Below are 70,305 nucleotides of genomic sequence, written 5' to 3'. Positions count from 1 at the left end.
TCGTTTTCCTTTCACAGATTGCCTTCCATGAATATTTTTATAATGAAAAGTCAGGGTTTTGCTATCGAGTGCCTCATGTTGTGCTTTGACTCATATTTCTTCGGAGCTAATCACAGGTTGTGAGCACACCCACCAGGGCACTGCACGAAATATAGAGCAGTTCACGAAGTTGCGTGTCATCCTTGCACAGGGGCCATGCCAATCTCTGTACTGTTCCAATGTTTAGTGTATGTGCTGCGAAGCGAGCACACACATACATCCTTAATGCACAGCAACTAGCGGACATCCTCCCCCTGCTTCGAAATATACTCTATCCAGAAGGCAGCTGCCTCCCTGAACTCACTCTCTTTTAGTCTCTTTCTCAAATCCCAACCCCATCCCACCTCCCCCCAGCTTGGTCTGTAGGGCTTCCCTCGTTCATCCTGTCTTTCTGTACAAACCTCCCTGGTCTTCTCTGGTGTTCTCTCTGCTTAGCCCATGACCAAGGTTTGTTATTGCAGAGAAGAGCCCAGCCCGAGCCAGCAGGCACACATCCTTCACCTCAGTGTCTGGTGGCAGAGGCATGAGGTGCCAGTAGCACAGGGACAATCCTTGTTCCTGTTTCTCGGAGGAGGATATGGGGCATCGTTATCTATTTGGATGTCTGCCTTCTTCAAGAGGCAGCCAGTGCCTGTGGTTGAGATAATGTCTTAGTTCATTGTTGCATCCTCAGGGTCTAGTACAGTGCCTGTCGCTTGAAGGCATCAAGGATTCCTTGTCATGGGCACAGGCTGTGGGCCTTCGTTGTTGTCGTTGGGAGGGTGGCCTGTGCCCAGGGAGCCATGATGAACAAGCCCTATGTCAATTTGCGGCAGAGCATGCAGTTATATTCCTTCTACTCCTGGAAGATTGTGTTAAGTTCCGGCTGAAGCAAATGCCCTGCGTGACATCGGTGTTGAGTCACTCTCGGGGCTCCCACACGCACGACATTCTCGTTTTCACTCTGAGAACTCCCTCTCGTGCTGTGCCCGTCACAGTCACAGTTGTCTCTCTGTGGGCCTTTCCCTCTGAATCATCGGGCAATGGTTACTGTAATCTGAGCTCTCTCTTCCCTCCTCCTGTCTGAAAGCTTTCTTTGCGTCACCTCTAAACAGGTGGGGTTTGCCCTCACTGCTGGGGCTGGTACACATCTCAGTTCTTAAACTCAGGTGTGATGGGGCCATGGCTTCTTCATTTTCTCCAGGGCTTAATTTCTGTTTTGAGGACCTTTAGTCTTGCCCTCTTTCCCCAGGATCCCACAAGTGCGGCAGGTGGGGCTGTGAAGGGAGTAGGGCGGGATCAAACCCGGCTTCAGGGGTTGCTTTGATCCACTCTGAGTGACATCCATGGGAAGCCCTGGCCTGACAGGCTCGGTGGTCCTCCCATGGCCCCCGAGCACCCAGGCTGCCTGGATATGGTCCCTCATGGTTCCCCACCACGCTCAGGTGTGCAGCTACATCACTGGGATCTCTGGGTGGGGCGGGGGCGGGGGGAGCAGCACGGTCCCCTCCTTGCTTTCTGATCCCGCATCCTGTCTGGGGCTTTGTCATATGCTCCCGGTGGTTCCCTCCCTGCGGGGATGTGAAAGGGAGGCACAGGGTCCCTTCCGAATGACTCACCAGTATCTTGGGGTGTCTGCAAAAGAGCCGCTGTAATGAGAGCCAGCGAGGAGGGGAGAGGAGGGGGACAGTGAAGAGCTGGTAGAATAATGCCTGTGGCCTGGGGCGCTGAGAGGCCCTGGACTGGAGCACTAGGCAAACGGAGGACGTGGTACTCCCTGAGACGAAACAGAGATGGGGAGCGGGTGTGACAGGAGAGGAGCCGTTGGTGGTTTGTGGGGTTCAGGCTTTCTGGACATTTGCCTGGGGACATGCAGCATCTAGAGGAGGAGACATGAGGGTCGCTGGATTTGCGAGGTGAGTCCACTAAGACTCCAGAACCCCAGGTTCCTTAGCCCTGGTTGTCAAGCTCGTGGAAGTTCTAGAAAAAATTATTCAGTCACATGTGAGAGGGGTGTGGATCTGTCCTTTCCTGTCAGGTGTCCTGAGTCTGGTGCCCAGTGTTAGGCCCTTTCCATCTCTAGAAAGGACGTCCCCTCAAGGTCCTTCCTGAGACGGGAGAGCAGGGGTGTGACTGCATGAGTGACAGTGGGTGCACAGCGGGCTCTCCGCCCTGACTGCCAGCACTGCCCTGCTCTGGGGCCAGGGGGCACCCAGCCCTAGGAGGACTCAGCTCTCCAGGCTCTTGCTTCTTGACCAACACTCTCATTGCTGCCTCTGTTTCCCAGAACCCCGAGGCCAGGGATGCCCAAGACAAACATGGCTACCCCTGCTCATTCTAGGAAATTCCTGAGCTCAGACATCTCCAGGCACCCAAGCTCAGGGACTGGCTGAGCCCCTTCACCCTCCTGGGCGGGGCTACTGGGAGACTGGGCGTGTGGCCAGGAAAAAGGGCCACTTCAGAGCACCGGCCACCAGGCTCTCAGGCAGTCTCTGGGGCCGGGAGCCAGCCAGGATCTGTCCCATGGCCCAGGTGCCAGCCGACTGACTCAGGTTATCGAGGGCGCCTTGCCTGGCTCTGCCCTAAGCGCTGCCTTGGACAGTCTCCATGAAGACCTGTTTGCTTATGTCTATAAGGCACCCAGGCCTCGCTCTAGAATTCTCTGCTTCTGAGGTCACAAGGACAAATCCTAAGGCAACAGATTCCAGAACCCCACGGCTGGATCTGCTCTCACTTTGTGCATTGCCAGCGATGAAGAGAAAGCAAACCTTCTATTTTCCTACTGCCCCTAGCCCACCCTCTCCCCCTCCTCCTGCTGCCCCTTCCCCTTCCCCCTCACCTGGTTTCCCCCGCTGCCTTCTGCCGGATCCCACTCTGGGCCCTTGGCCTGGCTCTCCTCCGGCTCACGCATCTCGCCCAGGCAGGCTCCCATCTCTCACCAGAGGGGCCCCTCTTCACTTGGGGACCCGCAAGACCTGCTGCCTCTATAGGCCCCCTCGGGTCCCCTGCTCCCCCTGCTCTGCCAGTCCCCCTACCCCTCCTGTCCGCCATGTCCGCCTGTCCTCCCTCTCTACTCTTCACTCTTCCTTTGCCCCGCACCCCTCTTCTGGCCCTTCTCTGACCTCCAGCCACTTGGGCAGACGGCTCACCCGCCCTTACTCCCCTCCTGCCCAGTCACCACCTCCCCCCATCTCTCCTCTGTTGGGCCAGCCTGTAAACTGTCCCTGGGGCTTGGAGTCCCTGCCAGTGACCACCCGGACCTCTCAAAGCTTTGGGAGTCGGGCACCTGCTGAGCCCAGGGAGCAGAACATGGGGGGCAGCAGCTGCAGGGAACTCTGGGGGGCCCTCCGGCGCTCCAGGAAGCCCCCGTCTCCCCAGTGAGTTCTCAGCCCTCTGGCCCCCTGGCCCGTGCCACCGGGTGGATGCCCCTCCTGGAGCTTGGCCCACAGGCCAAAGGCAATGTAACAAGCTCCTCTGTGTCTCCAAGCTGCCATTGGAAGGGGGTGGATGGGCTTGGCGGACTCTGGGCATGTTCCCCTCCCCGTGGCCAAGCACAGTCCCCTCACTAAGGAGCAGCGACTGTGTCCTGTGCCTGGCACATACCTTGCTCCCCAAACCAGCCTTCCCAGGAGACAAGGACTAGGGAATCCCTCTGTCAAAGCAAAGACTGCTGGGTGGGGGGAGTGTGGCAGCGGGAGGAGGGGTGAATCCCTGCTGTGAGGTATTGGGGTCTGGAGGCTGAGGGAGGAGGCCTGGGACCCTCTGGGGCAAACAAAGCCCCCTGTTCACTGTCGTCCTGGGCACTCGGAGAGCAGTTGCTGAGCTCTGCAGTGGCCATCAGTGCCGCTGGGTCAGGACCTGTGCCTGCAGCCTCCTTGGGAGGGGGGAGAAAGCTGCAGCTGCAGGTGAAGGCTGTCTGGAGGGGCCTCCACACCCTCCTTACTGACCTTCCCCGCAGGCCCCAGGGCAGCCAGGGCTACTCCCGCTTCCCACCGGTGGCAGAAGCAAGGAAAGGCCCTGCTGGGCCAGATAGCCCGAGACTGGACCACCAGAAATCAGCACCTCACCCTAAGAAGGTGAGTCTGGGCATGCTGACAGAGGATGTGAAGGAGGCCCCTGAACACTCACCCACCACACAGCTGCCTGCCCCTCCATGGGCCACACTGTGGTCTGACCACAGCCTGGGGTGCCCAGGGTCAGAATTAAACTTTCTTTTGGCCCCTGTAGGCATCTCAGTCTTGAGAACTGCCTTCTTGCGGGAGAAGCCATGCTCTGAAGACACACCCTGAGGCCAGCGCCCCTTCTCCAGGATGCACAGCGTTCGCAGGCCAGGGAGCGCCATCCCTCATGCCCACGGCCTCAAGTTTGCAAATGATTATAAGTGAATGCAGCCTGCCAAGAAACCCCGACCTTGAGCTCTGAGTTCTATGCCAAGAGCAGGTGGGGAAATGGGCAGGGCTGTAGGACCTCGTCCACAAGACCTTTCCTCTCTCTGTCCATCTGATTTAGGGGTAGGTTCTACCCCGATTGGAACCTCTGCTGGGCCCTGGTCCAGGCACCCGCTAAAAGCCAAGTAATAAACTGCTCCCAGAGGCTCCAGTGTCCCCAGGCTCAGCATGGCAGGACTCCAGGTGTGCCCCCAGATGGAGGTGGGAGGACTGGCTTTTCCGGGCCTGTGTGCTATCGGGTCAGGGGAAGAATCTACTTTCAGAACAATGGTCTGCCCTGCCCACCATGCCCAGCTCTCCCACTCACTCCTTCACCTGACTCATGACCCCCCAATTCCTCTTGTCCATCCTCTCTCTCTCTCTCTCTCTCTCTCTCTCTCTCTCTCCCCCTCTCTCTACACACACACACACACACACACACACACACACACACACACACAGCAGTTCTCCAAATACATTTGGGTGGCCTTTGCCCACTTCAGACCACACACTGCTCTGCAGTCCTGGCCCCTCCCTCTTCCTGGTGGGTAACTTGACACATTAGGCCTGTGTTACTGCCAGAGACCCACAAACACTTGTATGTTGGGGTCAAAAAGCCCTTCAGTCTCCTGCTCAGGGGCCCAGAAGATACTGCTATGAATGACTGTGGAGCCCGTGGTACGAGGCCCAGACTTCTGCAGCCGGGGAGCTGGGCAGCCTGGAGGGTACGTACAACAGGAGTGGACCGCTCTCATGAGCACCATGGTGGACCGCACTCACCCTATTCGATTCAGAAACTTCTTTGGGAAACAACTAGGGCTCCAGAGAGCCCCTCTCCCGAGGCCCCTCCCTTCCATGACCTGTGCCCCCAGGCACCCGCATCTCAGACAGGACTGACCAAGGACACAGCCATGCAATGTCCACAAAAGTAGGGAAACCAAAGACCCAGCTCCCTGGGGCTCTGGGACAGGAGCCCTGTCTCCTAGAGCTCCCCAGCACCCCGGCCGGGACAAAGGTGAGACTGGGTTCTCGGAGGGTCAGCCCAGGCCCCAGGGCTGCAGGGCAATGGAGAGACCTGGGGAAGAAGCCTGTGGGAGGGTTCATTGTTGGTTAGTCCCTTCGCTCTCCATCTTGACAACTTGCCCTATTGAGAGACGCATCTGACCCCCAGGTGGGGAGGTGGGAGCCATGCGTAGCCAGTTTTCCTTCCCAGGTGCTCTTTGGGGGACAGTGTTCTGCAGAAAGGCCGGGCCCTTCTACTAGCCCTGGAAGTTGTTTCCTGAGACCCGGAGGAGAAGCAGTTCGAGTCTGTTCCCATAAACATGACGGGACTAGGAGGCTTTATGTCTTCCCACCCAGAATGACGTCTTTCAATGTCAGAGGCAAGGTCATGGGACTCCTGGAGATCTGGTGCCCAGCACCACGGAGGGAGGGCGGCTGGTGCCAGGGCCCAGGGCCGCCTCTGAGCTCTGCCCTTGGCCTGCTGCGTGGGGTCCTGGAGAGTTTCTTATTTTCCAAAGGTGGTGGAATTAAGCCAAAGAGTACCAGCAATCTTCCCTGTGTCCCAGCATCGGTCAACCTCCTGGTCTTTCCTTCAAGTGAGACACCATCAGGAAGCAGCAAATATTTCTTACGAGGATAGAAAATATTTGTTCAAACCATTTTACAGAAACACAGGGCAAAAGACCAGGCTGCACAGGGCGGGCTCAACTATTTTTTGGTCATCTGGCTGCAGAAAGAAAGCTGCACAAGACTAGGCCTGTGTTACTGCCAGATACCCACATACACAGATCACTGTGTATTGTTTCAGTTCATGAATAAAAAACATTTACTGAGCCCAACCGGTTTGGCTCAGTGGGTAGAGCGTCGGCCTGCGGACTAAAGGGTCCTGGGTTCGATTCCGGTCAAGGGCATGTACCTTGGTTGCAGGATCAATCCCAGTAGGGAGTGTGCAGTAGGCAGCTGATCGGTGTTTCTCTCTCATTTGTTTCTTATAAATGTTATAATAAATAAATGGCATTAAATGGCCTTTTGTAAAGAAAACTGATCCCACATGGAGCCCATCCTGACAGCTTCGCCTCCTCAAATGGCCATTCTGAGGCCCTTGCCTGAGGTTTCACATGACGCTCCCGACTTGCAGTGTGAAAATAACTAATTTGTAAAGGATTCAAAAATCTTGCTGTCCTTGGTACATTTTCTCTATTCCATTTGTGATTCCACAGCACCTGTACTGTATAATTTACAGGTTTTGAGAAATTAGCATTAATCTTCAGCTGGATGAGGCCTTTGCCATGTGATTTTTTCTGAATGAGCCAAGGCAAGACTTTTTCAATGGCTGTATAATTTACAGCCACTTTAAGAAAATTAATTTGGATGGAATTTTTTACTATGATTGCAACTGTGCTGATAACTGGGCCTCTAGTATGCATATAAGATCTTTGGTTAATCTCTTCCCACCCTCCCCCCTCCCCCTGCCCTCTGAGATTCATAAGTCTGTTCCATACCTGTGTGTTGAGCATCTGCCCTCTGGTGGTCAGTGTGCATCTTGGCTACCGGTTGAATGGTTGAACAGTTGCTTAGGCTTTTATATATGTAGATAGGATTTATTTTGTAGGTTTAGGACTTTATGGAAAACTTTTACTTTTATTTTTTAAAAATATATTTTATTGATTTCTTAAAGAGAGGAAGGGAGAGGGATAGAGAGTTAGAAACATCGATCAGCTGCCTCCTGCACGCCCCCTACTGGGGATGTGCCCGCAACCAAGGTACATGCCCTTGACCGGAATCGAACCTGGGACCTTTCAGTCCGCAGGCTGATGCTCTATCCACCGAGCCAAACTGGTCAGGGCTGGAAAACTTTTAGGTTAATGACTTTCCAAATACAGGCTGCAGTAATATTTTCATATTCTTCAGTTGAGCCCCCAAGTGGTAGGGGGGTCTGGAGGCTCCACCCTGGCTGGTGGGCTGCGCTGAGTCTGAGGATTGTGCCATATGGAAGGAAGGTGACTCCAAGTTTGCTAGCACCCTGGCTCCATCCCGCTGAGTGTCTCTCTCAAACAACCTGCCACCACCTTTCCTGCTAAGGGCTCTTGGAGTGCTTGGAGACCAGGCAGGGGCCATGGGGACGGCCAGGAGGTCACGAACCAGATCTCAGGTACTGGAGCGGCATAGGGTCTGTGGGTGGTTCAGGGGGTGGGTGTCAGAGGTTTAGCTGTGTGTCTTTGGGCGAGTGTATGTTTTTCTGCCCGTAGGGTACACATTTGTGTGATTTGTCTATATTGTAATTACCCACGGTGTTTGGGGACGAGTGTGTATCTGTGGGAGCATAAGCATGTGTGGGTGTCCTTGGAGGGGGTGTGGGGACATATGTGCGTGTGTGACTCTGAAGGTGTTTCTGGGTTAGGGTGTGCCCTTTGGTGTGTTTGTGTGTGTATATATCTGTGTGTGTGCGTGCACCTCAGGGTGGGTGTGCACAGTTCTGGCTGTGAGCCCGTGAAGGTCTGAGGAAAGACTACAACACACAATTATTTTGGGCCCTGGGACTGGACTAATTGGGCAAAACCCACTTTGTGGCAAGGTGGTCTGTTATCCATTTGAGGCCCCCTACGAGCCAGTTGAGGAGGAGAGACTTCTTGATGGAGAAAACAGTGAACAGACCTGTGGGGTCCCCTCATCTTGCGCTGCCTGGGCCCCTCACCTGGACAGGAGGCTGAGCGGGGGCTGGGGTGGCACTGGGCCCCGGACCACACACTCTAGTTTCCTGAAACAGGCCATTTTGTGTAACCTGAAGCCCCTTCTCTGACATGTTCCAGACGTCCCCACACCCTGGCAGCCCTCGCAGCCCGGGGTAGCACACAGCCCCTTTGTCTGGCCATGGCCTTTCCTTGAACGTGTGGTTACTACGGTGTTGAAACTGCGGTGCCTGCCAGCCCCCTCTGTGAGAGAGGAAAAGTACCAGCCCCTCCCCCAGGTGTTTGGTCTGAGGCCCAGGCGCCTCTGCAATGAAGGGGCCTCTGTAAGGAAGGGGCCCAAGGGTGCGTCGGGGCACAGTCAGCGGGAAGCAGGGGCCTGGGCCCAAAACCCGACAGGACCCTGTCCTTCCCTGGGGTGGAGTCGGGGGGAGAAGCCCTCAGACTGAAGCCAGGGGCCAGTCCCCGGAGTTCCGAACTGACCTGCGGGGGCCAGCTCATCCACATTTGTCTGGGGACTGTGCTGATTTAACACGGAAACCCAGGGTCCCAGGAATCCCCACAGCCCTGGGCACCCGGGATAGTCGGCCCCCTAACCCCACCCAGGTAGCAAACTGGGGCCTGCTGAGGGGCAGCTGCCTCTTGCCCAAGTGACCTCAGGCCCCTGGGTGCATTGTGTGGGGGCTGGAGATCAGGGTTGTGGAGCCTGAGGACTTGGCTCGCCACCCTCAGACTGGCCAAGGCTGCGTTTTCCTGCTGTTTTGGCCCGTGCCCACCTTCCCTGGCACCAAGAGCTCAGGAGGAGGCTTTCAGAGGAGGTTCACACCCTTAACACCTATTGGTCACCTCACATTTGGTCTCCAGACCGACCTCCTCGAGGTCCTGGAGCAAGCTGACGGAGCCAGGGCTGAGAGCGTGGCTGGGGACCATGAAGAATGCATTTGAGCTTATGTGAGCAGAGAGGAAGGTGGGGCTCCATGTCAGGGCAGGGGGCTCTGGGGACAAAGGGTTTCTGAGAACAGGAGTGGTGGCCTCACCATAGAGAGGAGTGGGGAGGGGTGGGCCTGGGACCTCCCTAACTCTGACCTGCCAGGCCCTTGGTATCGGAAAAGCTCTTATTATTCTCCAACTCAAGATGGATATAAATGTATATATAAATCAAAATGAATTCAAAATTAATTCCAGGAAGGAAGTGAACCCCATTGCAGGGGCAGCGAGCTTGGAAAAATGACCACCCCCAGATGTCTGAGTGTCCAGAACTTCCTGCCTTAACCTCACTATTGCATTTCTAGCCAGGACCTGAGGGGCCGTGTGGGAGGGGAAGGGTGGATTCTAAAGGGTTGTGACCCCTTGAGTGTTTCACTGCATCCTGCCTGATGTTAAGCTTTGCCAACTTGATCCTGTTGGCTACCCACGTGCCCACTCTCAAGGAGGCTGGGCATTTCCATCTCTGCCAGAGGCTCTGAGGGGTCAACTTTGTGGGCAATGAAATGTGTAGGTGAAGCCTGGGGACAGAACTGTGGCAGAGCTTGGAGATTGGGAGCAGAGGTGGGAAGGGCTGGAACCATCTCCCTCTCCTTGCCTTTCTGTCCTCAGTTTCTCTATTGGGACCTCCTTTTATTTCTGGGGCCCCGCCCCCATCAGTGGTGGCTGGGGGTCTTTGCATCACCCATACCCCATCCTTGCTGGGTACTCTAAGCCCTGTTGTCACGCAGTGTCCTGAAAACAGTGTTTTTGAGAAGGGACTACTGTCTGTCTGGACCATCACTGCCTGGGACAAAGGAGATGGTCAACAGATGTATGTGGATTGAATGAATGTGTGACTCCAATTACAGAAGTTAGGCAGTTAGTCAAGTTTACAGTGTGTCTACATGGGGAACTGACCACTGAACCCCAGTCTGCCTGAGGCTCTAACTGGAATCAGGCTGCCCCAGATGACACTGCCCTCCCCTCAGATAGCCCGACACCCTTCCATGTCCTGATTCCTTCATGGTACTGCTGCTGTTGCCCTCACTCCACCCTGACCCTGCCTCCAAGTGAGTCTGTCCTGTATCCAGTCCCTGAATGGCCTCATCCCATTGAGCTGATCCTGATTTGGGTGGAGGTTAGAAGAAAGGCACTGCATTGTCAGAGGTTTCTCTTATGGGTTAGCTTCCTGTGCGGTGGTCCTGTCCAGGGCATAGGTTCCCTGGGACCCTGAGCACCCCTGCCCCTCCTCCTGTCTGACCACCAGCCCTCCAGCCTCACCTCTTGCCATTCCCCCTGTGCCCCAGCCTTCAGCTGCACAGAGAAACCCCAGGACCCCTCAAAACACCAAGCTCCTCTCTCCTCGGGTCTGCACTTAGGCTGCTTCCTTCTCCTCTAGTCTTTTTCTCTCACCTGTCACTGACCCTGTTCCCTGAGCAGCTCCCCGGGTCAGTTGGGGGGCATCCCACACAGCTCTGGCCCAGCACGTGTCACCCTGCAAAGCCCGGGGGGTGGGGGGTCACCACCCTTTGAGTCTCTCTGACCACACGTTACTCCCTTGATGAGGGTCACGAGCAAAGCTTGTCAAGAGAGGGAGGTGGGAGAACAGCCCACACAGGACTCAAACTTTTGGTGTTAAAAGAGGGAGAAAATAACACATATTCATGTGGGTACAGAAACTCTTGAAGAAGCTGTGCTGAGGGTACCCTGAGGGGCAGGTGGGGAAATACTCATTTCTATAAAAGGACAGCTGGAGGGGCGGTGGATGAGGCTCCCTTTGAAGAGGAACTGAGTGGTGAATGGCTCTGCAGGCCCTTGATTTTTATTTATTTTTAAACTAGAGGCCGGATGCATGAAATCCGTGCAAGATTAGGCCTTCCTTCCCCCGCTGCCGGCTCCAGCTTCTCTCTGGCACCCAGGACCCAGGCTCCCCTCCGGCCGCTGTCAGGCACCAGGGACCCTGGCTTCCCTCGCAGCCCCGGCTTTGTCCGGAAGGACATCTGGTCTAATTAGCATATTACATGCTTTTATTATTATAGATATCTATTTTTATTGATTTCAGAGAGGAAGGGAGAGGGAGAGAGAGATAGAAATATCAATGATGAGAGAGTATCATTGATGGGGATCGAGCCCGCAACCCAGGCATGTGCCCTTAGCTAGGATCGAACTGGGGACCCTTCAGTTCACAGGCCGATGCTCTATCCACTGAGCCAAACCAGCTAGGGCTCTGCAGGCCCTTTCGTTCCAACCCCTTTCTGAGCCTCCCAGGCCACAGGGCCCACCCGAAACCTGCGGGTCTTCTCCCTGCTGCTTTTGGGCAGGTTACTGGCCGCCTGCGGCTGCACCCAGGATGCCCTGACCTGGCCACCTCCCCTCTGCTTAGATTGCCCTAAGGGCCTGGGGGGCGGGGAGGGGGGTTCTCTTGGGGAAGGATTGCCCAAAGCCCTGTTTTGAGCCCAGGCCAGCTCAGGGCTCTGTGGCCCAGGGCAGGGATTGAACTTAGTTCTCCCCTTCGCATAACATGGGTGTGATCAGAGTTGGAGACGGTGGGCGAATACTTGGAAGACTGTCATGGTCCTGTCAACCTCTTTCCTGAGGGGTGGGGACCCCAGCTGACTTCCCCGAAGTCACCCACAAGCTGTTATTGACACAGAGACGACCATCACAGGATGAGGCACCCAGCCCCATCTTGGGGAGCTTCTGTGCCTGTAGACACCTGAAAGCCCCACATGCCAGCCTGTGAAAACAGCCCGAGCCTCGGGTATCTCACGGGATCTCCTAGTCACTTGGCGCACAGGGCTGACTCCGCCAGGCGCGTTTCAGCCAGACTTCCCTGAATGTCTGGACTCTGCGAGATTCCCTGCTGGGAGACACCAGGGTGGGCCCGTGGGTGGGTCGCAGGTCCCAGCCCTGAAGATGGGAGGCCATCTCTGCTCGCAGGGCCCTGGGGAGCTCTGCAGCCCAAGGCTGGCCCCACTGCTGTGGAGACCTGGCAGAGAAGCCAGGGCCAGGGAGCTGACCGTCCTTGAAGACACTCAGGCAGGGGTTGGGCATCCCTGCCCCCCAAGTCCTAAATATGAAGGTGCCCAGCACCACCCTCTTTTCTGTGGGCGGCAGATCTTGATACTAAAGCCCAGAAGCAATGGAAGCCACGAGGGCATTTTTAAGACGCTGGCTGTCCCTGCGTTACACCCGGCTTAGACCGCCTGGTGTGTGAGATGACTCCACAGACACCTTCAGACCTGAGAGAAGGAGCCCCCAGCCAGAGCCACTTGAAAAGCATCTGGTTCCACCCCCTCGTTTCAATGATGAGGAAGCCGAGCCCCAGAGGGGAAGTGACTCTCCCCAGAGCAGGCTGGCGACCAGGCTGCAGGAGAAATGACATCTCACAGCTTGTTCAACTACACGGGACCACCAACAGGTAACAGCCCCTGGGCCATGTAGAAAGACGGAGGCACAGAGCCACGGACTGACCTTGCTTTCGTGGACTGCAGGTGACCTTCCTGCTGTCAGCCGGGCCTCCCTGGTCTGGCCTCTGTCCACACCTGCCCTGGCTCAGCGGGAAGTACCAAGCGGCAGGGGCAGGGGCGGCCCGGCAGCTCAGTGACAGCAGCAGCTGCAGGCGAAGGGCTGGTTTGCCCCTGATTAGCAGTGACATTTTTTACGAACCCTCAACTTCCTCCTGGTTTGGCTCAGGATTGCAGGACCAGGCTGGGGGAGGGGAGCCTCAGGGTTGGCAGCCCAGGAGCCCTCCCCAGGGGAGCTCGGCTTATGTGCCACACCCTCGGCCCACCTGCCTGCTCCCCGGAATCTGGCTGGGGAAGCACCAAAGCCCCAGAGTACGCAGTCAGGACTCTCCCTGCAGCCCCTGAGCACGGAGCTGCGCAGGCCAGGGAGCCTAGGCCGGCCACTTGCCACCGGTGTCACGTCCTTGGCCTCAGTGTACCTCCCTGGGGAATGGGAGCAATAGAGGTTTCTTCCTCAGGGGGCTCTTGAGAGCGGTAAGTGATGGAAGTGCTTGCCCCCCAGGAAGTTTTGCTTTATATATTATAACTGCATTATCCTTGAACCCTAGCTAAGTGTCTCTTGGAGAGACTGGGGCTGGGGGGAGGGGAGATACAGTAACATGGGGAATCCTGTGGGTTCTAGATTCTTTCTTGAGAGTGGAAGTGGAGAATGGGAGTCAGGAAATGTCTGCTGGACTGGCCTGGGCCGGCTTTGTGCTGCCTGAGGCCATGAGCTGGGGACGGGGTGCAGAGAGCTCCCCGGAGCTCCACGGAAGGCTCAGTGCTCCTCTGGTTCTGTCCAGTCGTCCCAGCTCCAAAGGGAACACCTGTCACTCGGAGCCCACAGACCTGGCCATTCACTTGTTCCCCCCTCATTTAGCTAGAACTTCCCGGGGGGCTGTTTTTGGGAGGCAGGGTGATACAGGACGAAGGAGGCATGGCCCTGTCCTGGGGTTGCTAGGACTCTCTGTGGTACACAGGTGGCTTTAATGTCCCCTACTCAGCCTCCGCAAGGAAATCACGTCAGATGGACCACAGGTGGACCATGGAGTTGGACATTTGGAGGGAGGGATGGAGTTCTTAGGAGGGGAGGGGAGGTGCTGAGGGAGAGGAGGAGATGTGAGGTGGAGCCAGGCGGAAGTGGGGACTGGGAGGGAGCTCCTGGGAATGCTGGTGATGCTGGTGGGGGACCATGGTGAGGACAAAATGAAGGAGAGACTCTGAATGTGAGCTCCAGCGAGGCCCCTCCCTGCCTGCTTGACCTGGGGTAGACTCTTTACTTCACTGTCTTTATCTGTAAAATGGGCATAACTATAACAACGTCCCAGGAATGCACCCAGTTCCCCCGTAGAGCATTTAACACATCTCAAGCCCCTGAGCTGGCACCTCCGCTTCCTGAGCCCCCACCTCAAGCCACCAAGCTCAGGGCTACAGTTCCAGCAAAGTTCTGGACTCAGAGACATTCTGTCTACATGCTCTGTCCCCTCTGTGTCCTGTTCCTTTTTGCGTCGTGTCCCCCAGAAGCCCAGCTCAGGGGTAGACTGGTGAATTTGTTTACAGTGTTAGTGGCAGATAACTGCATCCAGGTAAATATTTGTGTTCTAACTGTGGCATTCGACACTGCACCCCCGGGGAGGCTGGGATTGCAGGCGACGAACCTGGATGGGATGACGCTGGTCCGGGAGCATTCCTCCTCCAACTACATCCAACTCTGCTCAGCCAGGCCTGGCCCTCCCGTCTCTGGAATTCCTGCTTAGCCTGCAAACCCTCTAAGGTTGCAGTCTTCCTCTGGCTGGTGTTTTCTGGAAAGTCCAGTCTGCCAGTGCAAGGCAGGTTGGCTTGGTCTGCAGCATGCGGCTGGGTTTAGGTACCCCAGCTGCGCAGAAATGGACTCAGGCCTGTCCCAACTGAGATGGGCAGGTAAGGGCACCACGGGGCACAAGCGCTGCAGGAATCACAGCCCAGCGCGGGGCCGAGTTGGCAGTAAGAGAGCCAGCTCGGTGAGGCCACAGGCTCTGGGTTCACAGGGCTGAGTAATGCTGTTCGGATAAGAGAACCCAGATGGAGGCCTCACAGCCAGAGAGAGCCAGGAGCAGAGCGAGGCTTCCGGATGCCCAGCCCAGACCCTTTTCACATATGGGATGCTTTCTTTCCTATTCACTAAACATTAATTTATCAACAGAAGAGTCCATGTCAGGGTTTTGCTTTTTGAAAAATTGTTTGTGTGTGCATGCCTCTGGTGACAGAGAGCTCACCAAATGGCCAGACCTGCTCTGTCTGCTCTCGAACACTCTGGTAGCTAGACCCGCTTTCTGTGGCACCTGGAACCCACTCCTTTTATGGCCCCGTGGGCCAGACAGTGTGGCGTGTCTTGAGCACTGGAGAATGCGAATATGTCTATTCTCAGAGATATGAGCAGCTCCAGTCCTTTCTCCGTCTTCTCCTGTGTGTGGCTTCCCAGCCCCTCCTCATGCGGCCCCTGCAGACAGGCAGCCTCCGGCGCCTGGGTGATCAGAGCAGTTGCAAGGGCCACGTCACTCCGTGTTCCTCCCATGTAGCCTGGGTTCACCTCCTTTCCCACCATCTCTCCTGTTTACAAGGGTACGTAGGAATCCCCATGTTCTTTTAAGCTGGGACGGCACCAGTGTTTTGTGTGCATTTATTTGATCCTTTCCAATATGTCAATAACTTCTGCTTTTCTCTCTGATTCACACATAGTTCAAGAGGCTACTTAAGTAAGCCCTGGCCGGTTTGGCTCAGTGGATAGAGCGTCGGCCTGCGGACTGAAGGGTCCCGGGTTCGATTCCGGTCAGGGGCATGTGCCTTGGTTGTGGGCACATCCCCAGTGGTGGTGGTGGTGGTGGGGGGGTGGGGGGAGGGTGCGGGAGGCAGCTGGTCGATGTTTCTCTCTCATCAATGTTTATAACTCTCTATCCCTCTCCCTTCTTCTCTGTAAAAAATCAATAAAATATATATTTTAAAAAAATTTTTTTTAAAGAGACTACTTAAGAGAATGCATAAAAATACCTTTTATATATTATTAGTTGTTTTCTTGCTGGTCTGAGAAGAAAAAGGTAAAATTGCCATGGCTTTGGAGTGCTTGGCTGGGCCCAGGAATGGGATAGATTTTGGTGGAAGACCCGTGTCCTCTCTCAAAGAGAGTGTATTCCCTTGATTTATGATGTAGTCCTTATTGATCAGCTAGTTGTATCTTATTAGCAATTGGGCTGTTCAGAGCTCCAAATTTCTCTGTCTACTTCATCAATGATATTCCCAGAGGGGAGCATTAAGGCCTCTACCTGCCATTATATCTCCACTTTTACTTCTTTTTGCATTTCTGACATGTCCCCATTATGTACTTCTTTGCTATGCTCATTGGAACATAAATCGAGTGTTTTGTGTTTAATTATTTATTGTAACTTTTACCTTTGTGGAGTCTCTATGTTACTCTCCTAATTCCTTTCACTAAAAAGAATCACATGGCCCTAGTCCCTTCTTTTCTAGTATCTGTGTGCTTGAAAAACCATCGATTATCCTATCAGTTTCCTCTCTCTGTGTCTTTTGGTTTTCTCTGTGCTTTGTATCCACAAAATTAGATTAGGTTTTGGTTTTTTAAGTGGATGCCCCTTTTTATAGGGAGTATTATAATGGTGAGGGAATGTTGTTTACATTATAATTGTTCTATTTGTGCAAACTCCCACGGGTTGCCCCTCTGCTTTCTATATTGAGACAATGCATTTTTGCCTTTTCAGTTTCTATTGTGAATTTTCCTCGTGTCCCTTTAAAAATATACAAGATAATATAACTGAAATGTCCAATATAGGAAATATTTAACTTTTAACTTCTACATTTGTTTCTATGCATAGCTCTCTAAACACTGGGAGAATTACATTTAAATATCGCTCCTTCCCTTCACCCAGTCTTCATTGTTCAGCTGGCATTTTCGTCTCATGTACTGTTCTTTACTCCTTATGTTAGGTACCATTTTTATGATGTAATAGCTGACCTGCTGGCAGGTGAAACTTTTTAATCAATAATCAGGTTCCTGATGCCTTTCTCATCTCATAAGTGGCGCCTGCTTTCAATTTCTATGCCTTGTGATTCTCTGTCATTCATGCTTTGTTCTCAAATGCTATGTGTTGAAATGTTCATCTTTGACCTGCCAAGATTCTGCCTCATCAGCTGAGCACTGGTTAGTTCAAAGCATCTCTTTAAATTTTGTGTAACTTCCCTCCCACCCCTGCCTCAAACACACACCAAGACTTTTCTTCTTTTACGGGAAGTCAAAAGCTATTATTTTTCTTTTTTCTCCAACATTTAATACATTAAAAAATTTAAATTGTTTTCATATTATCATTAATTAATTAAAAATACACACACAGTCTGACCAGCATGTCTCAGTGGTTGAGCATAGACCTGGAGGTCGAGGTTTGATTCCCGGTCAGACCTCGATCCCCAGTAAGGGTGTGCAGGAGGCAGCCAATCGATGATTCTCTCTTATCATTTATGTTTCTAGCTCTCTCTCCCTCTCCTTGCCTCTCTGAAATCAATAAAAATATATTTTTAAAAAATACCCCCCCCCCCACATAAACGAAAGATAAGAGATAAAGATAAAAGATTTAAAAATCACCCACAATCTGTTAGAATGCAGCCTATGTTTGACATATGGAAATTCTTTTTCTAGGGTTTTCCCCCACCTAAGCATGGGTGTTTTTTTTAAAAAAAATCATAGTTGAAATCATTTTCTGAATGTACAATTCTGCAGTTTGTGGAGTTTTTACTTAACATAATGAATATAAACATAACAGACAGAAATGTTTCATTGATTAGATTTATCAGAGTGAAAATAAGCTATTATTGGTATTTATGGTAAATATGAGTGTGCATTTTTTGCTACCAGAAAAAATGTTAAAATGAACTTATTTCTGGACCCAATTTTTTGCATAACTTACGTAAGGTAAAATTTAAGAATCACTGGATGAAAGACAAATATGATTTCTATGGTTCATAACGTAAGTCATCAAACCCCAAAAGTATATTAATTTGTATACTCACCAGCATATCCGTGACTGTCTCATGGAATCCTCACCAGCTTCTTTAAATTCGATAAGCAAAAATTTTATCTCTTTTTAAATCGTTTTCTCAGAACTGTCTATTTATGCCCTTTATCTACTGATCTATTGAGGATCTTGATATTATACATTTTTATATTCTTCATAGAGAAAGAACATCATTCATCTAACATTTATTGCATTTTCTTTTCTCCAGCATATTACTTGATGCTAAAAAGTTTTAACAAAATTTTTTTTTTTAATTTTGTGCAGTCAAACTTGTTTCTGTGTGTGTGTGGTTTTTTTTTAATTCTTTTGCTTTTTAATCATTCTACGATGACAAAGAGCTTTCTTTCATAAGTTGTCCATTAAATTTTCATCTACTTTTTCTATGGCTTGATTTTTTAAAAAATTTAATTAATTCATTAATGAATTAGGGATTTCTTTGGCTCTACAGTGTGAGATGGAGATCTAAGTTGGTTTTTACTGATAGTTTCAACATCATTTATTGACCAAACCTTCCATTTCTATTATTTATTCCATTGTCTTAGTGCATCTTTGGAACTTCTGGGTATAGGCAAGTGTCTTATTGGCAATTTCAACAAAAATGACTGTTTTTGTTTGCTTGTTTGTCTGTTTTAACCATTAAATGCAAAGTTGGCCAATGGTGTGAACAAGTTACTCTTTATCATGTGTAAGAAGTATCCTTCTAGCCCTTCATTTAAACGACTTTTGTGTAAAACTATCTACCGATAAAGCAGAGGGCTTTTCATTTTTGCTTTAATGACGTAATACACAATGTTAATACAATGTTAATAGATTTCCTAACATTGAAACGGATTTGGTCATTTGAACAATAGCTTTTCTCTTTTGTGCTACATCAGTCAAGTTTTGATATTCGGGTAGGTTGGTTTCATAACACAAATTCATTAATATTACCTTATGTTCTGAAATTATTTTTAGAGTATGGGAATTACCTGTTTCTTAACATTTTAAATGAGCTAGAGCCTGGGTAAGAGTAATTCTTTGATAGCATTCTCAGTTTCTTTCATGGTGGTTGGTCTAATCAATCAATACTTCTGTCCACTCTTGTATCAATCGAGGTAAATTATGTTTTGCTTCCAAAATCATCAACTACATTATGTTTTGCCTCCAAATCATCAACTACATTAAGGTTTTTTAATGGATTAGCACTCACATGATAAGATAATTTATTTCTTTTTTTCTCTCTTCTCTTCCTCTAACACCTCCGCTTTCACTTCTAGTTATGATCATTTGAGTCTTTTTTCTTTATCATAGTTGTTGGAGATATATGCTTTGTTTTATTTACTCCCCTCCCCCAGAAACCAGCTATTAAATTTATGAATTCTGGTATTTTCCTCTTTTTAAAATTCATTTATTTCAGTTTTAATCTTTGTAACTTTATTTCTGATTTCTCTACCACTTTTTTGGTTTTTTTTCTAAATACTAAATGTTTAACTTGAGTGCTCAATTCATTTATTTAATTTCCTTTTGTAAAAAAAAAAGACTAAAGCTGTTACATGAGGGTGGGAGCAGGTGGGTGGCTGCTGTGGGGATGGCTGTGAGGCGATGGCAGCGCCATGGGGGGTGGGGGGGTGGGGGAGAAGCTGGGGCGGCCTTGGGCTCTGGGTCCTTGGAGCCCAACCGGCTGCCTCGCCAGGTGCTGGACTTGGGGTTCTCCTGCCTGCAGCTGTGGGAGCTGCGGAGCTTCGCCCTAGTGTGCAAGCGCTGCCTGCACAGCGATGAGAACAGCAAGGTATTGCCGAGCTATAAGGCCAAGGTTATGAGATAGCCAATTCCAAGAGCTTTTGCTGAGAGTTCTGTTTATAACTTCTGTTTGGTCTTATTAGTAAACATTCATTTTGTAATGAAGTTTTGACGGTGCTGAATGGAAAACAAAAATACATAGTTACTGTATATCGAACCTAGAGTCAAATGTGCCTAAATATTTAAGAACAAGCTATTCTTATCTCAAAGATTTAAATTCCCTAATATACCATTTGCAAAATTTATAAGATGGAGGTTCATATTTAGCACAAGCATTGGGGAATGAAGAGCCTTCACTTATAACCTGATAAGTGAATTTGTTACTGGAGACCAACAGTACAGAATATTAAAACAAACTGCTACAATGTTCAAGGAAATGGAATCTCTTTTTCACTAGTGCTGAGAGAACATTTAGGTGGAAGATAGTTGCTCTTAAAGATTGACTATAAATCATCTAAACCAGAGAAACCAAGATGGTGGCATAGGTAAATACCGGAGATTGCTGCCTTGAACAACCACTTCAAAAATACAACTAAAAGACGGAACGGACATCATCCAGAACCACAGGAAGGCTGGCTGAGTGGAAATTCTACAACTAGAAGGAAAGAGAAAAGCATACTGAGACTCAGAGGAGGTGCAGTGTGGAAGTAAAATACAAAGGTGCGGAGGTGCATGCGGAGAGGGCTGGCGGCTGAGGACACGATTGTCTTTTTCAATCGGGAGGGAGTCTCAGGCTCTGAGCTCCAGTTCCAGGTGAGTCTCTGGGGACCCAGACTCATATGGGAGAAGCGGGACTGTCTGGCATTGGTCGGAACTCGAGGGCAGCTTTCTCTCGGAGGCACGCTCAGCGATTGCCGGGGCCTCTGAGGACAGGACTGAGAGCAGCCATATTGCTCGCTCCGCCCGCCCTGTTGATCCCCTGGGACCCCGCCCCACCCAAGCTCTGCACAGAGGCTTTTGCATATGAAAGGCCCAGCCCTTTGTAATCTGAAAATTACTTAACAAACTGCAGCTCCCCCAAGGCCCCAGGGCAACTTGCATTGCTTTACAGCTGGCTCCTGCTGGGTAGCCTCAGGCAGAGGCTAGATTAGCACCTCCTTAGATCCAAGAGCCAGTGTACCCAGTGGTCAGAGTGGGACCATCCAATTACAACTCCTCAGATCCATAAGGGACACACTCAGGGGGCAGACTCAGTGAGCACCAAAGCCCCACTGAAGCAAGTCTTGCCTCATAAGGGCATCTTCAGCACAGAAGTTCTCCCACCGTAGATACAGCTGATTCTCACAGCCAATTGGCCTGGAGGTCAAATCCTCCCAGTGATACCTACAACAATCAAGGCTTAACTACAACAAGACTCTGCACAAAGCCCACAAGGGGGTGCACCAAGAGTGTCCACCTCAGGTAATTGGGGAGGCTGAGCCACTGGGCCCTATAGAACACTTAGCACAGAAAGCTATTCTATTGACACAGCGGAAGCATAAAAAATGCCGAGACAAAGAAACAGGACACAAATGACAGAAATGGAGGAAAGCAAACTACTGAATATAGAGTTCAAAACCACACTTTTAAGGTTTTTCGAGAACTTTCTAGAAAGCGCCGATAAACTTAATGAGACCCTAAAGAAATCTAGTGAGACCCTAGATGTTGTGATAAAGGACCAACTAGAAATTAAGCATACACTGACTGAAATAAAGAATATTATACAGACTCCCAACAGCAGACCAGACGATTGCAAGAATCAAGTCAAAGATTTGAAATACGAGGAAGCAAAAAACACCCAATCAGAAAAGCAAAATGAGAAAAGAATCCAAAAATACGAAGATAGTGTATGGAGCCTCTGGGACAGCTTCAAGCGCACTAACATCCAAATTATAAGGGTGCCAGAAGAAGAGAGAGGGCAAAATATTGAAAACCTATTTGAAGAAATAATGACAGAAAACTTCCCCTACCTGGTCAAAGAAATAGACTTACAAGTCCAGGAAGCGCAGAGAACCCCAAACAAAAGGAATCCAAAGAGGATCACACCAAGAAACATCATAATTAAAGTGCCAAGAGCAAAAGACAAAGAGAGACTCTTAAAAGCAGCAAGAGAAAGACAGTCAGTTAGCTACAAGGGAGTACCCATACGACTGTCAGCTGATTTCTCAACAGAAACTTTGCAGGCCAGAAGGGAGTGGCAAGAAATATTCAAAGTGATGAATACCAAGAACCTACAACCAAGAATACGTTATCCAGCAAAGCTATCATTCAGAATTGAAGGTCAGATAAAGAGCTTCACAGATAAGAAAAAGCTAAAGGAGTTCATCACCACCAAACCAGTATTATATGAAATGCTGAAAGGTATCCTTTAAGAAGAGGAAGAAGAAGAAAAAGGTAAAGATACAAATTATGAACAACAAACATGCATCTATCAACAAGTGAATCTAAGAATCAAGTGAATAAATAATCTGTTGATCATAATAGAATCAGGGACATAGAAAGGGAATGGATTGACTATTCTTGCGGGGGGGGGGGGGGGAAGGGGTGTGGTGGATTCGGGAAAAGACTGGAGAAAAATTGTACACCTATGGATGAGGACAGTGGGTGGGGAGTGAGGGCGGAGGGTGGGGTGGGAACTGGGTGGAGGGGAGTTATGGGTGGGAAAAAAGAGGAACAAATGTAATAATCTGAACAATAAAGATTTAATTTTTAAAAAAAGTAAAAAAAAAAAATAGACATACCTTTCATCTTAATGGTTAAAAGAAGTTAGAAAAGATATATCATCTCCCACATATATTTTTAAAAATTTGTCATGAAGAAAGTTATAATGAAAAGAATGTTTAACTCAGAAATCAGAAACTCTAAATAGAAGATCCCATTTTTATTTGTTGGTTAACTTCAGACATATCAACCAGCTCTGAAGCTGTCATGGGAATATAATCACCCCTGCCTCCACAGTCTTGAGATGCAGCTCACATAAGAGAATAAATATTAATTGATTTATAAATTATAATTCATTTTGACATGAGTTATTATTTGTTAATAATTATAATTTTATGTAAATAATTGATTTTTGCAGGCTTGTCAGCATAACAAGGTACTTATTTACTTATGTCAGCATTTTCTTTCTTTCCTGCAGAGATGACCCATGATTCTGTTAACTCACTGTCAATAAGCTTTGTGCTCTGTATGTTTATTAGTGGTAGGTAGGTAGTTGTGGTGAACCACTGAAACATAGCAAATCAATTCTGATTAAACACTTGACTAGAAAAATAAAGGATGTTAAAACAAAAAAAAAACAAACCAAAAAAAAAATCATCTAAACCAATATTTCTCAATAGTTCTTAGCTGTACTTTGGAGTCATGTGTGTTTTAAAGAATATTGATACATGGGTTCCATACCCTAAGATTTTGATGTTAGTCTGGGATATGACATGATCATAAGGATTCTTTAAAACTTTCTAGATAAGGAGAAACCAAGATGGCAGCATAGGTAAACACCTGAAATTGCTGCCTCGCACAACCACTTCAAAAATACAACTAAAAGACAAAATGGACATCATCCAGAACCACAGGAAGGCTGGCTGAGTGGAAATTCTACAATTAGAAGGAAAGAGTAAAGCACACTGAGACTTAGAGGAAGTGTGGAAGTAAAGTGCAGAGGTATGGAGGAGCACACAGAAAGGGCTGGCAACAGAGGACGCGGTTGTCTTTTTCAATCAGGAGGGGGTCACAAGCTCCCGATGGCTCTGAACTCCAGTTCCAGGGGAGTCTCTGGGGACCCAGACTCATACTGGGAGAAACTGGACTGTCTGGCATTGAGCGGAACTCGAGGGCGGCTTTCTCTCAGAGGTGCTTGGAGCAATTAACTCGGGACACTGAGACCCGGGGCCTCTTAGGGCAGGACTGAGGATCAGCCATAGCTGTTTGCTCCACCCTGTTGATTCCCTGAGACCCCGCCCCACCCAAACTGTGAGTAGAGGCTTTTGCATATGAATTCCCCGGCCCTTTGCAATCTAAAATTACCTATCAAACTGCAGCTGGGTCAGAGAGACCCAGAACATCCAAAAGAAGGCCCAAGGCCCCACAGCAGCTTGCATTGCTTCACAGCCAGGCCTCATCTGGGCACCTCCAAACCCCAAACAAAGAAGAGGAATCTGCAGATCTCTCTGTAGCTCCTGCTGGGTAGCCTCAGGCAGAGGCTAAATTAGCACCTCCTTAGAGATCCAAGAGCCAGTGTACCCAGTGGTCAGAGTGGGACCATCCAATTACAACTCCTCAGATCCATAAGGGACACACTCAGGGGGCAGACTCAGTGAGCACCAAAGCCTCACTGAAGCAAGTCTTGCCTCATAAGGGTGCCTCCAGCACAGAAGTTCTCCCACCATAGACACAGTTGATTCTCACAGCCAATTGGCCTGGAGGTCAATTCCTCCCAGTGATACCTACAACAATCAAGGCTTAACTGCAACAAGACTGTGCACAAAGACCACAAAGGGGTGCACCAAGAGTGTCCACCTCAGGTGATTGGGAAGGCTGAGCCACTGGGCCCTATAGGACACCTAGCACAGAAAGCCACTCTATCAACACAGTGAAGCATAAAAAATGCCGAGACAAAGAAACAGGACACAAATGACAGAAATGGAGGAAAGCAAACTACTGGCTATAGAGTTCAAAACCAAGGTTATAAGGTTTTTCAAGAATTTTCTAGAAACCGCTGATAAATTTAGTGAGACCCTCGTTAAATCTAGTGAGACCCTCGAGGATATGAAAAGGGACCAACTAGCAATTAAGCATACACTGACTGAAATAAAGAATATTATACAGAGATCCAACAGCAGACCAGAGGATTGCAAGAATCAAGTCAAAGATTTGAAATACGAAGAAGCAAAAAACACCCAACTGGAGAAGCAAAAAGAAAAAAGAATCCAAAAATATGAAGATAGTGTAAGGAGCCTCTGGGACAGCTTCAAGCATACCAACATTGGAATTATGGGCATGCCAGAAGAGAGAGAGCAAGATATTGAAAACCTATTTGAAGAAATAATGACAGAAAACTTCCCCTACTTGGTGAAAGAAATAGACTTACAAGTCCAGGAAGCACAGAGAACTCCAACCAAAAGGAATCCAAAGAGGATCACACCAAGACACATCATAATTAAAATGCCAAGAGCAAAAGACAAAGAGAAACTCTTAAAAGCAGCAAGAGAAAAACAGTTAACTACAAGGGAGTACCCATAAGATTGTCAGCTGATTTCTCAACAGAAACTATGCAGGCCTGAAGGGAGTGGCAAGAAATATTCAAAGTGATGAATACCAAGAACCTACAACCAAGATTACGTTACCCAGCAAAGCTATCATTCAGAATTGAAGGTTAGATAAAAAAAAAGCTAAAGGAGTTCATCACCATCAAACCAGTATTATATGAAATGCTGAAAGGTATCCTTTAAGAAGAGGAAGAAGAAGAAAAAGGTAAAGATACAAATTATGAACAACAAATACACATCTATCAACAACTGAATCTAAAAATCAAGTAAATAAATAATCTGATGAACAGAATAAACTGGTGAATATAATAGAATCAGGAGCATAGAAAGGGAGTGGGCTGACAATTCTCAGGGGGAAAGAGGTGTGGGGGTGCAGGAAAAGACTGGACAAAAATCTTACATCTATGGATGAGGACAGTGCGGGGAGGGGGTAAGGGGAGAGGGTGGGGTGGGAACCGGGTGGAGGGGAGCTATGGGGGGGAAAAAGAGGAACAACTGTAATAATCTGAATAATAACTATTTAATTTAAAAAAATAAAACTTTCTAGATAATTTTCAATAGGTTGCCAAGGTTGAGTTCAAAATTCACCTTAAGTTTTCTCTTCTAAAAAAAGGACAAGTCCTCGCTCCCTCCCTTCACTACCTCACAAGAATGGTGAGGGTAGAGAAAAGGGCTTGTGTGATGGATAAGAAGTGCTATTGAGATGCAAAGTAGTATTTGTTGTATTTCAACTGAAATTATGAGCAGGAAAAATGTGTAACTGAATTTGCTTTGCTGACTTGAGAAACAGGGCGCACTCTAGTTCTTAACTTTAGTGAAGCCTGCAGACGTGTGAGCAGACGTTACTATTACTTGCATTCACACTATGGTATTCTGCCTTACGTGGAATAGACAGTGTTAATAATCTGGTTTTACATAGGAAAGAAGAAATATTAAGGCTTAAAGTCTGTACTGGTCAATGGCTCATAATTAATCAAAACATTTCATACAGGCCCTACAGGACACCTAGCACACAAAGCCACTCTATCAACACAGGGAAGCAGCCAAAATGCGGAGACAAAGAAACAGGTCACAAATGGCAGAAACGGAGGAAAGCAAACAACTGGATATAGAGTTCAAGGCCATGTTTATAAGGTTTTTCAAGAATTTTATGGAAACCGCCGATAAATTTAATGAGTCCCTCAATAAGTATAGTGAGACCATGGAGGACATGAAAAAGGACCAACTAGAAATTAAGCATACACTGACTGAAATAAAGAATAATTTACAGAGATCCAACAGCAGACAAGAGGATCCCAAGAATCAAGTCAAAGATTTTAAATACAAAGAAACAAAAAATACCCAACTGAAAAAGAAAAAAGAAAAGAGATTCCAAAAATATGAAGATAGTGTAAGGAGCCTCTGGGACAACTTCAAAAGCGTACCAACATCAGAATTATAGGGGTACCAGAAGAAGAGAGAGGGCAAAATATTGAAAACCTATTTGAAGAAATAATGACAGAAAACTTCCCCTACCTGGTCAAAGAAATAGACTTACAAGTCCAGGAAGCGCAGAGAACCCCAAACAAAAGGAATCCAAAGAGGACCACACCAAGACACATCATAATTAAAATGCCAAGAGCAAATGACAAAGAGAGAATCTTAAAAGCAGCAAGAGAAAGACAGTCAGTTACCTACAAGGGAGTACCCATACGACTGTCAGCTGATTTCTCAACAGAAACCATGCAGGCCAGAAGGGAATGGCAAGAAATATTCAAAGTGATGAATAGCAAGAACCTGCAACCAAGATTACTTTATCCAGCAAAGCTATCATTCAGAATAGAAGGTCAGATAAAGAGCTTCACAGATAAGAAAAAGCTAAAGGAGTTCATCACCACCAAACCAGCATTATATGAAATGCTGAAAGGTATTCTTTAAGAAGAGGAAGAAGAAAAAGGAACTCTTACCATTTGCCACAGCATGGATGGAACTGGAGAGCGGATAAATACCACATGATCTCACTCATTTGTGGAATATAATGAACAACATGAACTGATGAACAAGGACTGATCCAGAGACGGAGAGGCATTGATTGGACTGTCGGGCTTTGGAGGGAGGGTAGGGAAGGGTGGGGGTAAGGGGGAAAGATCAACCAAAGGACTTACATGCAGGCATATAGGCCTAACCAATGGACACGGACAACGGGGGGCGGGGGTGGGGGTGAGGGCATGAGCGGGGGAGGGGGGGTAGAGGGTAACGTGGGGACAAGGACACATATGTAATATCTTAATCAATAAAAATATATTAAAAAAAACATTTCATACAAAGGGAAAAAGCTGTGAGGGCTATGCATCTCTCAGAATAGTTTTGGCTGCTTCCTAATATATATATATATTTAAATAACCAATTCAGAAAGTTCTTGTCATTTCAGATTATATCCCAGGAGTTTTGTTTTGTAGTTCTGACTTTACTTATTTGTAAATAGCCAATTCTATTTTTTATTTCCTAGGTTTTTGGCATATTGTGGTCAGAGAACATAGCCAACATAATTTCCGCTTTTTTTTTTTTTTAATGGAAGGTTTTATTCTTGCTAGGCAGAGAATTATTTTGGCAACTGTTTATTCGATATTTGGTTTAAAACCAAATCCAAGAGCTACTAATTAAATTGTATTCATTATACTACTTATATAATTCTATATCCTAATTTATATTTGCCTACTTGATGTGTTCAAATCGATAGTATATTAAAGTTTGCCACTACAATGTATCTTGGCCAATGTCTCTTTGAATTCTATTTAATGATGTACTTTTTTCAAATAATACTTAGAATTTATTTTGTGCTTTTAAAAAAATTTATCTTTATTGTTAAAAGTATTACCGATGTCCTCTTTTTCTCCCTCATTGACCCTCTCCACCCCACTCCTGGCCCCTCCCCAGGCCTTCACAGCACTATTGTCTGTCTATGGGTTATGCATATATGCATATAAATTTTTTGGTTAATCTCTTCCTATCCACACCTACCCCCTCCCCGTTTTGCCAGTCCATAGAGTGCTTTCTCTGGCTTCAAAGATTATCATTTGAAAAGTTCCCATTTGAAGTCTGTCAGTAATTTTAATGTGACCTTTAGGATGGTCCTACTGGAGATTACTGACAGCCAAATCTTGTCTATTTTCCACACAGACACCTGGTACAGTCAAGTCACATAAGCCCTGTGCAGTCGTGCCGCAGACTTGGTCTTCTTGACCCTGGGACCAGTTCTAGTCGTTCACCTGTCTAAAGGCCTTTCTTTGCCCTGTGGAGACCGCAGGCCCTTACTTACTTCATTTCCCTCTGGGAATGTCCTTTCTTCCATATTTCTCCATTTTTGTCTAGTTTCCTCCATGGGGTAGCAAGAAGTTACAGCAGCTCCAGACCTTACATCTTCCCAACTTCAAATCCTACAGAAAGAGCCCCAACCCCCTGCCTAGAAACCCAAGCAAGAGTTTCATTGCTTTTCATCACTTCTGTGTGAGTCAGGTGTCCATCCCTGAACCAACAACCCAGTCACTGAGTTCAGAGGAGTGTGGTGCACTGATTGTGACCAGCCCTACAGTCAGGCAGGGTGAATTCTGTCGAACCTTTGGGAATGTGGGTAGAAAAGAGCAGAGGGAAAGAGGAGCTCAAGTCAGCCCTGACTTGTGTTTTCATGTTTTCCATTATGTTAAACTAGAGGCCCAGTGCATGTATTTGTGCACAGTAGGGTCCCTTGGCCTGGCCTGCGGGGATCAGGCCAAAACCAGCTCTCCGACATCCCCCAGAGGGGTCCCGGGTTGCAAGAGGGTGGTTCTCAGTTGACACACCCTAGAATCGTGCTCCCTCCTCTCTGTTCCTGGTGCGTCACCTGAGAACCGCAGTTCGGCAGCTCCTGCGTTGAGCGTCTGCCCCCTGGTGGTCAGTGCGCATCATAGATACCGGTCGGATGGTCACTTAGGCATATATATAAATATATATATTCTCTCTTTGCTTAAACCGGTTTGGGTCAAGGTTTGTGTCATTACTACTTTCAACAGAAGGAGTTTTGATTGGGGGGAAAAAAAGACATATCATGCATAATCTTATTTTTGTAAAAGAAAAAGGCACACACATGTGGTGTGTGAGTGTGTGTGTGAAAAGAGAGAGTCTGGAATGATATACATGAAATAGGAACAGTTACATCTAGGCAGCAGAATTAGAGATAATTTTTATTCCCTGTGTTTTCATATTCCCTGTGTGTCATATGAATCCATCGCTTCTAGAGGTTGAGAGGAACGTCATCTAACCTATCGTTGATGTTGTAGGGAAGAACATGAGCCAGCCAAACAAGAGCAAGAGCTGCTCCTTGCATGAAGTGGACGAGCTGATGAGAACCGTGCAGCTGGCGGTGCACATCCCCACCTTCCTCCTGGGTCTACTTCTCAACGTGCTGGCCATCCAACGCTTCCGCACCTTCCTGAAGAAGAGGTGGCCGGAGTATGCTGCCACCTCCATCTACATGATCAACTTGGCGGTCTTTGACCTCCTGCTGGTGCTCTCGCTCCCATTCAAGGTTGCCCTGGGCCATGTGCAGGTTCCCTTACAGTCTCTCTGTACGTTTGTGGAGTGCCTCTACTTTATCAGCATGTACGGCAGTGTCTTCACAATCTGCTTCATCAGCCTGGATAGATTCTTGGCCATCCGGTACCCGATCCTGGTCAGCCACTGCCGGTCCCCTAGGAAGATTTTTGGGATCTGCTTCACCATCTGGGTCCTGGTGTGGGTTGGGAGTATCCCCATCTACAACTTCCATGGGAAAGTGGAAAAAGTGTACACATGCTTCCACAATATGTCTGATGACACCTGGAGTGCCAAGGTCTTCTTCCCTCTCGAGGTGTTTGGCTTCCTTCTTCCCATGGGCATCATGGGTTTCTGCTCCTTCAGGAGCATTCACATTCTGGTTGGCCGACTGGACCACAGCCAAGATTGGGGCCAGCAGAGGGCCTGCATCTGGACTATTGCATCCAGTCTGGCTGTCTTCGTGGTCTCCTTTCTTCCGATCCACCTCGGTTTCTTCTTGCAGTTTCTGGTGAGGAATGGCTTTATTGTGGAGTGCGGAGCTAAATGGAACATCAGCTTGTTCTTACAGTTGTCTATGTGTCTTTCCAACATCAACTGCTGCCTGGATGTTTTCTGCTACTACTTTGTCATCAAAGAATTCCGCACAGGCATCATGGCCCGCCAGCGTTCTGGAGGCCAGCTGGCCCTCTGGGATACCATGACCACCAGAGGCTAAGAGAAGAAAGTCCTGCTCAGAGGAAGAAAACCCCAATCCCAAATTCCAGGAGCAGATATCCCGTCCCAAGACTGTATTGTGTGGGATGATATATGGTGCTTTGACTGGTTTGCTTTCCTTTTAGATGCTCATTGAATGCTGTGCCTGCTCATTATGCTCCAAAGACCTTCCCACCACACCCAGACAGCTCAACATAAATCACCCAGTGTTTGGGGATTCCTGATGAACCTAAGAACCAGTTGAATTCTTGATTTCTAATTCCAAAAAGCATGAGGCAGAATAATTGAGGAAGAAGATGAGTCCATATGGACAAGGCTGGTTCTCAACTCTCCCCTACCTCTTGTTAGATCTGAAGATTCTGGAAAGGAAGAGAGAGTGGAGTTAGGAGAGAGAATCAAGAAGATCAGTCATGATGGCAGGTATCCTGGGCCCAGATGCAATGATAGGGATGGATCAAGGTCTCTTTAGTTTGGGGATCCCTGGGGGGCAGGGGGCAGACTTGTGCTTTCCAGTCCCTTCTGGGGCTCTGTTGGCCAACAGCCTTGCAGAGATGACAGCAAGTGGGATGATCAGAGCAGAACAAGTACACACAAAGAGCCCCAAGTTTCTTATGGGCTTTTGAAAGGCCTGGGAAGCCCACAGAAAGTTGCAGAAGAATGAAGGGGATGGTGTGGACCAGGCTATGGTGAAACTGCAGGTATTTTGTAGAAGCAGTGGGGTCGGAGTGGATAGCTGTTGGTGAGACCTGAGAGCCAGGAGGATACAGCTGTGGAAGGAAGGAGACAGGCCAAGGGCAGCTCTTCCCCCATTGCCACAGGGGTGTCCACTGCCTGAAGTTTTAGCACATGCCTGCGGGAGGAGGGGCAGTGGTAACAAGCCTGGGAGAAAGGAAATGCCTGAATATGACTAGTTTGCTATCTTGAACAGACTGGGGAGTTATTCATTAGACTTAGTTTCCCTAAGAATGATGAGACAGAATCAGGCTTGATTTGGTTCAGCCAGAGGAGAATAAAGAACATGTGTGTGTCTTGCCCGCCTGAGTGCTGGCTGGGCAGCTGGCCACAGTGGTGTGTTCATAGAGATGTCCTCTCCAGTGGCTGGGAGGGAGAAAATGAGTGAGCCAGGAATGGAGGAAGCATCTTGAGGACACAAGGCTCTTGGCAGTTCCTGGTTGGAGGCTGTAAACTGTTGAGTCACGACTTGGCTTGGGCTCCTGTCATGATCAGAGAAGGAGCAGTGGTGACAGCTGAAAGCCTTCAATGACTCAGCTGCTCCAGATAGCCAAATGATTGCAAGGGTAAATTAGATTGTGGGTGGTTTTGGAGGATGGAGTGAGTGGGATGAGAAGTAACAAATGAGACAAGGGGAAGGTTTTTCGGAAGAAGAGCAACCACCTTCTACTTGTGGGATAAGAGGCTTCCACAACCAAGTGGTGGACAGGAAGATGGGGTGATCATGGGAGAGGAAGAGGGTGGTTTAGATAAAACGTAATGGGAGGAGGAGGTGAGGTTGGGTGATTGCCAATTGCGTGATGACATGGAGTTCTGTGAGAAGGTGGGGGTGAGCAGGAAGGATGGAGGACTGAGCTGCTTCCAGCCTGAGAGTCCCTAACTTGACTGAGATCCATGGGAGGGCAGGAGCCCTTCACCTGCCTCCCTGCAGCTGCCTCAGTAGTGAGGTGCACTCGGTGGGCTGGAGGGAAAGGTGAAAGTACCAATACAGAGGTGGGAATGGGTATGGAGGATTGATCAGTCCAGGAACAGAGGCTCCTGCCGCTCAAACTGGACCTCCAGGGACCAGCAACTGGGCCACACAGACCCCACAAGCCCTATGTTCCCTCCAGTGCTGGGTCCACCCTTTCTCCCGCCATCTGGTCCCATTACCATGACACTGCAGCTGCATTCAAGGGCCCTGGCTCCTCTGTATACACCATGGCCCAGCACAGAAGACCTGCTGGCCACTGATGGCGTGAAGACACGGCCAGTTCTCCAGAAGCCGTCCGTTGCTGACTCCCCCTCCTGACCACTGACAGATGGGTCTGACTCTCCCAGGTTAGATCTGAATTTTCCTTCATGGCTCCTCACATGTGAATCCTACTAACCTGTCCAGACCTCCTGGAGAATGTGAAGAACTGCTAGGCACTGGCCTGGGCCACTCCTTTCTTCTGAGTTCCTCACACTCCTGAGCACAGCCTAGTCACGGCCTGGGTATCGATGGCTAACTGAGAACATCTTTACTCCTCGACAGTTGCTGTGGACTGAATTGTGTCCCCCTAAAATCCATATATTGAAGCCCTAGCCCCAATATGATGGTATTTGGAGGTGGAGCCTCTGGGAGATGCTTAGATTAGTTGAGGTCCTGACGGTGGAGCCCTCTTGATGTATGTGCCCTTGTAAGAAGAGACACCAGAGCACTTCCTTCCTCTCTCTCTCTCCACCTGCACCCACTGGAAAAAGCCATGTGAGGACACAGGGAGAAGGTGGCTATCTGCAACCCAAGGAGATAGCCCTTAGCAGACATGAACTCTGTTGGCGCCTTGTTCTTGGATTTGGGGCCTCCAGAACCATGAGAAATAAATTCATATTGTTAAAGCCACCCAGTCTGTGGTATTTTGTTATGGCAGCCCCAGAAGGCTAATACAACAGTCATCTTCTGCTAACCCAGGAGCCACATCCCCTCAGGGCAAGGACTGACCCTCCCTGGACTGTTGGCCCTTGGGGAACATGTGACAGGGAGAATGCTAGTCTACGAGCTGCATTTGTCAACTATATTCCTCTTGAGTCCCTCTCTGGGGACCCTGTGAAGCTGAAAATCATTATATTAATGCTGTACAGCTGTAGCAGGATACTAGTGGCATTTGGAACAGTAAGATACAGCCTTGTGGCAAGTTGCTACAAATAATCAGTCATTGCAAAGCGGTTTGAAATGGCTGAGACTTGGTAGGCGACTGTAGAGACTAATGGAGGTTAAGAAGGATTTTGTTAATGGATCGGTGAGGACAGAAACTGAGAAGGGCAACCATGTGGAAGTTAGGACAGGTTGGTGTGCAGATCAGTCCCTAGGTACAGAGGGAGGTGTCCCCACATAGGAACCGTGTGAACCTGGTGGAGCAGCCCACACCACACTACCCTCCATGCATCCTAGACAATAGGCTGTGCTGTGAACAGCAACCACCCAGGGCCAGGGGGATGCAACTGAGGCCACTGTGAGAACCCTACTGCTGAGGGGGCAGGGGACTCAAAGACCCACAAAGTGATGCTTTTGGGGAGTAGCACCCCTGAAACTGCCATCATAGCCACCTCTTGCTTTTTCCACCCAGAGCCGGCTCCTCTAGCGAGCCGAGGACACAGAGCTGTGAATGGGCATTGAAGGATGTGCATGGCAGGTGAAGGTGGACTCTGGGAGCTTAAGACAGAGGCGTCCTTTCTCCCCAGTTCAGGACTGAGCATCCCATCCCTGCCAAGAGCCTGAGATGCATCCCCCTCACTAAGCTACTGCAGAAAGGGCCTTTCGGGTGCTTGAACTGTGAGCCGTGACCTAAACTTGGCCCTCAACTCTTTTAAGTTTCAGAGTCAGGATCCAAAGCGCTGTCACTTCAAAGCCTGACATGAGTTCTGCTTGGTGGAGGGCCCCCAAGTTCACTCTGAGGTCTCAGGCAGCCTTTGTTCTGGAGGCTGTTGCTTGAGCAAGTGTAACCAAGACGCTGTCTGCAGGGAGGCTGTTAAGACCCCAGGCTCCCCAGAGCACCCACAGTCTCACAAAAGGTGTGAAGGGAGGGGGGCTGTGTAATGTCCTCAGCAAAGTGTGTTCTCTGTGGCCCTATTTCCAAATATAGTCACATTAGAGGCCTGGTGCATGAAATTCATGGGGGGGGGGGTGTGTCCCTCAGCCCAGCCTGCACCCTCTCCAATCTGGGACCCCTTGGGGGATGTCAGACTGCTGGTTTAGGCCCCATCCCTGTGGGATCAAGCCTAAACCGGCAGTTGGATTTCCCTCTCACAATCCGGGACTGCTGGCTCCCAAACACTCACCTGCCGGCCTGCCTGATTGCCCCTAACTGCTTCTGCCTTCCAGGCTGGTCACCCCCTAACCACTCCCCTGCCAGCCTGATCAACGCCTAACTGCTCCCCTGCTGGCCCCATTGCCCCCAACTGCCCTCCCTCCCCTGCTGGCCTGATTGCCCCCAACTGCCCTCCCTCCCCTGCTGGCCTGATTGCCCCCAACTGCCCTCCCTCCCCTGCTGGCCTGATTGCCCACCACTGCCCTCCCTCCCCTGCTGGCCTGATTGCCCACCACTGCCCTCCCTCCCCTGCTGGCCTGATTGCCCACCACTGCCCTCCCCTGCCGGCAATCTTGTGGCGGCCATCTTGTGACCACATGGGGGTGGCCATCTTGTGTGAGGGCATGATGGTCAATTTGCATATTACTGCATTATTATATAGGAATGGGGATTAGGGCTCCAACATGTGAGTTTTGGGGGACACAATTCAGCCCATTGCATATGGATTTACTCTGCGCTTCTTTTGTTTCTTCAAATTGAATGTAACCCTCTCTGAGCTCATTGGCTTTACTGTAGGATTGTCCAGCTCCATCCCCTGGGGCCCCCCTCCCCCTCTCAGGTCCTGCACAAGCCCTAGGGCAGTGTCCCTCAATGGCTGAACTATTTTCAGAGGCCTATGTATCCAGTTTACGTTGGTCACAGCCACTGTGTCCCTTTAACAGGGTTTAACAGGCCTTTAGATCAGGCTCATGCCTGCGGCTCTGACACCTCTGTGTTAAGTGGCCTTTCTCCTTCAAGCCTGAGGAGCCCTCCAGCCATCTGCCACTTTGGAGGGTCTTCTAGGAACCAGGCTTGGGGAATTGGCGCTCTAACCTCCCCGTATTTGGCCACCCTCCTCTCTGCTCCCCTCAACAGCTCTGCAGGGATTTCTTCTTCTGATCTGTGGACACACAGACCAGCTTCCTTTCCAGGCCCACTCTTCTTATCAGCAGGCGCTGTGCCTGGCAGTCCTGATGGGCAGTGCCCCCTGCTGTCCATCTATGGAACCACTTTCTGCTTCAACTCAATTCAGCTGACACTGTACTTCCTGAGCCACCCCGGTGTGTCCCTCCTGCGTGGGACAGGACGGACAGAACAGGGCAGAGCCCCACCTTGTATGGTTAGGGTGAAGGGGTGGGGCGGGCTGGGTGGTTGGCTTTCTCAGTGTCCAACTGATGCTCTGCAGCTCCTGGTAGCAGGATACTCGGAAGACCAGCAGAGAAAGCCACAGTGTCAATGATGTGAATGAGTGATGTCTGATTCCAAGGGCCAAGTGTGCACACTGAATGTTTGTGTCCCTTAAAATTAATATGTTGAAATCTTAACCTCCAATGTGATGGTATTAGGAGGTGATTAGGACATGAGGGTGGAGCCCTCATGAATGGGATTAGCGCCCTTGTAACAGAGACACCAGAGAATCCCTTGCTCCTTCCACCTTTTGGGGACACAGTGAGAAATCTTCAGTCTAGGGCAGGAAGAGGGCTGTCACCAGAACTCATCCGTGCTGGCACCCTGATGTTGGACTTTCAGCCTCCATAACTGTGAGGAATACATGTTTGTTGTTTGAGCCACCTGGTCTGTGATATTCTGTTATCGCAGCCTGAACTAAGGCAGGACCCAATTTAGTAGTTAGATGTTAGTGAAATTGAGAAAATGTTATTTACCAAAATTCCCCTTCAGAAAGGGAAATATTTAGGAAAGTCCTTGGAGGTGAAAGTGGGAGAAGCTATTCAGAGAGAAAGGGGTGAGAATCTATTGCTTCCAAAAGGGAAGAAGGAGGAAGAGAGACCAGAAAGATGACAGAGGGCATGTGTGACCTGGAGAATCTCCAGTAAACGATGAAAAATCATGCAGTGCCTGGTGTGAGCAAACATTGAAACAGGGAGGGGAGCCCCAGGAAAGAGAGATGCAGAAACGTGTCAGCCTTGGAAGCAGGGCTCTGCTCCCCCTTAAGACTGTGACATGGGGGTTCCAGTCAGGTTTATCCAAACCTGCAAGGGGCAGGGAGCCAGGGTGGCCTTGGGGAACTGACAATTGCTGGTTGCCTGTGGAGCAGAGCAGGCTATTGCCACCCCAGTGGGCTGAGGTTTGACTCCCTGAGACTATCTCCCTCCCTGGCCTGAGCTGGCTCTGGGCACCCACCACCCAGGGTGAACTACACTCAAGTCAGGCTTCCCAGGGTGTTGGAGGCCGCCTTCCTGAGGATGGTGAAAGTGGGGGCACTGGGTCAAAAGGTCAAGGCTGACTCCAGGCTCCAACCCTGACCTGCTGTGCACTTGTGGCCAAGATACCCCACTCAGTGTACCATGACTCAGTGGAATGACAGCTCTACCTGGAATGCAACAAGAGGTTAGACATGTCTGGCACATGGCAAGGGCTCAATAAATTTTGTTGTCAGTGGGGTCCTTATGGTGTTCCGGAAAAAACCATTTTCGGGGATGTCAGGGTCTTACCCGCATCTAGAAGGGTTCAGGAATCTAGAGAAGGGGCTGCAACGTAAATTAATAAGCTAGACATGAAATATAAATTTGGGAGGCATTTTGGGGGAGCCAGGGGAGGCTTAGCTTTAGGAATTAAGCTCCCTAAATCTCTGGTCCTAGGGCCTTTTATTCACACATTTTGCCCTATAGCAAAGCAGATAGATATACATATCAAAGGTAAGGTCTGGTAAACAGTAAGATTATCAGGTTGGGGGAACTGCCTTCCGCTGTTCCAGCAGCAGGTAATAACATGCGGATTTTCAGCCCTGCTGAAGGAGTCCATTCAGCCTTTGAGGACTTCTCGCATTTATTACGACCGCTGGACTTAGCCTCCAGCACGGGGACCCACAAGGGAGGATGAGGTCTGGTGGTAAGGTTTATTTGTGTGCAAAAAGAAGGCTGTCCCTGGGTTCCCAATAGCCCATCTCTGTCCATCCTGCCATGGAAAATCAGGGGCAGAAAGAGGGCCAATGCCCAGAGATCCTGTGCCATATTAAAGCTTAGTTAGTCCTTTCCAGCCCAGTGGCCTCAGGCGGCTGCTAAGTGGTCTCAGTCCCTAGCCAGGTAGTTTAGCGCTGCCCCCAGCTGTGACCCATTGCTGTGTCCAGGCTCCTGCCTGGAGCCTGTGTTTGGAGTCCCTGGGGCTGCTGGGGCCACTTGGTTACTAAGGAGAGAGAACGCAGGAACAGAGAAGCGAGTGCTGGGGGCAGGGGCGGGGAGGGCTTTGTTCCCTGGGATCATATTATCCGAGCTTGGAAAGGACCAGGAGCTTTTATAAAACCACCGATCAGCTGCCCAAGCTTTTCCGGGTTTCCGATGAGTCCACTCGCTACCCAATTGATCCCTTTCCCAGGTTAGACCGCTGGGCCTCTATGGTTACCATTTTGGCTCCTACTGCCCACGCCCCATAGAAGCACCCCCCTCTATATTGTTTTATTGTTCTATCCCTTCTTCCAGTGATGTGTGTGTGCGTGTGGGGGTGGAGGCGGGACATGAGGGGGGACCAGACAGGTGGTTCCCTGCTGAGGGTGTGAAATTCTAATTTTCTGGTGAAATAAGTTAGGCTCATGCTTCCTAGTTGATTATGTATAATAATGTTCTCTTCCTTTATTAACATCTAGCTACAATATTATTTCTTGGAACTGTGAGCTTGGTTAAAAAAAATTTTTTTTTAAACAAAAGTTGCTCCCTGCGTGGCCACCGTGGATTCCTCCTGCAGTCTGGAGAGGCCTGTGGATTTTCCCCAGGAGAACAGTTTACATGCTTAAAGTAAAATGCAATGGGTTACAGAGGAAACCTAATATGTTAAAATATAATTGTAAAAATTTTAAAATTGTAATATGGGAATATATGTGTCTCTTAATTTAGGCCTTGCATAAGGTCTAGTGACAAGTTTAATAACTATCATGGTTTTGAATTAGTGATGAGCTGAGCTGAAACAATATTTTGAAATATCTTTTGCATCTATGGAGTGATATGAAAATAGCTGTAATTTCTGTTGGTGACAAAGTCCCAGGAACCATCTATACCACTGTGGTGTGATGCCTACGCACACAGGGAAGGAAACGCTCGTTTCAACTAGCGGTTAGTAAAACTAAGTGTGTAAGGTCTTTCTTTCCCCCAACCTGTTCATGACCCCCCTGAATTCCACTCCTGATCCCCGGGGTAAGAACTCCTGGCTTAGGCAGAAACATAAGCACACCTGGGACAGAGGTTCTTGCTGCGGAGAAGGATCATTGTGTGTGTGTGTGTTCTTGGTTATGCAAACGTGGGCCGCGAGAGTACCATCCTCTTCCTCTTGGGGTCTGTGAGCTATGGGGCCTCTCGACACTGGCCTGCCCCTGTTCCATGCAGCACTGGAGGGCCAGGCTCCTAAGGGCTCTCTGAAAGCAAAGGCACCCATATCCCACCCCTAATCTCTGAGGTGCAAAGTCAAGCTTACCTGTCCAAGGAGCAGAAGCAGGGAAGAGCAGAGAGGCTCCCAAAGTAAGTCACCTTGAGTGAAGGGGGATCGGCTGATGTACTATCCTCATCTGAACAGGGAGCAGGGGAGGGCTGAGGCTGGCCGGGGTGTGGCTGACGCCAGATGCCCCTTCCCACCCAGCCACCCTGCTCAGGGGTCATGCTTTGGGAAATAATGACTGAGTGTGGGAAAGTGGACAAAAAAGAGCTGTTAAACCTGAACCTGGACCATCAATAGCATCCCAACCTCCAGGGCAGTAGCATCGGTGACAGTGACACCTTGTGACAGCAAGGAGCAACAGTAGCAGTGGGTTGTGGGGACTCTGTTCTCCTCCTGGGGTGAGGAAGCAAAACTGATCTTTGCTTTGACTAAGGGGGACCTTGTTTTTTTTGTGTGTGTGTGTTTTCTTTAAATAATTTGGGGCAACCCTCCTACCCCATTGAATCAGGGCAATAAAAGAAATGTGAACATATTTGTAATCTAAGTTGGCGAAGCAGGTCATACCAGTTAAGTTATCATCATCATATTAAATCCTAGAGGCCTGGTGCAAGATTCGTGCACCAGTGGGGTCCCTCAGCCTGACCTGCGTCCTCTCACAATCTGGGACCCCTTGGGGAGGGGGATGTTGGATAGCTGGTTTCAGCCCGATCCCCGCAGGCCCAATCCAGACAGGAGGGAGCCTGATCCTGTGCGTTGAGTGTCTGTCCCCTGGTGGTCAGTATGCTTCATAGCGACCAGTTGACCGGTCATTCGGTCGCTTAGGCTTTTATATATATAGATGATATTTTATTATCATCACTGTTCCTTCCATGTGCTGGTGTAACAAGTCCCACGCTCAGCAAATGAGCTTACCTAACATGTGATTTAGGAGTTGTTACTCCTGGTACAACTGTTTGGCCATGTGCTTCTGCTTTGGGTTATCTATAACAAAACTGGGAGAAAGCTGTAATTCAAAGACAGAATCTAGAGAGCAAAGGGGACACCCTTTTAGAAATACCTCCATGCATCTGAAACTGCAGCAAACAGCCTGCAAGGGTGAGGTGCAGATCATCTCACCTGGAAGCAGCAAATGGAGCAGGATGGGGGGGGGGGGGGGGGGCGGGGCGGGGTGGGCTGGCACAAGGCAAATGAGAAATGCCTTGGCAGAGCCAGTGTCCTGGTCATCTCTGTTCCCATTCCCTGGGCAGGGCCCAGCCCATAGGAGGGCTCATAACCATTTGTTGAATAAATGACTGACATCACCTCCTCACTCACTTCCTTTTTGGTTCCATCTCAGCCTACAGCTGGGATGAGCCAAGTGATGTGCAAAGGAACTTCTTTTAACAGCTTGGAAAACTGTGACGGCACCCCTCTGTGCAGAGACTGGAGTGGAGGAGGTGGTGGGGTTTCCTCCTGGTCTCCCCAGGACACAAGGTATGGAGTGTTTTCACCTGCTTGCCCTGAGGAGGGCGGGCCATGGGGCTGCCCGACAAAACTGGTGGAAGACAGTTCTTCTGAGCCAGGGCATCTAAATCTCCGGGCTAGGGGCCACCTGAGTGGGGCCGCTGAAGCCCTGGGACTTGGTGCCTGTCACCGAAATACTGTTCTTTCACCCGGTGTTTGTCCCAGTTCTGGCAAATGTGAGTTTTATTACCAGCAACAACAACAGCACAAAGACAGGATTGGATTAGATCCAGCTGGAAACCCTCCTGTCTTGGAGGCAACAATCTCTTCTCAGCATAGCCTGGCCCAGGGGCCTTGGTGACAGTGGTCTCCTGGGTAACGGTGGCCCAGAATGGGAACTGGGGCCTGCTGGGGGGCTCTGCAGCCAGCTGGGCAGGCTGTGTGGGCAGCTCTGCTGTGAGAGGTGCCCCCAGGGGAGAACCGACCTGGGTGGGCGCTGGGGCCCCATCTGCATTGGTGGGCTGGGAGGTGGGTGCACCTGGGGTGGTCAGAGGCTAGGATGTCTCCATGAGGCCCCGAGAAGAGGGCACTCCTGAAACAGGCTGCACCCAGCTCCCCCTCCCCCTCAAAATAAACACCCTTATTGCAAAGCCCACGGTTGCCACAGGCCAGGCCTGGCCCCCACTCCCCATGAACTGGGCATTTCTGTATATTAGAGAATCAAGTTTTGAAATGAAAGAAAAGGACTTTTGCTCCCTAGACTGGTTTAGAGCTGCCCCATTCCCCAAATTACACGGTGCTCCATCGGATTGCTGCTGACTGCATTGGACCACCTGAATGCAGGTCCTGGCAGAATGTGTGGGGGGAGGGGTGGTCTCTTCTTCAGAGCCTGAACTCACCACTTCTTTCTCTTCTCCCATGTCCCCTTCCCCCTACACGGCTAATAGTTTTACAACAATAACTCTCTCCCAGGCAATGGGACCCAGTGGGGAGGGGCTTCATGTCCGGAGGGGTGAGCAATGCAGGCATTGTTCCACAGGATGCGGGCTGTGCTCCAACACTGATGCCTGAACACTGCTGCGCTGGAGACCCTCCCTGCATTTGCTACATGTCCAGGAGGAGGGGAGGTCTCCGGGAGGGCAGCAGAGGCAGGCAGCGAGGCCACAGGGGGAGGCGGTGTCAGAGGCAGACGCCCGAGCGGACCAACGGTGGGAAAAATCTTCCACCTGTGTCTGGACCGTGTGTGTCCTAAGAATTGCTTAACACTGATACTGAATTCTTTAGAGTTGTGGGCTGTATTTATACATTCTCCCTGTTGTAAGCTCAACTGAGAGCTTAGTTAATCCTATCTCAACCAAGTGAGATAGATGTTATATCCAGTTTACAGAAGGGGAAACTGAGACTTGGGGAGATTAAATAACTTGCTCAAATTCACTGGCATAGCTTGTATCGAATATTCAGCCTCAAACAATTTTGCCCCTCCCTGTACACATGTCACTTCTCCCCTCAAGAGGTGGTACTTATGTTCCTCCTCTTGAATCTGGTTTGGGTCAGAACTGCTTTGACCAATAGAATGGAGAGGAAATGATGTTCTGGGGCCTCCAAGCCTGGGCATTAAGAAAGCTTGGCCACTCAGACTTCCTCTCTTTGGGAACCCAGCCTCCATGATGTGGGGAAGCCCAAGAAGTCAAGAGGAGAGGCAGCACATACCACTAAGCCCAGCGCAAACTGTAGAATCTTGAGCACATACATGCAATTTTAAGCCACAGGTTTGGCAGGGTTTATTACGAGGCAATAGATCAGCCAAACTCACAGCCAGAATCCCCTCTCTTCCCACTGTCCCCCAGGGCTGACAGCTACCACTGATGTGTGGGTGGAATCTGAAGTTCTGGCCCTTCCCCCTGAGATGTGTCTGGGCAAACTCCCTCTCATGTCCAAGGTGCAGATTGGGTGCTCCAGTTCCCAGGAGCCCTGAGCATCAGAACTTTTCTCCTCATGCAACTCCCTGAACTCCCATCCTGGCCTGGGAAGGCACACAGCTGGCTCAGGGTCAGGCCCAACTGCCTGGTATTGCTGGTGGGGAGCCTGAGGCCTAAGCAATACGTAGACCTCATGAGGTTTTTCTGACCCATCCTTCTCCCCACAGCTCCCGCCAAGTGTAGGTAAAGATTCCACCTGCTGAGAGGGTTAGAGGTCAGAGGTGAGAGAAGGTCAAAATGGGTGGGTCTGGGTCCCCCTGACCCCAACCCCCCCAATCACCTGAAATTAATTCCAAGAAGGAAACCTGTTAACACCCCTCAGGGATCTGAGAAAAAAACAGGAATGTGCTCACTTGTCGGACATTCCAAAATAGAGGACTTGCCAAGGAGTGACTCCAAACCAATCCTGCAACGCTTGCCCACCCCCCACTCCATGCTCGCTGACGGCACAACGTTTCTGAAAATAACCTGTGTCCCACTCGCCACGCCACTGCCTTTGGCCTAGTGAGAGGGGCTTCCATTAGACTGTGCAGAGCTTGATATGGGTCCCCTGCTGTTGGGAGGGTCCCCTGAGGACCTGGTGTGTGACAAGCTCCTGAAGGCACTCACGGTCAGCGCTGTGGCTGGGGCTGCCTGCTTGGAGCACAGAGCCGGGAGAGGTGCCCTGCGGTTACACGTGGGAATGTCTCAGAAGCACTTAGACCAGCCCAAGAAGACTGGAGCCGACAGAGGGCTTACTTGTGTTGAGGTGCAGTCAGCGGAGAGGATGGGGGGAATCAAACACTCCCAATGAGCACCTACCCCAGGGAGGGGAAGGGTGCCAGATACCACAGTCACCCCGTCTGCCCCTCCTTGTTCTGCACCGGTTCCCACCCAATGGTGCTGGGTAGCCTGGGGGTGGGGTGCGTGGGTGGAGCATGCCCGGGGAAGGGTCATGGAGGTAAAGCTGACCACGCTCTCCTTTGCTAGCCACAGGTTTCCTGTGTGGGCCCGTCTCAGAGGGTTGGGGGAGCGGCTTCAGCTTCCAATGAACTTTGGAGTCTCAACTATTTTCATAACTAGACATTTTAATTCTTGAAATTGGACTTTTGTGCCTAAAAGTGACTCCAGGAATTTTTATGATCTTGGATGGATCCCCCCAAAACCCCAAGAAATCTATCTTAGATTTCATTTAAGGCTGGGTGAGAACCAACCCCACTGAACAGGTTTTGAAAAGGAAGTGGGAAGAAAGGATTAAGTTGTTTTCTGATCACAGGGTACTCGAGCTTGCTAAAATGGTGACTCAAGTAACAGGAAGCATTCTGGCTAACCTAGGAGGAAAGGCGTTATTGACAGGGCACTGGGGAGCTCAGAGCACCTCTGCTGGGCTGGAGAAATAGTGTCAGCGATTGGGGGCCGACAAGGGGAACCAATGATTCAGTGACTGCTATGGAACCACAGGAAAGGTGCCCTCACCTGCTTCTGCCCACAGGATGCTGGGTGGCTTGGTCTCCGCAGCCCCGATTCCATGTATTCATAGACATTTTAGGAGGCAGCCGCTCTCTCCCGTCAAAGCCCCACTGTAGGGAAGACCCCAAATACAGGGCCCTGGGGCAGGAGGCAGAAATGAACATCTACTAAAAGGGTGAACCATTAATTGATTGAGCTTAAAACTATAGTTTACCCCTGAATGACCAAGACGACATTTTCTGTCACCAGACTAAATGGGGATTTGAAAAATAGGTTTTTATACAACATAGATTATTATAGAAAAAAAATAAGAGTTTTTGCATGCCTGAGTTTGTGGTTATGAAATTCATACCAACCCTAGAGATAATGTTAGACATAAACAAAAGAAATCAATGAAAGCCCCTGGCAAATGCTTGAAAAGAGTGGGTCCCCATCAGTATATGTTGGACAAGGATGCTGGTCTAGGTTATCCTCCTTTCCTCCCTCCTACCCTCCCTCCCCCTCCCTCCCAGCCCGCCATTAGCGCACTGCTGCCCACCACCCTTCTCAGTCCTCGGTTCAGTGGGGCTAGACCCGACATGTTACTTCCAGTGGGAAGGCGCTTTGTCTCACAGGTGGGAGGCTGGCACCACGGCCTTTGTCTGCTCTCACATCTCTTGCTCTGTGCTCTGGCAGTTGAGGATGTGCGACACACAGCCGGGCCAAGGAGATGCCAGCAGTGTCAGGGCATCACTGGTGCTCTGGACCCACAGTCTTGGGAAAGCACCACACATCCCTGGTACCCACAGCCCTAGACTCCAAACCTCCCTTCCAGACCCCAAGCCACGCTCAGGGGACTCTACCTCTGTCCGCTGGCCCATGGAGGGCATACTGCTCTTTCCTGCTGCATCTCCCACCCCTGCCACTCCTCCCTAGCCTTCGAAGCTCAGGTGATCCCAGGAAGCCTGTCCTGGCCACCGCCCAGTGTCCCCCCACCTCTGGGCCCCATGCCATCAGGCCACATGCAAACCAAAGGTGGAAACGACCTTCAGAATGACTTGGCCTCAGCTCTCCATTTTGTAGAGGGGGCTGGAGCCCAGACCCAGCGTTAGTCCCCCACCGCTATACAGCACACCGGTGGTCAATGGCAGAGTCCAGGTCCCCGGACCTCCAGACTCGGGCCCTCCTCCCTCTGGGGACACTGAATACATTGCTTCCCCATAAGGGCACCTCCTGTGGGGATGGTGGCTCTTCCTCCTTCTCCAGCAGCAGCTGGTGGTGCCGAGAGCCCACCTGGGTGAGCAGGGGCCATCCCACCATTCCCTCCCTAAGCATTTATTGAAGCTCTAAGGTCCCTGATAAGTAAGATTTCAACACCCGTGGGTGGCAACTCCTTCAGGCAGAGAGTTGAGAACGGTTTCCATGGAGACTGCCCAGGCTCCAGTTTCCATAGCAACATCCACAGGCAGTTACAGAGCCTCCTATTTATGTCAACTTAACATTTGCAACTGCTCTATTTTTTCAGGCCAAACATGGGCCTAATATAGGGCTTCCTGTCTAGGATCAGTGACAGACCACAAGGGCCAGAGGGGAACTGGGTGACACTGTGCCATTAGCCGACAGTGAAGACATTTCCTCAACCAGCAGGCCTCCTCCATCCTGGCTGCAGGGGACACATATACACTATACACGGAGACACACACACTTAAACTCTAAAGAGAATGCATCTTCTTCACAGGAGAGATAGAGGCCTCCAGATCCCTGCCCTCCAGAGATGACTGTTACATGGTTTGGAGTACCCTTCCAGCAGCATAGAGCTATCTTCCAGAAAATTCACAAATGGGATATATATTTTATTCTTTCTCTGCCAACTACTTTACCTTAATTAGATATGTTTCTTTAATTGAAGGTAGAGAGAGAGGGAGAGGGAGAAACATTGATGTGAGAAACATCGATTGGTTGCCTCCCTTATGAATCTGGACTGGGGATCGAACCCAAAACCTGGGTATGTGCCCTGCCCAGGAATTGAACCGGTGACCTTTCTTTCGGTGCATGGGACAATGCTCAACCAACTGAGCCACACTGGCCTGGCCTTACCCTAATTATAGATCTTGGAGAACTTTGCACATCAGCACAAATTAGAGCTACTTCATTCTTTGTAATGGCAACAAATACGCACTTTAAAAATAAGTCCCCAGTTGAGGGAGCTTTGTTTTTAGTTTCTTGCTATTACAACAATAAATATCCTTGAACCCACCTATATTTCTGTAAATTTGTTTGAGTATATCCATAGGATAAATTCCTAGCAGTGAAATTGCTGGGTCAAACCCATTGCATTTTAAAATTTGATTTTTGTCACCAATTTACTGCCATTGTACATACTTGAGAAGACTGGCTGTTATTAAACTTGCACCAAACCAAACCACAAAACCAGTCTCCCCAACTGATTCTAATAGCACAAAGGCTGAAAAGGAGAGCGTGAGAAAGGGAAATTACAGGCCAACCTTACTAATAAACATGTATCCGAAACTGCTAAAGAAAATATCAGCAAACAGAACCCAATAGTATAGAAACAAGAGAACACATCAAGACCAAACGAGTTATTAATGTTGTTCCCACATTAACAAGTTAAAGGGGAAAAACATGTGATCATATCAACAAAGAAAACATTTGATAAAAGAATTAAACAACTATCTTTGATTAAAAATGAAAACTCGAAATAGGAGACAACTGCTTTAACCTTAAAAAGACTATTTCCCCCCAATATCTAAAACTATACTCAAGGTGAATTCTCTTTAAAATCAAGAATAAGATTTGTGACTATCCTCATGGTACCAGAGGTCCTAGTCAGTGAGATAGGTTAAGAAATAAAAGTTTTAGTTATTTAAATTAAATGAAATATATTGTGCTTCACAACTTACACACTAGTGGTTTACATATAGCATTGTCTACTTTAAATGTTTTGCTAGCCGAAACCGGTTTGGCTCAGTGAATGGAGCGTCGGCCTGCGGACTGAAGGGTCCCGGGTTCGATTCCGGTCAAGGGCATGTGCCTGGGTTGCGGGCACATCCCCAGTGGGGGGTGTGCGGGAGGCGGCTGGTCGATGTTTCTCTCTCATCGATGTTTCTGGCTCTCTGTCTCTCTCCCTTCCTCTCTGTAAAAAATCAATAAAATAAAATAAAATGTTTTGTTACATAAAATGAACCATTCCTGCAAAAACGTTTCTCTTTTGTTTGTATTTTCTACGTAACAGTAATAAAACACCTTTTCATGTTTAGCTATGATCCATTTGTATTTCTCTGTGAACTGCCTGTTTATATTCTTTGCCTTTTTATGTACTGAGTTGTTCATTTTTCATGATTTTAAGAAGTTGGCATATTAGGGAAAATAGCCCTTTTTATTTCCTGTTTCAACATCTCCCCCAGTTTGCAGCTTATAAATCTTTTGCCTTGGTGTTTTGCTGTATGTAAGTTCTAATTCTTCATAGTCCAAGTTGTTGGTAGATGTCCCACTTAGAAAGGTCTTTCCTCCTCCCAGATTATCTTTTAAATCATTTCAAATTCTTTCAAGGCTTCATTTCATACTCAAAACCTTTGCTCCATCTAGAATTTTATTGCCAGGAGGTAGGATCCCGGTTAGTTTTTGTCAAAACAGCTAGCCAGTTGTTCCACTAAAAAGAATTCACGTCCCCCCTAAATTTTCTTGAACGTAAGTCAACTTCTCGGCCTCCACCACATCTATTCCCTTTGCTACAGCGAACTCTTTAATTGTAGAAGTCTATAATGCTTAATATCTAGAGGCTATTCTCCACGCACACTTCCCTAAAAGAACAGAAAGTCAAGTTAAAAAAAGTTGGCATTTTAATTGATTGCATTTAGATGGATGTCTTCGCAAGATTTAGAACAAGGTGTGTCTGTACTAGCCTGAGCCTTTTATGCCCCTTGCAGGATTACTGAGCCTGTGACTGGGACCTACGGTGAAGGCATCTATCCTCATCCCACCTCTGGGCTCATGCGGTCAAGGTTCTGGGCAGCTCTCCCTCTTCCTTCTCTGCAGAATGTGGACCTGACTCATGCCAAACTCAGCTCAGCCCCACCAACGTGGTTACTTAATGCCCAGAAATCGTGGCGAACACGTCAGCGTCCGTGTGCTTAAGGACGAGCAATGATGATGTCATCTTCCAGGGTGGCTGAGAGGCACTTAGAAGCAGCATAACCTTGGCAGGTTGCACAAGCCCTCAGAGCCCCTCCTTCTCCCTCACCTGTAAGACGTGAGTCTACCTGGCTTATGAGGGGACACCTACGGTGCTCGGCTGGACCAGGGAACAGGCCCACCTCTGCAGGGGTCAGACGCCAAAGCCTGCTGGCTGCCCCTGCTACTGCCCGCCCCCCCCACGTCCCCTGTCACTCTGCCCCCAGGCTGTAGCACCCCTGCCCCCGCCCACCCCCACCTGCCACTTTCAAGTCAAAGTCAGAAGTCAAAGATTTTTATTGTTCTACAGACACTTCTGAAAAGAAATCTAAGTGAGAAAATATACAAAGCGTTTAAGAGTTTCATCTCCAGGGAGCACCCAAGCCTGACTGGAGGCGTTGAAGCCTCCTCTTCAAGGCTCAGGGCTCAGAGGGGTTAGCATAAGGAATGATCAGCAAAACATGCAAAAGTGAGGAGGAAAAGGAAAAATGGTGCATTCCCCCAAAGCAGAGGGGGACGGATTTCAGAACAAAGAGGAGGCAGGGTGTGCAGGTACCAGGTGGCTCTCCCTCCCCTCCACATGATCTACAACAGCTCTAAGCTTGGAGGAAGCCAGGAGCCCCCACCCACTTGGCGCGTCAGTGCTGCGCTCAGCCCCACAGCGACAGGGGGAGAAGCGACCCTCCTCTGCCCTGTTCCAGTGTGGCTCTGGCTGTGGGACCCTACCCTGCTCCTGGGGGGCCAGCGCTGGGGGCCCTGGCTCCTCCCTCTTTGGTTCCACTCGGAGAACAATTGTGCTTGACAAACTCAGTCCCACCCCCAGGCTCCAGGCTCCCTCTGGTGGGCTGAAGGCACTGACAACCACCTTCCCTTGTGCTCTGGTGGGTCCCTCCCTGGCACAGTCCCCCATCCTCAGCCCAGTCCCGGGAGCTGGGACACAGGAGGAAGTGTGCCATCCAAGAAAAAAGCCTTCAGGACTTTCCCAACTGTGCAGACATTTCTGAACCCCACTCCACACCCCTCCCCACACCCTATCCCCTAGCCCAGGACCCCCACATGCCCAGCCTCTCCATCCAGTCCTCCCCAGAGGACCCCACTTTAAGATGGTGGTCACAGACACCATCTCAGGGCGCCCTCTCTGTCCCCCAGGCCGGGGACGGCAGCGGAGGTGGGGGCCTTGAGAGGTCACGGCTCTGGGACAGGGAGGCGGGCAGGGCTTGATGGGAACGGGGAGGCACGTCACATCTATGGAATGGCGCCCAAAGTACAAGCTAAGAGAGGGGAAGAAGGAAGGCCAGAGAGTGGCAGGAAGAGAAAAGAGGAGAGGCAGGGGTGGGACCGGGAGGGCTGGGAGGCCTTCACACCACCCCGCAGATGAGCGTCTCCACCACGAAGGTGTTCTCGAAGTGGCGGATGGCGTTGCAGTTCTTGGCCCCGCGCTTGTTGATTCCTGCAGGGAGCAGAGAAATCCCAGTGAGGACCTGCCCTGGCCCAGAACTGGCAGAGCTAGAAAGCCACCAGCCTCAGAGCCTGAGGGGACCAGAGGGAGGTGGGGGGCGGGGGGAGAAGGCCCAGGAAACCAAACCCAGGTTCACTCCGAGGCAGTGCAGTGAAATGCTGAGCGCTCAGGAGCTGCTATTAACTAACTTCTCGGAGCCTCAGTTTCCTCACCTTTAGAAGGGGCAGCAATAATGATCACGACGATGGTAACTTATACTCTTTAAGGACATAAAGACCGTAAAATGCGCGGTGTGTAGTACGTGCTCGATTAACATTTACTGCTGCTGCTATCTGGGCTGTCTGACCACTGGTCTCCAGCTCTGGGGACGGCCCTGGTCTGGAGCCCAGGGCGGCCACTCACGCCTCCGCGTTGCCCGGCGCCGCAGCCGGTAGGTGTCCTTGCCGCTGCACAGGTGGTAGATGAAGGAGCCCAGGGTCTCCTTGTCGCTGACGTGCTCCGTGACCACCATCTCCTCCTGGATGATGTACGTCTGTGGCAGGTAGGTGCCTCTCTGCAAGGGGAGTGGCCACAGCTCCGGTCAGCACACAGGGCCCCTTCCTGTGGTCTCCACTAGCTCACTGCCCACTCCCCTTGTCGCCACCCTTCTGCTCACTCGAGCGGTGTCACCCAACATTGAAACGCACACATGCCCCCTCCCTCATTCAGAGGCGCCACAGCTCGACCTTCTAATGCCCCAGGCGCTTCTGCTGTGCTAAGTACTGCCGCCTGCGCTGCCCTGAATCCTGCGTGTGTGGGAGTCTGGCCTCCCACCCAAAGGGCAGGGCCTCCGCATCTCCCTGCACTGTGACTGGGGCATGGACTGGGGCATGGACTGGGGTGTGCAGTGAGGTATATAGTGGGGTATGGACGGGGGCATGGAGTGAGGACATGGAACTGCCCTTGCCCCAGGCCTGGCTCCACAGGGAGGGACAAGATACGGCCAAAACCACCGCTCACCTTCACGTTCATGAGGAGCTCCCAGAAGTTGCGAGGGGGCAGCACGATGGTGGTGTTGAGCTCGATGACATAGCACTTGTCCAGGGAGATGTCATGGTAGGCGGTCAGACCCTGGGGAGAAGGAGGGGTCATGTCAGTCCCTGCAGGTGAGGGCCTGGCCCATGGGGGGAGGGGGCTGGGAGAGGCTTCTGGCTAGGAAAGGCAGAAACCCCACCCCCGCAGTGGGGATACACCCCTTTTTTCTGCTCCTCTCCCAGCCTGTGTTTCATTTACTAGATGAAAGACACCAAGTGTTAAATGCCTGTGTCACAGGGCTCTTCTCAGGGGGTGACAGAGCTGAGGTCTGGGGAATACAGTGATGTCCCGATTGCATGTCATCAAAGCTGGGAGGCCCACCTCTGGGGACCCTCAGGGAGAAACCCCCGATCCCAGGCCCTCCTTGTGCTGCACCTCGATCAGCGTGGGCACAGGAATATGCGATAAAAAGGGACATCCTGACCCACGAAGCCAGCGTCTGCAGCTGCCAGGTGGCGGGGGGAGAATCCGTGGCTGGTTCATTCAGGGATAACTACGTTACCCGTGCAGGGAGGGCCGAAGTAGGTTCAGTTGTTTGTATGAAAATAATACAATCACTAAATAATAATACAAAAACGTTGTGTTTTGTATACGCACAACTATAAACTTACTTTAGCACCTGGTATCATAAAAGCAATGTCTTTAAAACCTCAACAAAGCTAAGCCGGAGTCATGCCCTACACACAGCTGATATCACTCTGTCTATAGTCAAAGCATGTCCAAGGGCCGTCAGCATTCTCCCTTCACACCTGTTCTTCCTCATGACTCTTGGTGGAAGCGGGCTGTGGCCCCTGGGTGCCCCTCTTCCCGCCCCGGCCCCAGCCCCAGCCCCTGGCCGGCCTCACCCGCTGGAAGTCGTGGATGATGTCTGCAGGGTCGCCGCCACCAAACTGGGGCACTGGCACGTTGATGCGCTCGTAGTTATCTTCGAGGTAAATCTTCACGTCCTCCTCCAGCTCCATCCGCGTGCGGGCCTGGGAGGACAGGGAGTCCTCGTAGAAGACGCCGCAGTGGAAGAAGTTGTCTCGGGCCAGCTGAGCAAGGTGGGGAGAGACAGATTGGTCACGCCGTGCCCTGGGCCCGGCCACTGCCACCTGCCCACCCACTTCACTCTCTTAAGGCCTGAGGACACAGGAAGGGTGGGACTGTGAGACCCATTTCACAGATGGAGAAACGGAGAAACGTGGGGAGTCAGGGAGGGTGAGCTGGGCCAACCATTTCCTGGGTGGATGACCTCTCTGGGCCTCAGTTTCCCCATCTGTAAAATGAGGTGCTCCCTCAGCTTTTTCTGGCTTCAGGTCCATGAGTCTGTGCTTGGGAAATGGGGTGGACCAGCACGGGCAGGACCCAGAGGGACAGACACCTGAGAAAGAGCCTGGGGTGAGCAGGAGGGTCCTCAGGGGCAAACAAGGAGCTTGAACTGAACAAGCTGGGCTCCGGGGGCATGCAGCGCCCTACACCGCCACCAGAGGGCAGTCACCCATCTTTCCTGCCCTCTGCTGTGGGGCCCTGAAGACCTGGGGGCAAAGTGTGTGTGTGGGGGTGGGGGGGTGGGGGGAGGAGCTGAGAGGCAGCCCTTGTGATTCCAGTTCCATGTCCAACCTCACACCAGCCCCCACCTTCCCTGGGCCCCATGCCTCATGAGAAACCTTGACAAACGCTGTTTTCCCTGAGTGGCCAGCCTCATCACTCCATCGTAAGGGAAGGGAGCCAGGCCAGCGTGGCTCAGTGATTGAGCTCGACCTATGAACCAGGGGGTCACGGTTTGATTCCCAGTTAGGGCACATGCCCGGGTTGTGGGCTTGATCCCCAGTATGGGGCGTGCAGGAGGCAACCGATCAACGATTCTCTCTCATCACTGATCTCTCTCCCTCTCCGTCCTCTCTGAAATCAATAAAAATGTATTTTAAAAAAATAAGGGAAGGGAGGCATTATGACATGACTGAGGCCAGGGGCTGACCGGGTGGGCCCACTGGTAATTCTCCAGGGCCTCCTCCTCCACAGCTGGCCTGAACTGGGCAGGACTTTCCTCCAGTTTCCGAGCAAGCTCCAGGGTGAGTCGGCACACCCAAATCACAGGGTCCCCGGGCACAGACCAGAGGCTACTCTGAGGTGCCCCAGTCCCTGGGAATTGTGGTGGGTGAGGAACCCTGGAGTGTGAGTGGGGCTGGGAACAGAGGGGCCCAGAAGCCAGAGTGGGTGGGGGGCTGTGGCCACAGCAGGAAAAGGCCCCAGGGTCTGCACAGGAAAGCGAAAACCAGGGAAAGGTAGGAAGCAGGCCTTGCGGGGAGGGGAGGGAGGACAAAAGGGGAAGTCAGCGGGTTCCAAGGGGGAAGTCCCAGGGAACAGAAACTCTTCAGCGATTTCCCTTGTGGGAAAACTGGGTGAGGACCAAGGTAAAGGCCAATGCTTAAGGGTGGGAGAGGTCACTGGGGTCATAAATGACTGGCAATTTGCTGCCTTTTCATCCCTCTGAGGTTCCTCATTTGTTGTACTTAAGGTTCTTCTTTTGAGCTACCTTTACCTTAACTACTTCTCAGAGTTCGGGGCACTGCCTCCCTCCGCAGGGCTGCGTTGATCACAAGGTCACTGTGACCTTGAACAGTTCTCCTGACCTAGCTGAAGCCCAGGCTGGCTGCAGGAGCAGATCGCTGGGGGTGGGCCAGCTGAGGGCATGGTGTGTGGGGTCTATAAACCCACCCTCCACCTTTCTCGTTTCATAACCTGCGTCCAAACACAAAATGGGAGGGAATTCCTTAAAGCGTGACCCGTGGGCACAGGGTTTGAGGGATCAGAGTTCTGATTTGTGCTCGGTCTGAGTTTCTGGTGACAACGGCACAAGGTGACTCTGTGGGAAGGGGCCTCAGGCCACACGGGCCCAGGTTCTAATCCCGGCTTCCCCACTGCTGACTGTACTCCTGGGAGAGTTTCCTGTTGACCGCAGGTGTGTCTGATGAAACGGTAAGGACCCTCGTCCAGGGTCTGTGGGCCTTAGAGGATGGGCCCCAGTCCTGGCTCCTGGACCAGAGCGAGGCTCCCCAGGGAGGAAGACGGGGCAGGCCTTCTGGGCTAGCCTGGGCACTCCTCCCATCTTGGGGGGCATGCCCAGGACTTCCTGCTCCCCCTCTTCACAAACCCCAAGCACCTGCCTCTCAGTTGCGCACGCTGCCCTCTCCTGCTAGCTCCCACATCTGCTGCAAACTCCCACACTTCCCTCTCTGAATGCTCCCCTTTCTCCGAGAGCCTGCTCCCCCTCCCACCCAGCCTCACCTGAGCAAGAAAGAAGTATCTGTAGATGTAGACGGAGGCGAACACGAGGCCCATGAGCAGCACCACCATGCCCATCGACAGGTAGCACACGCTGCCCACGGAGCCCCCCTTCTTGTGGCGGTGGTAGGGGGGCCGCTCCTCCTGCAGACAGCAGTGCAGGGTCAGTTAGGTGGGGGTCCTGAACCCTGGAGTCCTCCCACCCCTTTTCCGAAGTGAGTCCTCACCCTGCTGGCCTGAGGGGAGCCTTGGGGTCAGGGGAGAGAAGGACGGGTGGGTGCGTGGGAAATTATCTGGAAGAAAAGGAAGCCGCGGGCTCTCCCAGCCCCTCCTGTCATGTACACAGGGACTGGGACCCGCCACGAGGCCCAAGATGACGCACTGAGGCTCCGCGGGCGCATCTGGAATTCCCCTGCCGAGTCCCCTTCGTGGGACCAGCTGTGACCACAGGGTATTCTTTCAAACACAGAAGAGGAAGCACAGACATGCCCTTCGTCACTGGGCCAGGCCTCGTCACCTGTGGGAATCGGGTGCTCTGGGCAGTGGGGAGCCAGGGAGGCTTTTGAGGTGGGGAGTGACAAGATCCACCCGAAAGGCTGGAGTCCACAGGGTGGACTGGAATGGGGGCAGTGGGAGGGGGGCCGCGGCAGGGAGCAGTCACTGACTGATGGGGACAGGGGCTCCAGGAGGCCCACAGCGTCGGGTCGGTCTCCATCTGGCCGGGCAGCACTGGGCCTGTGATCTACGCTGAGTCGAGCTCAGTCTTCCAGGCAGTGATGGCCTCACACAGGCCCGGCTGGCAGTGCCAGGCAGGCTGTCAGGAGGCTTTCCAGAAGCCAGGATGCTTCTGCCAGGAGGGAAACGTGGTTGTGGCAGCAGCAGCTGCCGCCAGGGAGACCCGGGCAGGAGGCCCCTGGTAAAACCTGCTCTGGGAGCCAGGCTCGGGCTCAGGACAGTAGCTGCAGGGCTGCCAAGCAGCAGCAAGCCAAGCAGGCCTAGCTCCAGGCCATACCTCGTGTGTCTCAGCAGGTGGATGCCGGATGTGTATAATCTCAGCAGCACGCTTCACCTGCAGCACTGGACCCGTGCGACCTTGCTCACGCTCTTTACGCCTGTCCCCCCTGACCCAGGCCCTCCTGCACCCTGTGAGCTGCTGTCAAGGTGCCAGGCTTGTCTCCGCCTCCAGTGCCCACCATCCAAACCCTCCTCCGTGGTGTCCAGATACAGCCGGGTGAGGTTAGAGGCCAGTGCAAAGACTCCCACCCCACCCCCACCCCAAGGAGCTGGGGCAGTGTGGGGGGAGGGGAGGAGCTCCCGCTCAGAGCCCAGCTCCTCACTGGGCCTCTGCCACTAACTGCCTGCTTAGCCCTCTTTGTGCCATGTTTCCTTTCTCCCTTCATCCTGGGGGGGGGGGGGGGGTGGGGGGGTGGGGGGGGTGGCAGGAGGGTGGGGACACAGTTCAGGTCCACGTTACCCAGGACAGGCCCGTATCTCTCAGCACCGGAGGTCCAGTCTGGTAGAGATGGGCTCATAGCCTGCTGTGCCCCTCAAGTCCTCTCCCCTGTGGCCCCTGGTTTAGCACTCGTCGGGGGGTGTGGCCCGGGCCTCGGGGAGCAGAGAACAGTCCCATCAGAGGGGCTGTTGCTTGGGGAGGGCCTCTCTGGGCACATCCCTCACCAGCCAGCAGCCCCAGCCTCAGCCGCCATGGGGTGAGACACAGAATGGAGGTGCCCCTGCCCACCCTGCTCAAAGCAATGGCTCTGACTTTCCAATGGGCTCCCAGGAGCAGCACTGGGCAGGGCGACCCAAGAGCCAGGCTCTGCCAGCGTCGCAGAGGAACAGCCACCCGGGATCCATCCGTCCTGTGCGCGGTCCTCAGGAACGTCCCTGACTCGGAAGGCAGGCCGCCGACCCTGCCAGCTGTGCCTCCTGCCCCTGGGGACCCCTGTATTCGGTGGGACCGGGCGCTGAGGACCCCACAGGGGCTGGGATCCAGCATGCCCACGGCAGTGCCCCTCCCGCGCAGGTTCCCGTGAAAGGTGGACAGTCCGCCACCTCCCCACAGGGCTTTGTCCTGAGAGGGGTTTTGTCGGGAGTAAAGGAGACAAACACCTGAAGCCCTTGGTACAGGATAAAGATCTTTATCTGCCCAACTTCCCTGGTGAGGGCCACCACTGGGACAGCTGTTGAGGCTGCAAGGGGCCAGGCTTATGCTCCTTCTTCAAGAAAACCAGAGAAGCAAGCTTGTGAGAGCTGCTGGAAACAACAACAAAAACACAGCAGAACAGTCAATGGGCTACAAGCCAGAGCCCCAGGGCCTGCTCCAGGGGAAGTGCCTGGTCAAGGTGAGGCCACCAGGTTAGAGCCGCCTTTCGGCTCCCGCAGGGTCAGGTGTTTCTAAGGGGCGGGCGAGGGAGCTGGAGAGGGCGGTGGGGAGAGAGGTCAGAGAGGACAGAGAGGGAGGAGGTGGGGCTTACGTGAGGGTTGGCTAATGTGGCTGAGGACACAGCCTCCAGCCAGGACACCTGACACGGCCCTGTGTCTCTGTGGGGGTCACTGTGAAGGCTGGGGATCCCCCACCTTTCCTAGACGTGCAGTGGACAAATGGCTCCTTCTGCCTCTATTGACACCCACTGAGTGCATACCAGGGGCTCATCCCCTACTCCCCTCCCCACCCTCCAGTCTTCGGGGGCCAAACCCCAGAGGCATCAGGGCCGAGCAGTGGCTGGAAGAAAACGCAGGACCGGAGGCTGTGGAGGCTGTCATGAGGCAGATGGGAAACCACGGATGTCCCTGTTCCAGACAAAAGGGCCCCACCCAGGGGGGAGGCCCCTGAATCCTGCCCCCACGCTGCCATCGCTCCCCTGGCCCCACACGACACCGGCAAGACCAAGGCTCGAATTCCAAAGCCCTGGCATGTTCGCAGGCCCCGCGCACTGGGCACTGGCAGGTGGACAGAGGCCTCTGGGGCGTGCAGTCAGCTGGGGGCTCGCCTCTGGGGACCCCTGGCTGCCCAGCTCACTCAGAGAGATGGCCAGCTCCATCTGCCATGCTAGAGACCCAGGGAAAAGCAGCCCTCACACGAAGCAGTTACTGCATCCAGGCATGTGGGAGCTTCCCTTTAAAAAGTAGAAAATACTGCATACTGTTTCCATAGCAACTGGGCTTTCTGAGCAAAGTGCCTGGCTGTGTACCCTTGTGAGGCACGCGAGCCAGACCTGTGGGGACCCAAGAGGGGCCTGAGCCTCTCTCTGCCTGCTTCCCTCAGCCCCGCAATGGCGCTCATTAAGTGACTTGGCAAAGGCAAGGCCAAAACAGTCAGGGGGAACCCAGCCAACTGGAGCATTAACTCCGCAGACCCCCGGGCTCACGGAGAGAGCGCCCCAGCTACCTTCCCCTGGTGGCAATGCCCAAAATAACTGCAAGCGGATTAAGCTACAGTTGCAGGCTGGAGGAGGAGGCTACCAGGGAACCAGAAGGTGCTCCCCCAAGGCCAGGAGAGCCGGCTGGTGCGAGGGGTCTCCCCTCCTCTCCCCTCCCCAGCATCTTTCTTTCCCAGGCTGCAGCTCACAGAGACAAGGGCACCCGTGTCTGTGTGTGTGTGTGTGTGAGAGAGAGAGAGAGAGCGAGAGAGAGAGAGAGAGAACACTGGCAGGGTGTGGTGAGAATGGGCAAATGCCCTGTCCCCTGGAGCATGCAGAGCTGTGCTCAGATGCCGACAGGGGTCATGACTTTGCCATCCCTGGAGCCCCATTCCTATCGTGGGACCCAGCAGCACCCAGGTGCGGTGGGTGAGGAGGAGAGTGAGACCCCTGAGGACACTCCTGCACAGTCCTCCACTCTGCTTGGCGCTCGGGTGGGTTCTGCTCCTTCCTCACGGTCAAGACGAGATCCAGAGAAAAGATTTGGGGGGACGAGAAGGCCGGCTGCTAGAGCTCTCCTGGGGGAGCGAGCTCAGAGAGGCGGCGCTTCTGTGATTTTATCACAACATTTTTTTTTTCTGTCACTAAGAGAAACCCATCCTCCCTGACACTCTGCTGACAGACAGCCTTGGAACATGCAAAGGCAGGCCGAGGGAAATACAACAGAGAGAGTAGAAAAGTCTGGTGCTCTGGGAAGGCCCAGGGCAGGCCACGGATAGGACAGCCCATGTCCCCACACTGCCATGGGGCAGGACCCAGAGCTGGCCTGTGTTTTCACGAAGTTCCTTTCAACCCAGCCCTTGGGCCTGTGGGACAGGAGGACTCCAAGCCTGGCCAGAGCCACCCTCTGGGCTGGCAGGCACCTTCCCCCAACCACTCTGGGAGACTAGCTCCCCTGCCAAGGGCCTGAGGCCAGGGCACAGAAGGTGAAATCTGATTCTCAGGTATGCAGGCTGGGAGGGAGCGACACAGGGGCCATTAATCAAAGGCAAAAGCCAGAGAAAATTGCAGCGCTGAGAAGACGACTGTATTGAACCTGTTTCTTTCTTCTCACAGCCCCCAAGTTGGGTCGAGTGGGGACATGCCCACATTTCCTGGCTGTGTGTGTGTGTGTGTGTGTGAGAGAGAGAGAGAGAGAGAGAGAGAGAGAGAGAGAGAGAGAGAGAGAGAATACATAGGCACAGAGGACTGGGAGAGGGGAGGGCGCTGAGAGGTGTAGAGCTGGCCACGTTCACTAATAGGCACATCTGTCCTAAAGGTGTAAGCAACCCCTTAGGACAGATTGTAATCCTCTTGGGCCCCTATTGCTCCCTCTCGCCCATTAAGAATGATATGGCCAGAAGGTGCTAAGAGGGGGTGCTTCCCCACTAGCTGCCCATCAGTGTAGGCTTCTCATTGTCTCAGGGACAAACACCACGTGGGGAGAGGGGGCAGCTGGAGGCCCAGCTGGGCCCCCACCCCATCCCTCCCAGGCCCACTGAGGCTCTGCCTTCCAGCAGCAGGTCTGGGGACAAAATCCTCCTTGTGTTTCAGGTTTTGCTCAGAAGCAGGGGGAGCCTGCTCTGAGGGTGGTGCTGCCGCACCCTGGCCCCTAGGCCTGCACACAGGTGACATTTTATTACAGCGCCAGAGGGTGAGCGACATTTTATCACTGCGCCAGCGGGTGGCTCGCCTGCTGCAAGGCATTTACAGCTCATCTGTGCGTCCCATGGTCCTGCTTTGAGTCTTATTGTTGAGTCCAGTTCAGTAACCAAGAAGGGTCCAGAGTCAGCCCCAGCCAGAAGACACCTTCTATCTAATAGGCTTTCCTCTGCATCCCCACCGAGTGGCACAAAACTCAAACAACCTGTCTTGATGAAGCAGCTCCCGGGGCTCCCCAAGAGCCCGCCTGTCCCACTCACCTCTCCTTCAGCGCCCTAATAAATGGCTGATACTCTGTCCTGGGCGACACCTGTGAATGCTGGCGCCTGCTGTACTCACTGCCCAGGCACTGGATGTGGGAAATGTGCCCACTGGCCAGGAGACGCCGCAAGAGGCTGGCAGAAGTGAACTCTTCTCCCAAGGCCCCAATTCCAGTAGAGCAAGCCCCCTGGGCATCACCTCAGGGCCTGGAGCAGCTATAAAATTTCACTAATAGGCACACCTGTCCTAAAGATGTTGGATTTTAATTCTCCTCCCCCATTGCCCCCTCTCCATGATTAAGAGTGAGGGGACCCTGCCCAACAAGGTGGGGGGGGGGGGGGAGGCTTGCTCAGCAGGCTCAAGGCCACTACCAACAGCACCAGGAAAACGTGGATATTTCCATTTCACGCTGGGTGAGGGGGAAGAGCAGAGGCTAGATGTCGGTTACTGCCAAGGTGCTGCTAGCTGGCATCTGCCACCCGGCCTGCACTATCAGCAAGGTGCTCCGAGGACGTGCCACTCCTGCAAATCTGTGGACCTTCGTTCGGATGGAGTTTGAATTACATCCCCCCTTAGTCTGGCTGGTCCCCCTCCTGCCCAAAGCCTATAGCTCTTAGAGGCAGGGTCTTGTTTTCCAGACCTCAGCTGGGCGCCAGGCAGCTGGGAGAAGGGGCAAGAATGCTGCTTTGGGCCCCTCATCCCTGCTCCCTCCAGGGCAGAGAGGAAGGGAGGAAAGAGGCTCGAAAAGTGCCCATTGGAAACTTTTAAAGCGGCAGATCAGTCTTCAATTTCAATTAAGATGGAGCTGGTGCGGTGGGAGCACAGCAACTCCCCACCCCAGCCCAGGCGGTCATCATGCTGCGGGCTCCCAGCATCCCCACCCAGGGTGCCTGCTCAGGCCGCGACACCCACGGCTGGGGCCCCTCTCCGGAGCCCCGTCTTCCGAGGCACAGGTATTCCCTGCGGCCCCGTCAGAGCCGGACAGACGCAGGGCGAGGTGTGTCTCCCCCATAAACTTGGGGAGGGCCATGGCGCTGAGGCGAGTCCTCCGAACCCAGCCTCCATCAGAGGGAGGGGGTGGACGAAGACTTCTCTTCTCAGTCCAGTCTCCATAGGGGCTGGTGCCCCAGATGACGCCCGAGATCGTCGTGGGCGACGCTGCGTAGACACCTCTGCCCGGCGGGCAGCTCTCCCTCCCTTCGCCTCCGGCCCGAGCCACGCGTCCTGTCCCCTCCGGGCCCTCCCCCGCCAGACTTCACGCCGCCCGGTTTTCCACCGCGGAAATGCCTTCTCTGCCCAGCCCGAGGCCGGGGAGGCCGGGGAGGACGCGCCGGGGGCGGGGTGCGCCGAGGCCGCCCCCACGAAGCGCAGCCGGGATGCGGGAGGACGCCCGGGCGGCGGGGGCGCCTCCCCGCGGGGAGGGGGCAGCTCGGGGGAGGGCCGGGCGCGGAAGGAAGAGGGGGCGGGGGGGTCAGGATCAGCCTCGGAACCCCGAACTCTGAACCCAGGACGTGCAGCCGGCGGGTTCTGGTTTATTTCCATTTCATCTCGCACTACTTTCTCCACCAATTCAGGTGCAGAGTAGCAGCACGTCCCCACCCCTGCCAGCCACCAGCCCTCCCCCGCCCCCCCCCCCTCCGTTTTGGGATGAAATCAATGGCCCCTCTTCCCCTCTCCCTTCGATGGCACCAGAACCCTCCCCCGCCTCAGTTCCCACCAATCAGGACCCACCACCCCACTTCGGAGAAATACGGTTCAACCTTCCTCCCATCCCCCACCTGGGGACGCGACTCCCGGCCCCTCCCCCTTGATTGGAACCAGACGCACACGCCGGTCCCTGGAACTTCTCCGGCCCAGCGCCCCGCGCCCCCCCCCCCCCTCTATTCTGGGGCTCGGCTCCCAGGGTCCCTATGCTTTTGGAAGAGACTTAAGCGCTTCCCCACCTGGGGACTAGCGACCCGGACCCCCTCCCAAACTTCGGACTTAGACGTTCGCTGCCCCCTTAGGACAGGACCCAAGCCTCTCCCCACGTTAGGATGGATGCCCCTCGGGCATCCCCGCGGCGGCCAGGCGCGCCCGGGTCCCTCCCCTGAGCCCCCGGCCCCTCTCACCCGAGCCGGCGTCAGCAGGATCTCAGCGGCCGGAGCGGAGGCGGAGGCCGAGGCCGAGGCCGAGGCGGAGGCCGAAGCCTTGTCGGCCTTGTCGCCTTTGATGCCGGCCACGGCGGGCTGGAAGCTGATCTTCACCATGGCTGCGCCGGCCGCGGTGCGCCCTGCAGCCTCTGACGGTGCAGCCTCTTTCGGTGCAGCCGCTGCCCGCACTCCGCAGGCACCGGAAGTTTGGATCTGCTCGCGTGCCTTTCTCTAACCCCACCTCCAGTCCGCCCCCATCAGGGGGGGCTTTGGCGCCCGCTGCGCCTGCGCCCCCTTCCTGCCCCCTTGGTGCGCAGTGACCCCTGCCGGGCGTGCCGCTCCGACTTGGGGAGGACTGAGGTTCACTCCATCCACCCACCCACCCATCCATCCATCCATCCATCCATCCATCCATCCATCCATCCATCCATCCAACCAATCAGGCATGGATTCAGCCCTCTTCAAAGCCTTATCCCTTCGGGCTCCCTTTCCAAGACCAGCCTCCCCAAACACACAATCTGTTAAAACAGTGTTTGCTAGATAAATGCAGTTTCCAGACAAGTTCCCAGGCTCACCCCCCCCCCCGCCCCCCCGCAAGGTGTGTTTTTTATTGATATTTAGAGAGAAAAAGAGAGAGGCATCAATGTGAAAAAAACATCCATCCATTGCCTTCTGCGTGTGCCCTGACTGGGGACAAACCTGCAACCTGGGTATGTGCCCTGACCAGGAATCCAACCAGAAACCTTGTGGTGTACGGTGGATGCTCCAACCAACTGAGCCACTCAGCCAGGGCCCATCGTGCCCTTTGGAACCACCGTGCCACCTCCTCTTCTGGGACCTCAGTGCTTCAAGGCAGCCCATGCAAATGGCTCCCATGGGTGTGGCTTTTTTCTCAAAGTCGTTTTCAAAGTGAGGACCTTGACCAGCAGCCCCAGCGGCCCCAGGGAACTTGTTAGAAAGGCAAACAACCTCATTCACCCTCTCACTGCCTCTTCCTGTTCTGTCCTCTGCAGGCCGCCCTCTCCTTTCTCCTCAGCAGCAGAGCTCACCTCTCCACGGAGAATCCTAAGCCATCCTGTGAGAACACCCTCGTGCCGCTGGCCAGGCCCCCCACCAGCAGCAGCCCCTGTGGTCCCTTTTGGCCCTTCAGGTTGGAGGAGGCGTCTGTCTTTGCTCTTCTCTTAGATTCATTCCACCTTCTTGGTGAGGATTTCAAACCTCCCATCATCTCAGATAATCTTCAGGCCTCAGTCATGCCCCATCCCCAACCCATCAGGGATGGCCCTCTACTCCAGCCTCAGCTCTCCCCTCCATCCTATCAGTTCTGAAACATGCTTGCATTAACCTTGGAAGAAAACAGAACAAAACAACTCCTTTGACCCCTTGTCCCCTCCCCTTGGTACTCTATTTCTCTCATTTTCTCCTTAGCCAAACTTTTAGAAAATTCGGTCTCCATTTCCTCATCCCTCTCCACACTCATCCTAGCTGGATCTGGCTTCTGTCCTCATACCTCCACCTGGTTTTTATTCTTCATTTTGTTGTTGTTGTTGTTAATCCTCACCAGAGGATATTTCCCCCCACTGATTTTTAGAGAGAGTGGAAGGGAGTGGGACACAGAGAGAGAAACATCGATGGAAGAGAGACACATTGATTGGTTGCCTCCCACACATCCCCTGACTGAATTGAACCCCAAACCCTTCAGTCTACAGGCTGCCGCTCTAAGCACTGAACAAGACTGGCTAGGGTTAATCCTCACCTTACTTGGGATGCCTTTGGGCTGCTTGGCCATGCCCTCTCCTGTGACTCCCCCCCCACCTCCCCCATCAACCAAGTTGAGGAGGGGGATTGGCTAAGTGGGAAGGTTTCCTGGAATCAACCCCCACAATAGTTCATTTTAAAACTAAAACCCCCAATGTGAACTTTCACATGTGTTTACCTCTTTTCCAAATTGAGTAATTCAGTCTTCTTAAAGGATATCTGGTTTATGACCATGTAAAGGCTGATTATTTGAGACTTACAGGTATAGTTAACCTTCGATGGTCAGGGTAGGGGCTTGCTGGGGATGCAGTGATCTCAGACAAAGGTATAGCCACTACCCTCAGAGTTCTGTCAGCTCCCCAGAACGTAATTCATCTTGTAACTTGAAGTTTGTACCCTTTGACCAACATGTCATTTCCTCCATCCACCAGCCTGTGGTAACCACCATCCTACTCTCTGCTTCTATGAGTTCAACTACTTTAGATCCCACATGTAAATGAGATAATACAGTGTCCGTCTTTCTCTGTCTGGTTTATTTCACTTAGTATGACATCCTTCAGGTTCACCCATGTTGTCACAAATGGCAAGATTTTATTCTTTTTTTATGGCTGAATAACATCCCATTGTATTCATGCACACCACATTTTTAAACCCATTCATCCATGAGTGGACACTTAGGTTGTTTCCATGTCTTGGCTTTAGTGGATAATGCTAAAATGACCATGGGAGTGCACATGTCTTTTCAAGATACTGATTTCCTTTCCTTTGGACATACTGGAATTGCTGGATCCTATGGTAGTTCCATTTTTAATTTTTTGTACCTGATAAGTATATTGAAGAGATAGTTCCTCTGAAATACAGTAAAAAGAGACAAATCTCTGGAAAATCTAATTAATAAATAAGGTAGAAAATATTAATATGAGAAAGAAGATATAACCACAGATAAAGTGGTTATTACATGTTATAATATGCTATATATACTCATATCAAATAAATATGAATGTTCCAAAGTGGATGATTTTACGGAAAAGTAATATGACCAAAATGGACTCAAGAAGTAGAAGAAAATAATAATGTCCTATAATCAAGGAAAATACTGAAAAAAGTTCTCAAGCAATTCTCTCTCTCTCTAAAAAAAAAAAAAAAAAAAAAAGGCTCTGAGCAGCCAGACCACTTATCTGGATGATTCTTTCAAACTAAAGGAACAGCTAGTTATGTTGGTGCTTCAATTAATTTTAGGCGTAGATTATATATTCTGACACAAAAATCTGACAAAAAAGAGAAACATACTTTTAGTTATGAAATGAGATGCAGAAATTCAATGGTACATTAGAAGAACAGTGAAGTGCTACCAAGTAGAACTTCTGAGAATAAAGACATAGAGAAATTGCTTTGCAAAATAATGCTTAAAAGTAATAGCTATTCAAACTTAAAAAACATAAAGAAAATAAGACAACTATGATGACAAAACCCAGAACAACCACTTAGTACTTTGTTATTTTTCCTCCAATATTTTTCACTCTATATGTGAATATGTGTGTGTGGTATGTATGTGTTTCACTAAACTGGGACAACAGTGAGAGAGAGAGAGAGAGAGAGAGAGAGAGAGATCTCACTAGGGGTGATTTGACCTTTGGGGAATATTTGGCAATGTTTGTCACAACTTGGGTGGCGGGCAGGTAGGTGCTACTATGCTGTAGTAGTTAGAAACCAGCGCTGCTGTGTATAGGACAGTCCCCACAACAATTATCCAGTCTAAGATGAGAAGCTCTGGTTAATATCTTGCTTTTTTTTCCTTCTCTTTAGTTTCAGCAGTTTCTCATGTGGTAGGTAGGCAGAATGCCCCCTCCCCTCACCAAGATAGCCATGGCCTAACCTTTGGAATCTGTGAATTTCTTACCTTACCCGGTAAAAGGAACTTTATAGAAGTAATTAAGATTATGAGCCTTAAAATAGAGAAATTATTCTGGTTTTACCTGAGTGATCACGCAAGTCGTTAAAGGCAGAGCACTTCCTCTGGCTCGAATGAGAGAGAGGTAGCAGAAAATTCAGGGAGATCTGAAGCATGAGGAGGCCTGGAAATGGTGTTGCTGGTATATAGATGGGGGAGGGGAAAATGGGACAAGGAACCATGGTGCCTTTAAAGCGCTAGTTACTGAAACCAAGGGTACAAGCCAAACTTGGTGCTGGTGAAAAAGGAAAGAGGATTATTCCAGTCACACATCTGAGAATATGGGAGATTCTTGTCACAAAGACCATCTTAACATCTCAGTGCAGGCAGAGGTTTTTATAAGGAGGGAGAGGGAAAGCAGAACAAAGAGATCCAGGGAAGGAGGTTGGAAAGTTCTCTATGTGCAGACCAGCACAGCCCATTTCGGAAGGACCTCGAAACTGGTCAAATGATGGTCTTCTGGTCTTCGTCATCCTAGTTCCACGGTTGAAGGTCAGCAAATCCCCCAGAACTGGGATGACTGAAGGTCGGAGTCTGTATCTTCTGGAGTTAGTTCCTAGGATTCGTCTACAAACCTGCTGTTTACCTACAAGCTGCCCCTTAGTCAGATTCAGCATTTACAGAAACAGTGTCAAAAGAATGGTGGGGTGGGTCACAATTCCCCACTGTCACACACTGAGAGAAACGGGAACCCAGGAAAACAGAAACCTCAGTCCTAGTACCACACAGAACTGAAATCTGCCCACAACCTGAATGAGCCTGGAAGGCCCTCTTCCCCCATCGCTGCCATGCCCCAGAGCCTCCAGGTAAAGAGCCCAAGCGGTGGGCACCTTGTTTTGACCGAGTTAGACCAGGAGCAGAGCAAACAGCAGAGCCCACCTGTTCTGTTGAGTCACAGAACTCCGAAATAAGGAATTCATGTTGCCACAAAACTTATAGTGTGTTACAACAGCAAAATAAAAGGAATGCTTTTGGCATCATTAAACATTCTCTCATATTCATGAACATCCTTGTCACCTCTTTGTCTTAATCCCCGCACCGAATCCATCAGCAAGTTCCCTGGGCTCTGTCTCCAAAATCTATCCAGACTGGACCGCTTCTCCCACTTTGGTCCCCGCCATCCTCTCTTCTGGACCATCTTAGCTGGCCTCTCACCTGGACCTTCCCAGGGTCTCTCCAATGCGCCCCCCCCCCCAAGTCTGTTCTCCCTGCAGCCGCCAGAGGGCGCATTTAAAACGTCAATCAGACCACGCCCTGCCTCTGCCTAAAACCTGCTGATCTCCCAGTTCCTTCATAATTCGGTACCCCGCCCTCCCCCCCGCCCCAATAAGCCCCACAATACGGTCATTCATAATGAGCCCTGGCCAAGGGCCTCTAGGTCCTACCCTATCAAGCGCTGCCTGTATGCTTTCCCAGTTTTTCTGTTCGCGTGTTTATAGTCACAAAAATAGAGAAGACCCTTTGTACATTAAGAATATTAGCTTTGCCCTGGCTGGTTTGGCTCAGCGAATAGAGCATCAGCCTGCGGACTGAAGGGTCCCAGGTTCAATTCCCGTCAAGGGCACATGCCTGGGTTGCGGGTTCGACCCCCCAGTAAGCGTGTGTGTGTGTGTGTGTGTGCAAGAGGCAGCCAATCAATGGTTCTCTCTCATCATTGATATTTCTATCTCTCTCTCCCTTCTGCTCTGAAATCAATAAAAATATATTTAAAAAAAGAATATTAGCTTTATCCATCAGAACTCACGGTATTTTTCCATTTTGAGACCTGCCTTTTTGTTGCATTCATGGACTGTTTTGACATATAAATCCCTCAAATTTTCCATTATGATTTTTTCCTTGCCTGAGCACTTAGACTCTCTCCCCCTTTAAACTTATATATTCACCAGTATTTTCTCCTAGCGTTGCTATATACACAGAACATCGAAATTGTTCGTCATTACTTTTAAAGTTCTTGACAATTGTAATACATTGCCTACTTGAGACAAATTTTAGAATGATTTTCCCATTTGTCTGCAAAAACGTATTGGGATTTTTATTGGATTTACTTTAATTTGGGGGAGAGACGGCATTCCTGTCCAGGAATATGGTTTGGTTTTTCCATTTCCTTCAGCTTATGGCCCCCAGTAAAGTTTTGTGCTTTTCTTCACTTAGGTCATAAAATTGATTTCTAGGAATTCCATATTTCCTCCTGGGGACATCATCGCAGGCCGAGCCCCGCTTCCTGCAGCCGGGTACCTGGAGAGAGTGAGAGGCATGGGGACGGAGAACTGGAGGTGTCGGAGGGCAGCGGGAGGCCCCTCCTGCTAGTGGGAGCCCTGTGGTGGCCACGTTCGGGGTCCGCCTGCCTCTGGCTGCTTTGGGAGATTCAGAGGCGCCCCCTGGCGGCCACCCCCAGGGCCGCGGATCTGCCAATAATTCCATTTTAACATCACCTCCCCAGACTCCCCTTGCCCGCTAGCCGTTGGAGTCACCACCTCCCGTGAAGGAAGGCAAAAGATTCTGAACATTTCAGATTCAACAAAATACAATTAGAAAGATGGACATAAAAAAGTCACTCTAAAGCCAAATTGACTCTTTAAAATGTAGCAGCTACTTACTCATCCATTCAACACCCGTTGGAGGGTATGTTACTCGTCAGGCTGGGGATTCAGAGGTGAACCCAGACAGAGAGAGCTCTACCGGTTCCTTGCGTCTTATGTTCTAGTGAAAGGAGACAAAAGCCAATCAAAGTAAATAAATGTGATTATTTCTAAGAGTGTGAAGTTCTTTGAATAGCTCAGGAATAGAGAGGGGTGGGGTGGCCATCACTGGCTAGGGGTCAGGGCAGACTTCTCTGAGGAGGTGCACTGAAGTGGAGAGATGGGTGAGGAGGACTGAGTGTGTGAAGATGGGTGCACTACAGATCAACCCCCTCTTGTCAAATTCTACTTCTATATTTCTTATAGAAAATATATCAGGAAAGAAGTGGACTATATGTGTCCTTGTTGCCTGTCCATCCTTTCATATTCATATTTCTCAATGAAGTTATGTCTCACCCACAAGGTGAGGGTGAAGTTCCTGTTTGTCCACAGGGAGAAGGGGGGCTGCAGGCCCAGCAAATTGTATTCGTTTAGGGACAGGGATGTTGGCAGCTTTGGCTTGTGAGAGGGAGGCATTTCTCTGTAGACCTTAAGCTCTCTTTCGGGCTGTGCTTAAGGACTTTAAAAAATATATATATTTTATTGATTTCAGAGAGGAAGGGAGAGGGAGAGAGAGATAGGAACATCAATGATGAGAGAGAATCATTGATCGGCTGCCTACTGCACGCCCCACATTGGGGATCAAGCCCTACAACCCAGGTATGTGCCCTGACTGGGAATTGGACCGTGACTTCCTGGTTCATAGGTCGACGCTCAACCACTGAGCCACGCCAGCCAGGCTTACGGAGTTTTTTCTGCTCTAATTATTGTTAGTACAGAAGAGCAGGTCTAGGAATTAATAACACATAGTATTAGGGGCTAAATCATGCCTCACCCCCCACCCATATGTTGAAATCCTAACCCCCCAGTATCTCAGAATATGACTGTAGGTGGAGATAGGGTCTTTAAAGGGGCAATTACATTAAAACGAAGTCATTAGGGTGGGCTCTAATCCACCATGACCCTCGACCCTCTCTAGTTGTCCTTTTGGCCTCTGCAGATGGCCATTTGGAACATCTGGGACGTAACGTTAATTTTCAAAATATTAACATTCTTTCTCAGTAACTTTTGTCTGATGTATGAATGTTCTTTTCTCAAATTATCAAGGTTTCTTTCAGCCAGCAGAGCTTTCAGCCCATTATCATGAGCTTTTTCTTGCATGAGAAATAAGCTGGCTTCTGTGAGAGCTGTGATTCTTTTGAATTTTTCTGACGGAATTTCGGCTTGTACTCTGCGGGTGCCCAGCACGGCTGATCGCGCCATCTGCTTTGGAGCGATTCTCCCCAAACGTTAAAGGGCACGTCGTCTCTAGATTGAATACTTGGTGAACACTCATTTATTTTTCTTTCTGTTATTCAGGGAGGACTTGAAATTATGCTGGTGCTACTGCCTCTCCCTTGGTGTTTTCCTAACTTCAGTAAAGCTTTCTCAGTTTGAAGACTTTAAAAGTGTATTGATGACTTCATTTTCTTCACTAATTTAATGTATATTTGATTTATTTTTTTTTTAATTAAATCTTTATTGTTCAGATTATTACATTTGTTCCTCTTTTTTTTTTCCTCCCATAACTCCCCTCCTCCCAGTTCCCGCCCCACCCTCCGCCCTCACTCCCCACCCACTGTCCTCATCCATAGGTGCACGATTTTTGTCCAGTCTCTTCCCGAATCTCCCACACCCCTTTCCCCCCCAAGAATAGTCAGTCCATTCCCTTTCTATGTCCCTGATTCTATTATAATCAAGTTCATTCTGTTCATCAGATTATTTATTCACTTGATTCTTAGATTCACTTGTTGATAGATGCATATTTGTTGTTCATAATTTGTATCTTTACCTTTTTCTTCCTCTTCCTCTTCTTAAAGGATACCTTTCAGCATTTCATATAATCCTGGTTTGGTGATGATGAACTCCTTTAGCTTTTCCTTATCTGTGAAGCTCTTTATCTGACCTTCAATTCTGAATGATAGCTTTGCTGGATAAAGTAATCTTGGTTGTAGGTTCTTGGCATTCATCACTTTGAATATTTCTTGCCACTCCCTTCTGGCCTGCAAAGTTTCTGTTGAGAAATCAGCTGACAGTCGTATGGGTATTCCCTTGTAGGTAACTGAGTTTCTTTCTCTTGCTGTTTTTAAGATTCTCTCTTTATCTTTTGCTCTTGGCATTTTAATTATGATGTGTCTTGGTGTGGTCCTCTTTGGATTCCTTTTGTTTGGGGTTCTCCGCGCTTCTTGGACCTGTAAGTCCATTTCTTTCACCAGGTGGGGGAAGTTTTCTGTCATTATTTCTTCAAATAGGTTTTCAATATCTTGCTCTCTCTCATCTTCTGGCACCCCTATAATTCTGATGTTGGTACGCTTGAAGCTGTCCCAGAGGCTCCTTACACTATCCTCGCATTTTTGGATTCTTTTTTCATTTTGCTTTTCCGGTTGGATGTTTTTTGCTTCCTCACATTTCAAATCATTGACTTGATTCTTGCGCTCCTCTGGTCTGCTGTCGGGAGTCTGTATAATATTCGTTATTTCAGTCCGTGTGTGCTTAATTTCTAGTTGGTTCCCCAATATAAGATCGAGGGTCTTATTAGTTTTCATGTAGATCTCATTAAGTTTATCGGCAGCTTCTAAACAGTTCTTGAGAGACCTTAAAAGTGTGGTTCTGAACTCTATTTCTTCCATTGACAATTTTGTCCTGTTTCTTTGTCTCCGCTTTTTGTTATGCTTCCTTGGTGCACCCCCTAGTGGTCTTTGTTTGCAGTCTTATAGATAAATCTTGATTGTTGTAGCTAATTCCAGGGAGGGTTTGACCTCCAGGCCAAGTGGCTATGAGAATCAGCTGTGTCAGCAGTGAGAGAACTTCTGTCCTCTAGGGAGGTGTTAATCTAGCCTTTGCCTGAGGCTATCCCGCAAATGCCTCTGTGCAGGGCTTGGGCGGGGCGGGTCGCACAGGATCCACAGGGTGGGCTGGAGAGAGCAGTTATGGCGGCTCTCAGTCCTGTCCCAAGGGGCTCTGCCTCTCTGAGTCCCAGCACCCGCTGCAAAGCTCGGAGAGAAAGCTGCTCTCGCTCTGACCGAAGCCAGACAGTTCCGCTTCTCCCGTTTGAGTCTGGGTCCCTAAAGACTCGCCCGGATCTGGTGCTCAGAGTCTGCGACTCCCTCCCGATTGAAAACGCCAACCGCGCCCTCCGCCGCCAGCCCTCTCCGCGCACTCCGCACCTCAGAATTTGACTTCAGCACTGCGCCTCCTCTGAG

At 50.9% G+C, this 70,305-nt stretch overlaps 2 protein-coding genes and 1 non-coding gene across 3 annotated transcripts; 1 reads left to right on the top strand and 2 right to left on the bottom strand.

Annotated features, from left to right (window-relative positions):
- Positions 1-145: 145 nt before the first annotated feature.
- On the bottom strand, positions 146-249 carry LOC132238923 (U6 spliceosomal RNA). The gene has a single exon (XR_009453896.1). It is a non-coding gene; the product is annotated as a U6 spliceosomal RNA (small nuclear RNA).
- Positions 250-12,389: 12,140 nt separating this feature from the next.
- On the top strand, positions 12,390-30,150 carry GPR55 (G protein-coupled receptor 55). The gene is made up of 2 exons (XM_059703497.1): positions 12,390-12,521; positions 28,987-30,150. Exons 1-2 carry the CDS (start codon positions 12,479-12,481, stop codon positions 29,955-29,957), a joined length of 1,014 nt encoding a protein of 337 aa, XP_059559480.1. The 5' UTR covers positions 12,390-12,478; the 3' UTR covers positions 29,958-30,150.
- Positions 30,151-47,699: 17,549 nt separating this feature from the next.
- On the bottom strand, positions 47,700-60,902 carry ITM2C (integral membrane protein 2C). The gene is made up of 6 exons (XM_059703496.1): positions 60,656-60,902; positions 53,233-53,364; positions 50,799-50,996; positions 49,879-49,989; positions 49,282-49,432; positions 47,700-48,870 (listed from the first exon to the last, which is right to left on the bottom strand). Exons 1-6 carry the CDS (start codon positions 60,791-60,793, stop codon positions 48,779-48,781), a joined length of 822 nt encoding a protein of 273 aa, XP_059559479.1. The 5' UTR covers positions 60,794-60,902; the 3' UTR covers positions 47,700-48,778.
- Between the last annotated feature and the right edge of the window lie 9,403 nt (positions 60,903-70,305).

The sequence above is a fragment of the Myotis daubentonii genome, chromosome 7, assembly GCF_963259705.1.
Source record: "Myotis daubentonii chromosome 7, mMyoDau2.1, whole genome shotgun sequence".
NCBI lineage: Eukaryota > Metazoa > Chordata > Mammalia > Chiroptera > Vespertilionidae > Myotis > Myotis daubentonii.
This window is presented reverse-complemented; position numbering and strand designations above follow the sequence as displayed.

Excerpts from the sequence above, each read along its gene's own strand:
- GPR55 (XM_059703497.1), top strand. The coding sequence starts at position 12,479 with ATGACATCTCACAGCTTGTTCAACTACACGGGACCACCAACAG. Across the intron at positions 12,522-28,986 it reads CTACACGGGACCACCAACAG|GGAAGAACATGAGCCAGCCA; the intron begins GTAACAGCCCCT and ends TTGATGTTGTAG.
- ITM2C (XM_059703496.1), bottom strand. The coding sequence starts at position 60,793 with ATGGTGAAGATCAGCTTCCAGCCCGCCGTGGCCGGCATCAAAGGCGAC. Across the intron at positions 49,433-49,878 it reads AGCTCCTCATGAACGTGAAG|AGAGGCACCTACCTGCCACA; the intron begins GTGAGCGGTGGT and ends CTCCCCTTGCAG. Across the intron at positions 48,871-49,281 it reads GCGCCGGGCAACGCGGAGGC|GAATCAACAAGCGCGGGGCC; the intron begins GTGAGTGGCCGC and ends TGCTCCCTGCAG.